Source organism: Triticum aestivum, chromosome 3B (assembly GCF_018294505.1).
Source record: "Triticum aestivum cultivar Chinese Spring chromosome 3B, IWGSC CS RefSeq v2.1, whole genome shotgun sequence".
NCBI classification, from domain to species: domain Eukaryota; kingdom Viridiplantae; phylum Streptophyta; class Magnoliopsida; order Poales; family Poaceae; genus Triticum; species Triticum aestivum.
In genome coordinates, this window is record NC_057801.1 from 562,633,849 (window position 1) to 562,705,937 (window position 72,089).

General features: G+C 45.1%; 2 protein-coding genes across 3 annotated transcripts; one reads left to right on the forward strand and one right to left on the reverse strand.

Annotated features, from left to right (window-relative positions):
• Positions 1-26,436: 26,436 nt before the first annotated feature.
• LOC123070928 (fra a 1-associated protein) lies at positions 26,437-28,279 on the forward strand. The gene is made up of 2 exons (XM_044494339.1): positions 26,437-26,743; positions 27,726-28,279. The coding sequence occupies exons 1-2, from the start codon at positions 26,529-26,531 to the stop codon at positions 28,072-28,074; spliced, it is 564 nt and encodes a 187-aa protein (XP_044350274.1). The 5' UTR covers positions 26,437-26,528; the 3' UTR covers positions 28,075-28,279.
• A 153-nt stretch (positions 28,280-28,432) lies between these two features.
• On the reverse strand, positions 28,433-29,832 carry LOC123070929 (protein BUNDLE SHEATH DEFECTIVE 2, chloroplastic). 2 transcript variants are annotated; one of them, XM_044494340.1, is made up of 4 exons: positions 29,466-29,817; positions 29,324-29,360; positions 28,893-28,976; positions 28,433-28,721 (listed from the first exon to the last, which is right to left on the reverse strand). In XM_044494340.1, exons 1-4 carry the CDS (start codon positions 29,733-29,735, stop codon positions 28,669-28,671), a joined length of 444 nt encoding a protein of 147 aa, XP_044350275.1. In that variant the 5' UTR covers positions 29,736-29,817; the 3' UTR covers positions 28,433-28,668. The 2 variants fall into 2 exon arrangements, with proteins under 2 accessions (XP_044350275.1, XP_044350276.1); XM_044494341.1 differs by lacking the exons at positions 28,433-28,721; positions 28,893-28,976 and adding an exon at positions 28,996-29,231 and having other exon boundaries at positions 29,466-29,832.
• Positions 29,833-72,089: the final 42,257 nt, after the last annotated feature.

Sequence of the window (72,089 nt, forward strand, 5' to 3'; positions counted from 1 at the left end):
CGGAAAGGTTAGCACTAATAATAACAAGATATATTTCTTTTTCATCAAGATAAGCATACTTAAGATTATCAAGTAATGGTTTGAGTTCAAAAACGGGATCACCCTTGGGTGGAGGGGGATCCCCAAGAATTTCAACGAGAAGGTTATGTTTCAGCATAGGTTCCTATTTAAGGAACACTTCATCTATTTCTTCCCTTTCCTTCATAAACATATCGTTTTCATGGTCTAGCAAATATTGTTCTAACGGATCAGTTGGAGGAACAGCAATAGAAGCAAGACCGATAATTTCATCCTTACTAGATGGTTCCCTTTCACGAGGTTTTCTACTAAACTTGGCAAAATTAAACTCATGAGACATACCATCTATGCCAACAGTGACAATATTCCTTTCACAATTAATCTTAGCACTAGCCGTATTCAAGAAGGGTCTACCAAAAATAATGGGACAAAAATCATCTTGTGGGGAGGCAAGAACAAGAAAATCAGCAGGATATTTAACCTTCCCGCACAAAACTTCAACATCTCTAACAATCACAATAGGTTTAATGGTATCCTTATTAGCAAGCTTAATAGTAACATCAATGTCTTCTAACTGAATAGGTGCAATATCGTGAATAATTTCTTTATAAAGATCATAAGGTATTGCACTAGCACTAGCACCCATATCACATAAGCCATGATAACAATGATCTCCTATTTTAACAGAAATAACAGGCGTGCCTATAATAGGTTTATATGTCTTAGTATCAGGTCTAGCAATATTAGCAGTCTCACCCAAGAAAGAAATAACATGCCCATCTAAATCCTCGTCCAAGAGATCTTTAACCATAGAAATACTAGGTTCAACATTAATTTGTTCAGGAGGTGTATAGGTCCTAGTATTACTCTTACGAACAACAGTCGAAGCTTTAGCGTGATCTTTTATTCTAACAGGAAAATGAGGTTTTTCAACATAAGCAGTAGGAACAATGGGATCACTATATGTAATAATCTTTTCTTCGACTATAATAGGTGCAACTACTTTCACTTCAATAGGAGGATTATATTTAAACCACTTCTCTTTAGGGAGATCAACGTGAGTAGCAAAAGTTTCACAAAAAGTAGCTACTATCTCAGAGTCAAGTCCATACTTAGAGCTAAATCCACGGAAAGCATCGGTATCCATAAAATATTTAACACAATCGAACTTAGGTGTCATACCTGACTCCTTACCATCGTCAGAACCCCAATCTTCAGAGTTGCGTTTAATTCTTTCCAATAAGTCCCATTTGAAATCAATAATCTTCAGCATATAAGAACCAGCATAGGAAGTTTCAAGCAGGTTGCGATTATCGAGAGAAAGCCGAGCATAAAAATTCTGAATAATCATTTCCCGAGAGAGCTCATGATTGGGGCATGAATACAACATTGATTTAAGCCTCCCCCAAGCTTGAGCGATGCTTTCTCCTTCACAAGGCCAGAAATTATATATGTAATTACGATCATGATGAACAAGATGCATAGGATAGAACTTCTGGTGAAATTCCAACTTCAATCGCTTATAATTCCAAGATCTCGTATCATCACATAGCCTATACCATGTCATTGCATCTCCCTTCAAAGATAAAGGGAAGACCTTCCTTTTGACAACATCATCGGGAATACCTGCAGGCTTAAATAATCCACAAACTTCATCCACAAAGATAAGGTGTAAATCGGGATGCAATGTTCCGTCTCCTGCAAAAGGATTAGCTAGCAGTTTTTCTATCATACCCGAAGGAATATCAAAGTGAATATTTTCATAAAGTTCAGTAGGTTGAGGAGAATCTCTTTGCTCTTATGGTTGGGGTGAAGATACCCCAAACAATCCCCTCAAAGGATTAGTTTCCATAGTGATAAGTAACAGAAAATTTCAGCACACTATATAAATGTTTCCTTACCAAGTTCCATTCACCAAAAGCACTACGCTCCCCCGGCAATGGTGCCAGAAAAGAGTCTTGATGACCCACAAGTATAGGGGATCTATCGTAGTCCTTTCGATAAGTAAGAGTGTTGAACCCAACGAGGAGCAGAAGGAAATGATAAGCAATTTTCAGTAAGGTTTTCTCTGCAAGCACTGAAATAGTAGGTGATAGATAGTTTTGTGATAAGATAAATAGTAACGAGCAAAAGTAAATAAAGTAAATAAAGTGCAGCAAGGTGGCCCAATCCTTTATGTAGCAAAGGATAAGCCCGGACAAATTCTAATAATAAGGAAGGAGCTCCTGAGGACACATTGGGAATTATCGTCAAGCTAGTTTTCATCACATTCATAAGATTCGCGTTCCGTACTTTGATAATTTGATATGTGGGTGGACCGGTACTTGGGTACTGCCCTAACTTGGACAAGCATCCCACTTATGATTAACCCCTATTGCAAGCATCCGCAACTACAAAAAGGAGTATTAAGGTAAACCTAACCACAACATTAAACATATGGGTCCATATCAACCCCTAACGAAGTAACGCATAAACTAGGGTTTAAGCTTCTGTCACTCTAGCAACCCATCATCTACTTATTACTTCCCCATGCCTTCCTCTAGGCCCAAATAATGGTGAAGTGTCATGTTGTCAACGTTCACATGACACCACTAGAGGAAAAGACAACACACATCTCATCAAAATATCGAACGAATACCAAATTCACATGACTACTAATAGCAAGACTTCACCCATGTCCTTGGGAACACACGTAACTACTCACAAAGCATATTCATGTTCATAATCAGAGGGGTAATAATATGCATAAAGGATCTGAACATATGATCTTCCGCCAAGTAAACCAAATAGCATCAACTACAAGGAGTAATCAACACTACTAGCAACCCACAGGTACCAATTTGTGGTTTTGATACAAGATTGGATACAAGAGATGAACTAGGGTTTTGGGACGAGATGGTGCTGGTGAAGATGTTGATGGAGATTGACCCCCTCCCGATGAGAGGATCGTTGGTGATGGCGTTGGTGATGATTTCCCCCTCCCGGAGGGAAGTGTCCCCTGCAGAACAGCTCCGCCAGGGCCCTAGATTGATTCCGCCAAGGTTCCGCCTCGTGGCGGCGGAGTTTCATCCCGTAAGCTTTCCCACGATTTTTTCCAGGGTAAAAGTGATGATATAGCAGAAGATGGACGTCGGAGGCCCACCAGGGGGCCCAGGAGATAGGAGGCCGCGCCCTACAGGGGGGGCGCACCCCCTGTCTCCTGGACAAGGTGTGGGTCCCCTAGCCTATTTCTTTCGCTCATAAATCTTATTAAATCCAAAAAGTTGTTTCACGGAGTTTTAGGACTTTTGGAGTTGTGCAGAATAGGTTTCCAATGTTTGCTCCTTTTCCAGCCAGAATTCCAGCTGCCGGCATTCCCCCTCTTCATGGTAAACCTTGTAAAATAAGAGAGAATAGCCATAAGTATTGAGATATAATGCATAATAACAGCCCATAATGCAATAAATATTGATATAAAAGCATGATGCAAAATGGACATATCAGGCTGCCATTTCGTAAAGAAATGAGCTCCACAGTGTACCCGCGCAGGTGTGGCTGGGCACGAAGCGTGAGTACATGCACGGTGCACCTATTGTCTTCTTGTATATGTACACCACCTACGTGGGGTTGTGTGAGAGAGATACAAACCTAGAGTGATATAGTGTGTGGGTCCTTGAGAGTTTTTGGGGGGGGGGGTCAATGAAAAAATGTAACATATGCAATGTGTGTGAAATAGAGTCCTGGATATAACATATATATAGAGGGGGCGATCCACGAGAAGAGAGTGGAGGTATCATCGGCTTGAGGTGTCCATAGAATTGAAGAGAGGGATGGTGTGTGTGTGCGTGCTCGATCAATAAAGAGTGCCATAGAATTTGTGTGTGCCCACGTCAAAGATATAGAGTGGCTGGCCTACTAGAACATGAGAGGGGACATGTGCAGTTTGTCTCTATGGCATGGATACCTACCTGCAGCGCTCGACTATCAGTGTGTGGTGGGGGAAGAGGGAGGCCAATTAACTATAGAGGTACAATGGCTGGTATATGTGTGGAGGAGGAGAGAGGCCTACCACATGTATTAAGGAGATCGATCTGCCTCATGTATTAAGGGAGATCAATCAGCATCCATTCATATGTGCAGGAGAGGAATAAGGTTGGGAGAGAGACAGAGCTAGAGTGTTGGAGGGGGTGGTAGTGGAGTTGCTTCTAACAAATGGTGGGATAGGCTTGCTAGACAAATGGAGGGCCCGCCCGCAATATCAATAAGAAAGGAGATGGCTGCTTGTTGTCTGTGCACATGCGTGTGAGAGACGGGTCAGGAGGCATGCACGAATGATGAGGGGGGACGACGTGGCTGTGGTAAGCAGACGTAACTACATAGGAAGATCAATCGCCCTTTGTTAGAGAAAGGAGAGACATAACTTGTGAGGTACGTCGATCGATGGGGGGTAGTTAAAGTCGATCTAGGTATATGTTGGGAGATCGATCGGTATACATGCATGTGTGTGTTAGAAGCAAATGAGGCACGAGGAGACGGATAGAGAGAGAGGGATGCATGTAGGAGGTGGTACGAGAGGCATACTATATCGAGGAGGGAGGAGTGTGCGAGTATGAGAACGATGAAAAGAGTGGTGGGAGTGAGGCATGGACGGTGACAAGAGAAGAGGGGAAGCTTGTGTTTGTGATAGGAACACCTGGCTAGAGAGGCATATCGATCGATGTGTGCCGTAAAGAAGGAGCTGGGGGCCTACACACACCGTGGGTGAACGACCTAAAGTGAAAAGATGAATTTGCGCGATGGAGCTAGAGAATGTTGAGGGAGGGTGAGAGGGATGCGGTTAGTGCTAGCTACGAAGATAAGAGGGTTGTGTGGGTGTAAAAGGCGAATAGAGATCATATATACTTCATTATAAAAAGCGAATTCGGATATTTGAAGAATTTATCATAGTGTTTTAAACTGACGCATGTGTGAATATATATAACGGTGATACACATGGTGTGGTTATGAACATGTTATACTACATTTAATATATTTTATCTCTACTCTTATAAAAAACGGAGTTGTTGATGATGGTGTGCCTGCCATCCTGCATTATAGGCCGTCCGATTTATATCTGGCTGATAGCAAGGAAACTATGATGGTTGAAGTTGGCAACGCTCATGATTGTAGATTCTTATTGAAATAGAGAAACGAATTCAAATTTAGTTCGAATTGCAGTGGTAGTATAGACATTTGGAATGCACTAAAATGTTGGTATGAGTAGGTTACATGCATTATACAGCAAGCGAAAAAATTTAATCGGACATAACATGTATTCATACTCCCTCCTTCCATCTATATAGGGCGTAATGAGATTTTTAAGACCACCTTTGACTATTGACAAGATTAATAGTACATGACATGCACAATGTGAAAATTATATCATTGAAAGAACCTTTCACAGACGAATTTAATGGTGTGCTTTGTGTAAGTTGCATGTCATATATCATTGCTCTAATATTTGGTCAAAAGCATCAAAAAATGCATTAGGCCCTATATAGATGGAAGGAGGGAGTAGCTTTGAATAGCATTTTTGTAGTAAAACGGGGCAAGACTCTCTCTTTGTGTGGTGTGAATAGTTTTATTTTTTCCGTTTTCTTTTTGGTTGAGGGAAGTGCGAATTGATTTGGTACATACAAGTACAATATTACTACATGTTAGGCTTGTCCCTAAAATTCAACCCACGTCTTGTTATATCCCGAAAATTCAGATATCGTGCTTTCAAAACTGGCGCCTTCACAACCCGCGCCTTGCTATCCCAAAATTACAACGCACGCGAAAACTCCCTCCAGCTGCCAAATCCCGACACACGAAATCCCCCTTCTAACCCTGAGCCGAAAGGGCCGCTAGTTCAAATCGGTGGGGGGTACTTTTCTAACACACCCTACATTTTGGACAAGCGCGTCCCTAAGTCATGCTTCACCCCCTCCCATCGCCCCCTTTTCGCCATTCGAAATCCCAGGCCGCCATAACCTCTCCGCTCCAGCCGCGAAACCCCACCCTCCTCCGTCCGCCACGTCACCGCTGCCCAGTCGGAGCCTCTTCCCCGATGACGTCGTCCACCGTAACAGCTTGACGTCCCTCGTCCACCTCCCCGGATGAGGATCTGTCGTCCATCTCGCCGTCCCGCCAGTTCAGCCGCCCCGTCCTCCACCTCCAAGGAGCTTCTCCGATGATCGCCTCATCTATCTCTGCTGCTCCATCCCCACAGTGCTGCCTTAACCTGCTCCACCGGAACCGCAGCATCCTCACCGACTCCTCGGACGAAGCCGAGGCCTACTCGGTGCCACCAATGAGGTTGTACACTCATCGCATCACACCTTCTCCTTAACTCGACCTCCCGGCGCCGATGGTGCTCCATCCCGCACCCCCATGGAGCAGATACCTTGAAGCCGGCGCCACGGGCGGCATCTCCATGGCGGCTCTCCCCTAGTGCGAGGCCCCTTCAGCGGCGGCGTCTATACCAGCCGGATCAGCTACTGCTGCTCCGGCTCTCGCTCGCTCGCTCGTGCTGCTGCTGCTGCTCCGGCTCTCGCTCGATCGCTCGCTCGCCCAGCTGCTGCTGCTGCTTGATACGTCTCCTACGTATCTATAATTTATGAAGCATTCATGCTATATTCTTATGTGTTTTGAATGATTACGGGCTTTATTATTCACTTTTATATTACTTTTGGGACTAACCTATTAATCGGAGGCCCAGCCCATATTGCTGTTTTATTGCCTGTTTTAGTATTTCGAAGAAAAGGAATATCAAACGGAGTCCAAACGGAATGAAACCTTCGGCAATGTGATTTTTTGGAAGAATATCATCCTGGAGACTTGGAGTCCAAGTCAGAAGATCCTCGAGGAGGCCACGAGATAGGAGGGCACGCCCCCCCTACAGGGCGCAGCCCCCTGTCTCGTGGACCCCTCGAGCACCCCCCCGATCGACTTCTTTCGCCTATATAAGCCTACGTACCCTAAAACCATCGAATATCAAGATAGATCGGGAGTTCCGCGCCGCATGCCTCTGTAGCCACCAAAAACCACTCGAGCGCCCGTTCCGGCACCCTGCCGGAGGGGGAACCCATCACTGGTGGCCATCTTCATCATCCCGGTGCTATCCATGACGAGGAGGGAGTAGTTCACCCTCGGGGCTGAGGGTATGTACCAGTAGCTATGTGTTTGATCTCTCTCTCTCTCGTGTTCCCTCTATGGCACGATCTTGATGTATCCCGAGCTTTGCTATTGTAGTTGGATCTTATGATGTTTCTCCCCCTCTACTCTCTTGTGATGAATTGAGTTTCCCCTTTCAAGTTATCTTATCGGATTGAGTCTTTTATGAGATCACTTGATGTATGTCTTGCCGTGCTTATCTATGGTGACAATGGGATTTCACGTACCACTTGATGTATGTTTTGGTGACCAACTTGCGGGTTCCACCCATGAACTTATGCATAGGGGTTGGCACACGTTCTTGACTCTCCGGTAGAAACTTTGGGGCACTCTTTGAAGTACTTTGTGTTGGTTGGATGAATCTGAGATTGTGTGATGCATATCGTATAATCTTGTCCACGGATACTTGAGGTGACAATGGAGTATCTAGGTGACATTAGGGTTTTGGTTGATTTGTGTCTTAAGGTGTTATTTTAGTATGAACTCTTGAATAGATTGATCCGAAAGAATAACTTTGAGGTGGTTTCGTACCCTACCATAATCTCTACATTTGTTCTTCGCTATTAGTGGCTTTGGAGTGACTCTTTGTTGCATGTTGAGGGATTGTTATATGATCTATCTATGTTATTATTGTTGAGAGAACTTGCACTAGTGGAAGTATGAACCCTAGGCCTTGTTTCCTATCATTGCAATACCGTTTACGCTCACTTTTATCATTAGTTACCTTGCTGTTTTTATAATTTCAGATTACAATTACCTTTATCTACTATCTATTTTGCACTTGTATCACCATCTCTTCGCTGAACTAGTGCACCTATACAATTTACCATTGTATTGGGTGTGTTGGGGACACAAGAGACTCTTTGTTATTTGGTTGCAGGGTTGCTTGAGAGAGACCATCTTCATCCTATGCCTCCTACGGATTGATAAACCTTGGGTCATCCACTTGAGGGAAATTTGCTACTGTCCTACAAACCTGTGCACTTGCAGGCCCAGCAACGTCTACAAGAAGAAGGTTGTGTAGTAGACATCACTGCTCTCCCCCTCGCTCGTGCTGCTAATCTGCTCCGATTAAGCCACACTTCAGTCGACTGAATCGACTTTTGGGTCAGTCGATTTTCAGGAATTGGGGGGGATCGCCGGAGTTAAGGAAGAACCACCCGCAGCGGGGACGGGGGCTCGCCGGAGAGGTACCCCACTATCTATCTTAGGGTTCAGGGTGGGGGCGGGGGGCCTAGAGGGCTGGTCGGGGCGGCGGTGGCGAGTTGTTTCGGGGTGGCGAGGCGGCGTTGGGGTCGGCGGTTCGGCCGGCGGTGGCTGGCGGCTCAGGGGGTGCAGGTTGAAGATGAATTGTAGGCCCTCCCTAAACTACATGTCAAGTGCCTCTCTGCTACCATTGCATTCAGTTTCGACAGTAGCATTCAGATTCCACAGTTAATCTCAGTTTCGACAGTTAAGTTTAGAGTCAACAGTTTTTACCTCATCTATTGTAGTCAGGTGGTTTTTGGTGATGTTAATTTTACATCCATTTTACATCATCTATTGGAGATGCTATTAGAATCCCACTTGAGATTGATGATGTTTGTCTTGTGCTGCTTCAACCTTGACGTCTTACGGCTCACCGGAGCTGCTCCAATGACAGAACGATCCATCACAACAGAGCAGTGCCCTGGACGCCGTCTACAGATTCCTCAGATCTTCCTCCACACCTCTGACAGCCACATCTACCTCAACTGCTTCAGTGACCAACCCAATGATGCTGAGGTCGACACGGCTACGACAAAGAGGTTGTACACTTGTTGCATCACTTATTACTATACATTCACGTCGATCCATTAGGGCTATTTTGGTTCAACGGAAAAACATAGCAATAGGGGAATTTCCAATGGCACTCTACTATTCAATTATTCATGCATTTTGTTGAAAGGAATGAAGCAAAACATCCACCTGGACCTACTTTTCAAAATCCTATGCATGAAAACAAGACCAAGTGCATTAGTGCCAGAATAACATTCTAACTGTACACGCTTTCATATGGTTTTACTTTATTTTGGCCATGTTTGTTTGCATTCCTCTGCTCTTCCAATTCCTGTAAACCAAACATGCAAGTTGACAGAAATCCTGTGTTTACAAATGCTCTGTTTACCATGTGCATTTTCCTATCCTATTCCGGTGTTTCTCCTATCCCTGCGTTTTAAGAATCATGCAAGCCAAATGAGCCCTTACATAATTACTTTAGTTACAGGTACGTGTCGAAAGGAACTTTGTGTGGTTTGCCCTGCTCCTGCCGCGACGTCGTCCACCTCACCTGAGCTGCTCCATCGACAGAACCATCCACCAAACCAGACATCATCACTCCTGACCGTCTTTCGCCGCCTCAGATCTCCTTCCCTGCCGCCGGCACCCACCGCAACAGCATCACCATCATCAACTCAGCAGATGAAAGTGAGGAGTACACAGGTCCACAAGAGAGGTCGCACTCTTTTGTTTTTGCTTATGTTATGCATCGCTTAAACTTACCTGCTACTTTATCGTCCAGTTCAGCTCTTGGACTCCAAAGTCAGGTCCAAATTAATGTTCGAACTTGAGTTCTAAATTAGTTGTGGGGCACATATCGAGGTAGCAATGAATAGTATGTCTGTCTAATATCTGGTTCACCTAGGGTATGCCTATGTTGTTCATCTTGGGTGGGAAACAAATAGTAAAGCAATCATCATCTGTCTTTTTATTAATTTAAAGCAACCATCAGTCTGCTATCATTATTTTTGGATCCATCCACTGGTTGTTACCATCACTCTAAATTTCTGCATGCTCTCCTTACATAATCTCACCATATTTTTTCGTATGCATGTTAGATATTGTACACAGTCATGCTGAACATGTAGAGAAAAAGAGAAGAGTTTTGCGCGGCAATACAATGTCATGCAGACATCGCTCCATGGTGGGTTCAATGGCAAACCCTCCCCACCCCTCTCCAGATTGTAATCCAGAGGAAGATATCTGTTCTGAGGCAGATTCAGACGCCGCTGACCACTCCTATTTACCCCCCAAGGTGTTTGCTCTACCTTGGCATGATGATGTTAGTCATATCATGCATATGTTTCCTTGCAGTGCCTACTTTTGACATCATATATGTCATCTGCTTAGTTTAGACATGTTCTATAATGCCACCTGTTTAGTTTCTATATCATATATGTGAATTATGCAGTCTCATGTCTTTTAGCCAGCCATAATATATATGAAATGTGCAATGCCATCTTGTTTAACCAGGCATCATATATTTGAATGATATCTTGCCCATCCTTTTCTTCATTACATTTCCATTTGTCGACAATGTTTGTATATTAAACTACTCTTCCTGTGAATCAGCCATTTGGGTGGGAGATGAAAAAATCTGGAGTGAAAACAAGGCCTTCAGAGCAGACAGTGCTACCTGTCGAAGCAGATCTCTTGTTGGGTCCCGATAGCTCCTCAGAGATGGATTCAGAGACAGATGACCAGTCCTATTCCCCCACTGAGGTGTATGCTCTAACTTGGCACGGTTATACTGCTCATATCATGCATACGGTGTCTTGCATTGCATAGTTTAGACATCATATACACAATATTCAACACCATGTTCTTAGTTCAGACATCATATCGAATGCCCTCTGTTTAGCATATAAATCACATATGTGAATTAAATGATGCGATCTCGATTACTTAGATAACATGTAGGTGAATTATGTCATGCGATCCTGTTTACTTATTCATCATATCTTTGAATTATGTTATGCTATGCTATCCAGTTTAGATAGACATCATATATGTAAAATTATGTCATGCTATCCGTTTTAGTTAAAAAATATACATGTCAATTATTTCATGCCCTCTTTTTCCACACTATCTATTGCATCTGTATCTCATACAATGTATGTACATTCAAATATGTTTCCTGTTTATCAGCCATTTGAATTGGAGCGGGTGATGCCAGTATCTAGCGGACTAAAAACACGGTCTTCAAATAAAACAGTGCTGCCTCTTGGTGGAGATAGCACCCCGGTTGTACATGCACAAGAACCAGCCCTACCACACATAACCCAAACTCTCGCAGATTGTACCCCTACTGCGATGGACAGAGAACCCGCTTCACACAATCTAACCCCAACCCCAACCGATAGTAACCCAGTTCCTGTTGACACAGCACCATCTCCACCACAGAGCTCCCAAACAAGAGCAGTTAGTAAGACAGCTCCAGTGCCCAAAGGGCTAGTACTATCACGGGGAACCCCAACTCCACCAGTTAGTATGCCTATTCCTGTGGAGGAAGCACAACCAGCTAGTCGTAGTTTAGCATCTATCACATTTGATGTTGTTAAATCGTATGTGCGTATCTTCCCATCTTGGAAATATTATACTGAAGATGAAGGAAAATGCCAGTTGCAGGTGTTTGTCCAGAAGTTATGTGTAAGTAATGTTATTCATGGCAATTACTTTGCTTCGTCCCATACATCCTACCTCCATGATGGTTATAATACAGCAAATTTTCCCATTTTTCTCTATAGAGAAGGACCAATTTGGAAACTCAGGATGAGGTAACCTGTGCTAATACCTCTGCTATCTTCAAGAATGCTTGGTGGCAGTATCGGAATTACCTGAAGAAAACGTACTTCACCGGCAAAGAAACTCATCAAATTCCCTTACGTTCTCCTGAGACACATTTACTGGACGATGACTGGGAACGCCTTGTTCTGTACTGGTCCCGAACCAAGAATGTGGTAAGGTCTATGAGCTCATTTTCTATTTTTAAGTATTATATTCTTGCGTCTTACTGTACTCTGTTCATGTAGAACAAGTGCCTAAACCTGAAGAACAATTGTTCTAATTTAAGATTCCATTGCTATCATAGTTCAAAAAAGCGCTAGGCGTTAATTGTGTGTTTTGCCACCGCCTTGTGCTTTACTGACCAAAGCGCATGCTTATGCGCAGTTATGCACAAATTATGCATAGTTATGCGCAATGCGTTTTGCCAACGCCTAGAGCCTAGGCGCGCTTGAGCGCTTGCTTAGGCGCGCCTTTTTTAACTATGATCGCTTTGCTCTTGTATCACTGTATTTACTCATACAAACTTATTTTTAAATTGAAGGATCCAATTGAAACTCCAATGGCACAGCAGGTATGTTCACGCATGTTTCTTTAACAGGTTTGCTCTTATCAATAGCTCTATTAATTTCAATTTCAATTGTGTATACAGTTGACTTTCATATCATGCACATTACTAGCATCACAACAGAGCCAATAGTGTTGTTGTACATGTAGACCCGTGGTACCCATCTGAAATCTTGTTATGCCGTGTAGTTTCCCACGCTTTGTATTCTTTCACTGCTGCTTTGTCTTGAACTGATATGATTTGAACCGTGTCTCTATTTTGATTTGGCAAGACAATGCAGTGACCATAGGACATAGATATATGTTTGTTTGATGCTTTTATTATGTACTAGTACTTGGCAATAGAAGACTTGGTAGTTTAATCATGTCTACCTTACTAATGAACTGGTTCACCGAAATGAGTTTCATATACTAGTACATGCTAAACTTGTTATGTGTCTGCTTGTTTCTTCTTTTAGAATGCTGACAGAATATTGGGGAAGAGTGCCTTATTAAGCAATGGTAAAGGAAGTAATGCAGATAAGGTTCAGGATAGTGACACATCCTTGTTGGTCTCCAACAAAGCTGATAAAACAGCTAAGGAAGACTATCTTGAAGATAGCGAGACAACCCCAAAGTCCTATCTTGGTTTAGTGTTTGAGTTACTGGCCACTACTGCTTGCACAAGCTATTCAAACTCATTGTCTGAATCAGTTTGGTTTCTTGAGTCTCAACTACAAGCTGAAAGACATCGATCAGCTGTGTTGCGATAAGAAGCGGAAGGACTGCGAAAGTCCCTGGAGCATTCAGATGCATACTTTCTGGTGCAACAACAAGCGTTGGAGGATTTTAGCGCCAAACATGACAAAGCTAATCAGCTTGCTAAGCTTATTGCCAGCATGGTGGATACCCAGGATAACGTTTCTTGAGCTCTTCTGAAGTTGTTTTAGTTATGCTCTTGTTTTGCTGTCGCATTTATTTGCACTGGTGGCCAATTTTGACAGCCAGTGTATGTAATGTGCTGTTTTGTTCCCTATATTTGCACTGGTGGCGAACTTTGATGCCCAGTGGATGTAATATGTGTAATAGGGGTAATAGGGGTAATAGGCTAGCGTTAATTGCTTGCTTATTTATTTCCTTATTGTCTTGTTTAGTTGTTTGCTTGTAGTCACTGCAGTTCTTTTTCTGTTTTTTTCTAGTGGCCACAATAGCCTATTTTGGTAACTAGGCCAAAATAATCATGGCAACACACGAACTGTTGTAACCATGGGCCTCCTGCAGGCCGTATGATCCATGGGCTTCGTCCGGCCGTAGGATCCATTGGCCTTCTATACAGGCCGTAGGATCTATCGGCCTTCTATACGGGCCTTAGGGTCCATGGGCCTTCTACGGGCCATAGGATCCATGGGCCTTCTACGGGCCGTACGATCCATGGGCCTTCTACGGGTCGTACTATCCATGGGCCTCATACGGGCTGTAGGATCCATGGGCCTTCTATGGGGCATATCATCATTTCGCCAATCATGGGCTGTACTCTTCGTGGACCATAACGGGCCGTTAATAGGCCGTATTTGATAACTCTATGAAAACAGCCCAATGGTTTTTTTCTGACATGAAAACGGCCCAACGTATTAACGGTCCGCAAACGGGCCGACTGTAACAACGGGCTGAATTTGGCCCACAAGGAGAAAATGACAGTAACAGGCCGTATGTAACCGAATGCTGCAAATGAGCCCAAGAATCAATGGGCCCTGAGAAGGCCGAAAGATAACTTGGGCTGGAAACGGCCCAATGGAATAACGGGCCGTTAATGGCTATAAAGTGATACACTGTTCATTACGGGCCAGTTTCACCACGGGCTGTTAATGGGCCAAGAGTTACAAAGGTCCTCATATGGGCCGAAAGAAGTCATGGGCCACACATGGGCTGGAAGTTAAAACGGGCTGAATCATATTGGACGGCCCAGATGACACTACTGGGCCTAATTCCGATAGGGCGTAACGGGCCCTGGGTTAGCGGGCTGTAAATGGGCTATATGCGAACAGGCCTTTAACAGGCTTTTTGTGGGCCGGCCCACCACCTTTTGACCAAGTCAAATGGGCCAGCCTTTTCACAGGAATGGGCCTCTGTTGGGCCGTGCCACGTGTCGCCGTATCATAGGCGCCTTCGGTCCAATGAGCGGATGACATCTGTCCCAACGGTGAGCCGACACGTGTTTCCTCCAGCCAATGATGTTTTTACACGTGGAAAATCTCCATTGGTTGGGGCTATTAACGGGTTATCGGATCCAAAACCCGACCCGATAGCTTAACGGTGTTCCGTTACGGTGGATGCCACGTGTCGGTCACCCTTGACGAAAGCACTTTTGTGACGCGCGATTTATCGTCATGGAAGTGGACACTTCCGTGATGATAATTTTGGTAATATCATGGAACACTTCTACGACAGCACAGGTATGACTATCTTGATTCTGTCATAGAATCGTCATGGATGTACATGCATGACAAAAAACGCGACCTATTGTGACAAACACGTATCATCACGGAAGTGTATTTTTTTTGTAGTGCACGTAAGCGTACGTGTAAGGTCGGTCCGGACCGCTTCATCCCACGATGCCGCTGAATCAAGATAAGACTAGTAGTGGCAAGTAAATTGACAAAATCAACGCCCACAACAACTTGTGTTCTACTCGTGCATAGAAACTACGCATAGACCTAGCTCATGATGCCACTGTTGGGGAGCGTAGCAGAAATTCAAAATTTTCTACGCATCACCAAGATCAATCTATGGAGTGACTAGCAACGAGAGAGAGAGGGGAGTGCATCTTCATACCCTTGAAGATCGCGATACGGAAGCGTTGCAAGAACGCGGATGAAGGAGTCGTACTCGCAGCGATTCAAATCGCGGAAGATCCGATCTAGCGCCGAACGGACGGCGCCTCCGCGTTCAACACACGTACAACCCGGGGATGTCTCCTAATTCCTGATCCAGCAAGGGCAGAGGAGAAGTTGAGGGAGAACTCCGACAGCACGACGACGTGGTGGTGATGGAGCTCGTGGTTCTCCGGCAGAGCTTCGCTAAGCACTACGGAGGAGGAGGAAGTGTTGGAGGAGGGAGGGGCTGCGCCAGGGGAAGGTTGTCGCTGCCCTCCCACTCCCTCACTATATATAGGGGGAAGGGGAGAGGGTGTCGGCCCCTCTAGATGGATCTAGAGGAGGGGGCGGCGGCCAGGGGAAACCCTAGATGGGTTTGGGTGCTGATACGTCTCCAACGTATCTATAATTTTTGATCGTTCCATGCTATTATATTATCTGTTTTGAATGATTATGGGCTTTATTATACACTTCTATATCACTTTTGGGACTAACCTATTAACCGGAGGCCCAACCCATATTGCTAATTTATTGCCTGTTTCAGTATTTCGAAGAAAGGGAATATCAAACGGAGTCCAAACGAAATGAAATCTTCGGCAACGTGATTTTTTGGAAGAATATCATCCTGGAGACGTGGAGTTCAAGTCAGAAGATATTCGAGGACTCCACGAGATAGGAGGGTGCCCCCCCTGTAGGGCGCGCCCCCTGCCTCGTGGGCCCCTCGAGCACCTCCCGACCGACTTCTTTCGCCTATATAGTCCCACGTACCCTAAAACATCCACGGAGAAGATAGATCAGGAGTTCCGCCGCCGCAAGCCTCTGTAGCCACCAAAAACCTCTCGGGAGCCCTTCCCGGCACCCTGCCGGAGGGGGGATCCTTCACCGGTGGCCATCTTCATCATCCCGACGCTCTCCATGACAAGGAGGGAGTAGTTCACCCTCGGGGCTGAGGGTATGTACCAGTAGCTATGTGTTTGATCTCTCTCTCTCTCGTGTTCTCTCTCGTGTTCCCTCTATGGCACGATCTTGATGTATCCCGAGCTTTGCTATTGTAGTTGGATCTTATGATGTTTCTCCCCCTCTACTCTCTTGTGATGAATTGAGTTTCCCCTTTGAAGTTATCTTATCATATTGAGTCTTTTATGAGAACACTTGATGTATGTCTTGCCGTGCTTATCTGTGGTGACAATGGGATATCATGTGCCTCTTGATGTATGTTTTGGTGACCAACTTGCGGGTTCCGCCCATGAACCTATGCATAGGGGTTGGCACACATTCTTGACTCTCCGGTAGAAACTTTGGGGCACTCTTTGAAGTACTTTTATGTTGGTTGGATGAATCTGAGATTGTGTGATGCATATCGCATAATCATGCCCACGGATACTTGAGGTGACAAAGGAGTATCTAGGTGACATTAGGGTTTTGGTTGATTTGTGTCTTAAGGTGTTATTCTAGTATGAACTCTTTTATATTTCGATCCGAAAGAATAACTTTGAGGTGGTTTCGTACCCTACCATGATCTCTACGTTTGTTCTCCGCTATTAGTGGCTTTGTAGTGACTCTTTGTTGCATGTTGAGGGCTTGTTATATGATCTATCTATGTTATTACTGTTGAGAGAACTTGCACTAGTGAAAGTATGAACCCTAGGCCTTGTTTCCTATCATTGCAATACCGTTTATGCTCACTTTTATCGCTCATTACCTTGATGTTTTTATAATTTCAGATTACAAAAACCTTTATCTACGTTCCATATTGCACTTGTATCACCATCTCTTCGCCAAACTAGTGCACCTATACAATTTGCCATTGTATTGGGTGTGTTGGGGACACAAGAGACTCTTTGTTAGTGGGTTGCAGGGTTGTTTGAGAGAGACCATCTTCATCCTACGCCTCCTACGGATTGATAAACCTTAGGTCATCCACTTGAGGGAAATTTGCTACTGTCCTACAAACCTGTGCACTTGCAGGCCCAACAACGTCTACAAGAAGAAGGTTGTGTAGTAGACATCAAGCTCTTTTCTGGCGCCGTTGCCGGGGAGGTTAGCACTTGAAGGTATATCTTTAGATCTTGAAGTCGAATCTTTTTGTTTCTTGTTTTATCACTAGTTTAGTTTATAAAAGAAAACTACAACAAAAATGGAATTGAGTTTGTCTCATACTCTTCATCTTTTTAATATCTTTCTTGAGTATGATGGAAAGGAAAATTGTGCTCAAGTGCTAGAAGAAGAATGCTTTAAAATGCTGGGTACTAAATCTTTGAATGATGAGCATGATTGCAATATTGTTAGTATAAACTCCTTGAGTATCCATAGTATTAATGATGGTTGCTCTAGTCATGATGAAAATATCTCTTATGAGCATGTCAACTTTTGTGGAGTGCATGTTTGCATGAACACACCAAATAGAGAAGCTATTTATTGCAAGAGGCATAAGCATTTAGAAACTAAATGGCTGCATGAAAGGCTAGGTGTGAGTGCTGAAATTTTAAAATTCCTTTGCCGTACTTGTGACTTTGCAATGAACGTGGTCATTTACATCTCCTATGCAAATTGTTTCATGACCGAATCGTGTCAAAAAATTGTGATGATTTGATCTCCATTGCTCATTACAATGAACTTCGTTTGCTTTTGGGTTGTGAAGAGTTGAAACGTTTAACTAAGCCTATTCCAAAATTTAATCTTGAGCATTTCCTTGATATTGATCTAGAAAAGACTTATATGTTTTGTGCTGAGAATTGCATTGAAAATCCTTAAATTGCCAATTACGTAAAGAAAAGAAAGCAAATGGAAGATGATGAGAATACTAATGAAAGGGAAGAGACTTCCCAATCTCCTCCTATTATTTCTAATGATGAATCAGGTAATGAAGAGGAGCTTTCTATTCAACCAATCTCATCAATAAGGAGCTCAAAGAGGAAGGTTGAGCCCATACATAATGTGAAGAAGAAAAAGAAAAGAAGGAGCAACAAAGGTAGAAAGGTATCCTTCCCAAATGATGTTGCTCCTACTACTCATTGTGATGATGATAATTGCTTTACTATTGGTGCTATCCATATTTTTAATGATGAGAGTGATTATGCTTATAATATGAAAGGGCCCAAGCTTGGGGAAGCTATGTTTGATGAGGATGAAATATTTGAGAATATATTTGCTGAAATTAATGTTTGTCCCAAGCTTGGGGATGCTACGTTTAGTGAAGATGATATTTTTAGCATCCCAAGTTTTGATATGCAATGTTGTTATGATGATAGCATGCCTCCTACTTATGATGATTATATTAATGAAAGTGGGTTTGGAAGAGTGTCAACTTTATTTAGTGATTCCACTATCTTGGGAGAGGTTTCAATCGATTATGATGAGAACGAAGTTGCTACTTATGATGAATATTGTGATGAAACTTATGCTATAAAAAGTAATGATGATTATATTTACAAATCTTGTCATGATTATGATTACCCTTTTTCTGAACATTACTCTTTTAATGTGGAAACAATTTTTAGTGTTCAAGTCTCTTATGATACTCCCACTATTCCGAATGAGAAGAAATTTGCTTATGTGGAGAGTAGTAAATTTTCTATGCTTGTAGATCATGAAAAGAATGCTTTAGGTGCTGGTTATATTGTTGAATTCATTCATGATGCTACTGAAAATTATTATGAGGGAGGAACATATGCTTGTAGGAATTGCAATAATATCAAGTTTCCTCTCTATGTGTTAAATTTTTTGAAGCTATGCTTGTTTTACCATCCTATGCTAGTTGATTGTTGTTCCCATAAGTTGTTTGCTCACAAAATCCCTATGCATAGGAAGTGGGTTATACTTAAATGTGCTAGTCATATTCTTCACGGTGCTCTCTTTATGTTTCAATTCTTATCTTTTATGTGAGCATCATTGCCATCATCATGCCTAGCTAAAAAGGCATTTAAGAAAAGCGCTTGTTGGGAGACAACCCAATATTTATACTTACTGTTTTTGTGTGTCCATGTGATTATGCTATTGTATTAATCATGTTTTATAGCTTTTCTTCAATAAAGTGTCAAGTAGAACCTTTGGGAAGACTTGGGTGAAGTTTATGTGATCTTGTTGTGAAAAACAGAAACTTTAGCGCTCACGAGATTAGCTACCATTTTTTTTACTGGAGAGTGCTTTTAGGTTGATTATTTTTGCAGATGATTAATAGACAAATTTCTCAGGTCCAGAAATTTATTTCATAATTTTTGGGGTTCCAGAAGTATACGTTTGATACAGATTACTACAGACTGTTCTGTTTTTTACAGATTCTGTTTCCTATGTGTTGTTTGCTTATTTTGATGAATCTATGAGTAGTATCGGGGGGTATGAACCATAGAGAAGTTAGAATACAGTAGATATTACACCAATATGAATTTAGAATAAGTTTATTACAGTACCTAAGTGGTGGTTTTATTTTCTTATACTAACGGAGCTTACGAGTTTTGTGTTGAGTTTTGTGTGGTTGAAGTTTTCAAGTTTTGGGTAAAGATTCGATGGACCATGGAATAAGGAGTGGCAATAGCCCAGCTTGGGGATGCCTAAGGCACCCCAAGGTAATATTCAAGGACAACCAAGAGCCTGAGCTTGGGGATGCCCCGGAAGGCATCCCCTTTTTCGTCTTCGTTCATCGGTAACTTTACTTGGAGCTATATTTTTATTCACCACATGATATGTGTTTTGCTTGGAGCGTCAATTTCTTTTGTTAGTTTTTTCTTGCTGTTAGTTAGAATAATGTTTACTTGGAGCTATATTTTTATTCACCACATGATATGTGTTTTGTTAGGTTCAATAAAAAAGTCAAGGATAGCCTTTGTCATGCTTATTTTGCAATTATACATGTTGCTGTTTGAAAACAGAAAGTTTACCGCTGTTGCAAAAATTCCCTAGAAAAGTCAGAGAATAGTATAATGTTGAATCTTTTTGCATATTAAGATATGATAAATTTATTACAGTGGTAATTTTAGTTCATAATTTTTGGAGTCAGCGAACTATTGATACTCTTGCATTCTTTACAGACTGTACTGTTTTGGCAGATTGCTGTTACGTTTGCATTGTTTGCATATGTTTGCATTGTTTGCATATGTTTGCTTGTTTAATGATCCTATTTAAGGACAGGGGTATTAAATATGCAGAGGAATTTAGTATGAAATGTTGAATAATTATTTTAGTGATTTGTTACAGTAGAAAATGATAAGGTTTTGCATTGGTTTATACTAATCTATCTCACGAGTTCTTGTTGAGTTTGTTGTGAATGAAGCTTTTTGATAAAAAGAAACCATGATACGAGAGAAATTAAAGAGACACAAAAGTTCAAGCTTGGGGATGACCAAGGCACCCCAAGATAATATTTCAAGAAGTCTCAAGCATCTAAGCTTGGGGGTGCCCCGGTAGGCATCCCACCCTTCCTCTTCAACAACTATCGGTTAGTATCGGTTGAGCCTAAGTTTTTGCTTCTTCGCTTGAGTTGTGCTATCCTTGCAATGTCATTTTATTTTGTTTTGCTTGCTGTTTCAATAGGATACCAAGATCTGAAATTCTTTAATTAGAGAGAGTCTTCACATAGTTACATAATTATTTAGCTACTCATTGATCTTCACTTATATCTTTCGGAATAGTTTGTCATTTGCTCTAGTGCATCACTTATATCTTTTAGAGCACGGCGGTGGTTATATTTTGTAGAAATTTCTAGTCTCTAGTGCTTCACTTATATTATTTTGAGAGTCTTAAACCGCATGGTAATTTGAATGAAAACTGTCATAGGAGGTGAATGGGATGCTATGATCAATTTGATACTTGATAATTGTTTTGAGATATGGAGATAGTGATATTAGAGTCATGCTAGTTGAGGTGATTATGAAAAATACTTGTGTTAAGGGTTGTGATTCCCGTAGCATGCACGTATGATGAACCGCTTTGTGATGAAGTTGAAGCACAATTTTATTTATTGATTGTCTTCCTTATGAGTGGCGGTCGGGGACGAGCAATGGTCTTTTCCTACCAATCTACCCCCCTAGGAGCATGCGCGCAGTGCTTTGGTTTTTGATGACTTCTAGATTTTTGCAACAAGTACATGAGTTCTTTTGACTAATGTTGAGTCCATGGATTATACGCACCTCATCCTTCCATTATTGCTAGCCTCTTTTGTGCCGCGCAACTTTCGCCGGTACCATACACCCACCATTTACCTTCCTCAAAACAGCCACCATACCTACCTATTATGGCATTTCCATAGCCATTCCGAGATATATTGCCATGCAACTTTCCACCGTTCCATTCATGACACACTTTACTTTTGTCATATTGCCATTGCATGATCATGTAGTAGACATCAGGCGCCCCCACCCCTAGGAAACTTGCCCCCCAAGCCGGGAGGGGAGGCTGCCCTAGGGGTGGCACCCCTACCTCTCCAGGTTACATGAGATAGGGTGGGAGGGGCGCTCAGCCCCTTAGTGGGCTGATGTTCCTCCTCCCCTTGGCCCATAAGGCCCACCAACACTTGCCGGGGCCTCCGAAACCCCTTTCGGACACGCTGGTCATCGCCTGGTACCCCCGGAACAATTCCAGACCCCAATACCCTTCGTCCAATATACCGATCTTCACCTCCGGACCATTCCGGAGCTCCTCGTCACATCCGGGATCTCATCTAGGACTCCGAACAACCTTCGGCAACCACATACTATTTCCCATAACAACTCTAGCGTCACTGAACCTTAAGTGTGTAGACCCTACGGGTTCGGGAACCATGCATACATGACCGAGACATCTCTTCGGCCAATAACCAACAATGGGATCTGGATACCCATGTTGGCTCCCACATGTTCCACAATGATCTCATCGGATGAACCACAATGTCGAGGATTCAAGCAATCCTGTATACAATTCCCTTTGTCAATCGGTACATTACTTGCCCGAGATTCGATCGTCGGTATCCCAATACCTCATTCAATCTCGTTATCGGCAAGTCACTTTACTCGTTCCGTAATGCACGATCCCGTGATTAACTACTTAGTCACATTGAGCTCATTATGATGATGCATTACCGAGTGGGCCCAGAGATACCTCTCCGTCATACGGAGTAACAAATCCCAGTCTCGATTCGTGCCAACCCAACAAACACTTTCGGAGATACCTGTAGTGCACCTTTATAGCCACCTAGTTACGTTGTGACGTTTGGTACACCCAAAGCATTCCTACGGTATCCGAGAGTTGCACAATCTCATGGTCTAAGGAAATGATACTTGACATTAGAAAAGCTCTTAGCAAACAAACTATACGATCTTGTGCTATGCTTAGGATTGGGTCTTGTCCATCACATCATTCTCCCAATGATGTGATCCCGTTATCAATGACATCCTATGTCCATGGTCAGGAAACCATAACCATCTATTGATCAACGAGCTAGTCAACTAGAGGCTCACTAGGGACATGTTGTGGTCTATGTATTCACACATGTATTACGGTTTCCAGTCAATACAATTATAGCATGAACAATAGACAATTATCATGAACAAGGAAATATAATAATAACCATTTTATTATTGCCTCTAAGGCATATTTACAACATTTCAATCTGCTAGTAAACCCTGAGGACAAGAACAATGAGTTGATCAACCGGCGGATGACGGCCCGATTCCGTAGGCGGCTTAACTTGCTCGAGCTCAAGGAGCTCTACCTTAATGGAAGAAGGTATACGTGGTCAAATGAGCGGGATCGGCAACCATGGAGAAGATTGACCATGTTTTTTGCACCAACTCATGGGAGGATATGTACCCTAACAACCTCCTCATGGCGCTGAGCACTGCGGTTTCTGATCATTGCCCCATGTTGCTGAATCTTGACACGGAATTGAACATGGGACGGAGGTTCAAGTTTGAATCCTTTTGGACGAAGGCGGACGGTTTCTTTGACACTGTTAGGGACGCTTGGGCGTCCATCCCACAAGGTGGAAACCCGTACGTTGTGCTTGATCAAAAGCTTAGGACCACGGCCAAGGCTTTAAAGAAGTGGAGTGACTGGTGGGTAGGCAACGTCAAGATGCAAATTGCAATAGCTCTTGAAGTCATTTTTCGCCTAGACACGGCCATGGATACAAGGGAGCTTTCTTCTCCGGAGCGGGAGCTGCGTAAAATTCTAAAACTGAAGCCGGTTGGGATGTCCTCCCTTGAGCGCACAATTGCGCGGCTGCATAGCCGTCTCCTCTTTCTCCGCGAGGGGGACGCGAACACCAAGTTCTTTCATAGCCACGCTCGTCACTGCCAATGGTGCAACATGATCACCAGTCTCAAGGATGGGGAGGCTATAGCCTCGGGCCAGGGACAACTTTCTTGCATGGTGGACGACTTCTATGGCCGCTTGCTAGGGGCGGCATCACTGCGAGCGCAGACCCTTAATTCGGAGGCCCTGAATCTGCCGCGTAGAGACCTGGCACATCTCGAGGTGCCTTTCACGATGGATGAGATCGAGTAGGTAATCAAGTCCATGCCCATGGACAAGGCGCCAGGATCGGACGGCTTCACCGGGAGATTCTATGCATCCTGCTGGCCCATAATCAAGGACGACATCATGCACACCATGGACCTCTTCCACCAAGGGGATATGCGCGGGCTGCCGGCGATCAACAATACTCTCCTTCCCAAAATTGATGGGGCGGAGGATATAAAAGATTACCGACCGGTCAGCCTCATGCATGGGGCTGTGAAGATTTTTGACAAGGCAATGGCAGTTAGGTTGGCGTCTGAGCTGCCATCGCTTGTGGGCATACACCAGAGTGCTTTCATCAAAGGTCGGTCGATCCACGACAACTTCATGTTGGTTCAGTGCATGGCGCGCCGGCTGCATGCTCTTCGGGAACCCACGGTGATGCTCAAGCTGGATATCACTAAGGCATTCGACATGGTCCAATGGCCTTTTCTCCTCAAGGTGTTGCGGCAATGGGTTTTGATGCGAGGTGGATCGAGTGGGTGTGTGGGCTCTTGGCCACCTCTTCGACGCGAATTATGGTGAACAGGCACCCCGGCAAGCCAATATACAATGCCAGGGGTATGAGGCAAGGCGCGCCCCTCTCACCAATGCTCTTCATCTTAGCTATGGAGCCCCTGCACAAAATGTTCCAGCTTGCCGCATCCCGCGCCATCCTATCTCCGCTAGCCAGGCTTGGAATACAACAACGGCTCTCGCTGTTTGCTGACGATGTGATGCTCTTCATCAAGCCGAACGACGCTGACTTGCGGGCAAGCGCTTGGATCCTTCATAGCTTCGGAGAGGCTTCGGGCCTTGCAGTGAATCTCTCCAAAAGCATGGCATTGCCCATCCGATGCAACACAGTTGAGATGGAAAGAGTGGAGCAAATCCTGGGATGCCCGACGGGCGCATATCCTTGCAAATACCTCGGCCTCCCGCTTACAATAAGAAAGCAAATATCGGCTCAGCTCATGGGGCTCGTGGACTGTCTCGCACACAAGCTGCCAACTTGGAGGGCCTCCTCCATGCTGAAGAGCGGCCACCTTCGTCTAATCAAATCAGTCCTGTGTGCAATCTCGATCCATGCAATGATGGCACTTGACATTCCTCAGAAGGTACCCACGGCCATGGGAAATATTTGCAGAGGCTTCCTTTGGTGTGCCCGCGCGAGCGCGAACGGTGGATAGTGCAGAGTTGCCTGGGAGGCCGGTTGCGCGCCCAAGTGGGCGGGTGTCCTGGGTCTTCCAAACCTCCGGTGGCTGAACATCGCCATCCAAGCCCGATGGCTTTGGCTCCAACATACTGATCAGTCGAGACCATGGGCCGAATTCTAGATCCGAGTTCCTGAGGAATCGCAACAACTCTTCAGGGCGGCCGCAAAAACTACGCTTGGCGATGGCAAGAATGCCCGCTTCTGGGAAGATAGGTGTCTTGCAGGTTTTATGATCTAGGATGTTGCCCCATCCATGTATGCCGTTGTCGCTCCCAATGCGCGGGGTTCTCCGACGGTCCACCAGGCTGTTTCAACGGGGGACTGGGCCTTGGACATTGGTCCCGACCTCTCCAGCGAGCAGCTAAATGAGTACATGAATCTGTGGGATCGGGTTACCAGCACGGCGCTCAGGCCGGACGAGCTAGACCGCACCACTTGGAGTTGGGAGGCCAATGGAGACTACTCCACTAAATCTGCCTACAAGACCAGGTTTGTGGGACGAGAGGTGGAGCCGACGGCAGAATTCACGTGGAAATCAAAGGCCCTGCTTCGCTGTCGCTTCTTCCTTTGGCTGGCGATGCACAACAGGTGTTGGACCTCGGATAGACTCGCGAGGAGAGGCTTGGACCACCAGGACGCATGCCCCTTCTGTGACCGGCACGAGGAGACCCTAGATCATCTTCTTTTGGGCTGTGTCTTCGTGAGAGAAGTTTGGCATGTCATTTGTGGAGCTCTGGGTAGGCCACAGTGGGCGCCGAACCCGGACTCGAGGCTGCGGGACTGGGGTGCCGTCATGGCTACTCCGGGACGGGAGGCGAAGGACACACGCGCTTTCCTACTGCTAGTGCTATGGAAAATTTGGAAACACCGAAACGCAATTGTCTTTGATGGCGCCTCCGTCTCTTCGAAGACGCTAGCGAGCCGAATCGACACCGAAGGACACGCATGGAAGCAAGCCGGCATCTTCAAAGGCAACGTAGAACCTTTTTTGAGGGTTTAGTTAGGTGGGCTGAGGGAAGAAGTTAGGCTTTGGTAGTGTACGGCTAAGCTGGTGGAGTTGGTGCACATGTAACATTGTAACATGTAAACGCCAACGTGGACGGGCTCTTGTTCCCATCCCCTTTCTTTAATACAGTATATAGTACGCACACTCGTGCGTATTCGAGAAAGAAAAAATTGTATTAAGCTTGGGACATTTATTTTAAGATGAAGGGAATATTTTCTGACCATAGCAAACTATTTATTTTCAGTAGCAAGGAGATTAACTCGAGGGACCAAATTTTGTTATAAAACCAATTAGCTTAATTTCCCCCTAGAACACCCCCCCCTCCCCCCCCCCTCCCCCCCCCCCCCTTTTTTTTTTTTTTTTGAGGAACCTCAAAAACCCCTCTTAATTACTGTCACCACTCGCCCGACGAGTAAAGCTAGCAATTCTTGCGAGAGATGAACACGACAAGCTTTTCCCAAGGGGTTGACACGTAGGCTTCCGTGTCAAGGCTGCTCACGCGGTCACGCCCTTCCACATGCTTCTGGAAGCGGCCAGCCCACAACGGGATTGCTCTCCAAGGCAAAGCCCAAACACGCCACCAGAAATAAGGAGCGGCCCAATTCAGATTCCCCAAGATCGTCTCGTCTCGTCTCGAATCGCATCCATGGGTTGGCGTTGGCACGACGACGTCGAGGGCGACGGTGGCCGCGGCGGGCTCGGCGACATCCCCGACCTCGCCGGCCGAGGCGGCGGCGAGGGCGCGCACGTCGGCACGCGCCGGGTGGTGCAGTCCCGCTGCCACACGGAGGAGGTGGAGCCCGGCCGCTTCGTCCGCAAGTGCGAGAAGACCGAGCAGCTCCTCCGCGACTGCGTCGGCAGGTACCCCCCCCCCCCCCCCCCCACCCACTCCTCCCCGGACCCGCAATCCGTCTGATTTCTCCTGCAAGGATCGCATGCTTGCGTGCTATTATCTTGGTAATTATAGTGCTTTCCTGGAATGCATGGAGTCGATTTCCTGGTGATTGAGGCTCCCGGTTTGAGGTACCGCTGCGCCTCTTGGAATCGATTTGTGTGAGGCAGGCGCGGTTGATTTGAATACCGATTGTTTTGGTCATGTGAAGGCGGATGAGTGAAAATGACGAGTAATTTGTGTACAACAAATATTTCTTCCCGGTTCACAATTGGGCCATTAATGTCTATGGAATTGCCATCCAGTTTTAGGTTTGGGTGTAGGTATCGATGTCTATGCTTTCAGTCATCTCTGTTTGTTAGCATCTTGTGATGTATACCTGTTAATGGGCTTTGATAGCTTAACAGGTTGAGAATAAAATTGTGTGGTCATACTTCGTAGACTCATAGGGGGTTCAGCACGGACATCACCTTGGTATATTTTACGCAGAGTTGATAATGAAATGTTGCGCGTTCCAGAGTTATGTTGCTTGTCAGCTGAGGAACAGCGAAACAAAGGCAATCTTTCTGTTCTGCACATTATTATGTTGCGGTGTGTAGAGGAAGTAAGCAATTTCTTTGTACCCATAGAAGATACAACATCTTATCGTTGGAAATACAAATGTGAAAAGCATCCGAAATTTGTATCAACTTAGCATATTTTGTCAACTTCCTTGCACATGGCTATCACATTGATTGGTGATTGAACCACAATTTCATGCATTCCCCTTCCTCAAAGTGAGTTACTTAGTACCTGCTCGTTCTGAACAGAAATGCAGAATACTGCATTATGTCCAAATAGGCTGGATGGGTTTATACTTTGGTATTTTCTCCTTTTGATGTTATATGCACATATTACTTATGTGATTTATTCCTACTTGGCTTAAACTAATCAACAACGTTCCTTTGTTAGGCCCTCCGAGCTGGTGGAATCAAAAACTGAGAACACCGAAGAAGATGTCACGGATGAAATGACCGGTGGTGCCTCGCGTTCTCTTGGCTTCCCGACAAAAGAGCCCTTTGCATTTCCAGGACTTCGCAGTGACATAGAAGCTATTGAGAAAGGCTTCGGTAGCTTTCTGGATGAAGCTGAGCGGATGACCAACGAGTTCTTCAAATCTTTTGGATTTCCAACCATTCATGACGGGGACTCGAGACCATCTCCTAGGCAACCTGCAGAGAGGCATATTGGAGAAGGTGCCGCAAAGAAGCCCAATGAGAATGAGTACTCCGAATTCGGTAGCCAGATAACAGATGTGTAACAAGCTACAGTCATATAACGTTCCTTCTTGGAGATGAAGCCCAGGAACTGTGTTTCGCTGAGTATCTAGAATCCTAAAGTGGTTTCTCTTTTGAACACTTCATCATGGTTGTAATAACCTGCAACTATCATAAGTGTATGACTTTTGGTATGTAATAGTACTGTCTTCAGATGCTTCAGCTAAAACATTTTAATTTGGCATGGAATTATGCTGCGAAGCGTAGCGTATCTATCTTCTCTGTTGCCAATCATATAACCTGGTATTGCAGCGCGACCCGAAGATTTTAGTGCTGAACAGTTGCAAATCTGACTCGTAACACCAGTTTTGGTTTATAAAAACATGGACTAATCAGGAAACGTGGAGCCATTGCGCGTAGTTGATCTTGCCAGATGATTAAGGGTTGTATACTTACATGGACAGGTCGAAAAATACAACTCTGTATATTCTAATACATCATCGCCATCGTATGCTCGTATCTATCTAAACAGTTCGGCAATGGAGAGGAGCCGTCCATTTGTCTGTACAGCGCCCAGACGTGTAAACTCCAGCTAGCTTGTCTGCTTGACAAATGCACATAATGTTGGGCAGCTGGGGCTACAAGCGCTTAGAGTAACCAGAACCTGAGCACTTCTTGCAGAGTATCAGCCCTGCGTGACAAACATATAGCGGATTGTCAGAAGAGGTCGCCGAAAGACAAAATGGAGACAATGAGCATTTTGTCCAGTCCACAATGAATCAGTGCTTGGTGATCTATTAACAGCTTTTGCACTCCAATGCGCAATGTGAAGGAAGGAAATGAAACAAGGTAAGAAGGCAACCTGCTCCTCTGCATACCCGGCATTCGACCACCCCGTTATCCGACTTCATCTTGCCGTCATTGCAGAAGACGCACTTTGTGCCTCCTGCCCTAGGCACAACGGAAAACAATGCTTAGCAGTCTGCAGGTAGGAACGTTTTGAGCGTGCGACATGCACAAAATGTCATAACCATAATACATTACTGTAAAGCGAACAACTTCGTTGAATTTTATATGCTCCATTCGTTTTGTTTCTTCCGTATGACCAGTTAGTTTGTTCAAGCTCACAAACTGAATCCACAGATCGGCCATTCATGATACATCGCTAGTTGGATAGGGTGTAGATGTGCAAGCTTCAGCTCTAGTACAATCGCGAAGCAATGCATCACTAGGCGGAGCAATTTCATTTTCCAAAACTTGATCAAGAGAGGATACGAGAGCAAGGAGAGGTACCGTTTCCAGCACACCTGTCGCACGGAACGGGGTCCCCCTGCGAACGAGAAAGGAACGAAATCAACAATTCGCAACAGCCACTCGTCGCTTATCGCTAAGATTAAGGAGAAGAGGAGGAGGAGGAGTGGCAGCGCGCGGAGACCTTGAGGCCGAGGACGAGTGACAGGGAGACCGCGGCGACGACGGAGGCGGCGATGATGAATGTCTGCGTGTCGACGGGACCCAGCAGCTGGGCGCCTCCGTAGGCTGCGGCGGCGGCGACGCGGGGCCGGGAAGGAGGGGTGTGGGGCGTGGGTGGGACGGGAGGTGCCTTGTGCCGCCTGGAAAGGAGGCTCGGCGGAGGTGCAGGGGCTGTGGAGGAGGGGAGGCGAAAGGAGGGGCACGACGAGGCGGGCCGGAGAAGGGACGCCATGGAAGCACCGGGCGCAACAACAGGGGAAGGTAAAGGAGGAGATGACTATGGGTATTTAGTTGGCCCCCAACCAGTTCGACCAAAGGGGTTAATTGCACATTGGTACCCTCTCTATAAACTAATATAAGAGTGTTCATATTAGTTTACGGAGGGAGTATTATATAATTATAGATAGGATAATGTATTGACACTACTTTGCATTTTGTTTACTTCAGTATCAAGTCTAGGAGTGCGGCAACAAATTGAGCTGATCCGCGTTTAAACGAGTTTTGACAGGGAAACTGACCAGCGGGGCCCGCCTATTAGGTGCCGACGTGGCGAACGCTGAGTAGGACAAGTCCATCTCGATCGCTTGGTTTGGCTGGGTCAGACCGCTCCTCTAACCCTAGCTCCTTCTCGTTGTTTCTCCCGCGGCTCGCAGGCATGGTGGATGTGACTCCGGGCAACAATGACAACTTAGACCCTCACGAGTTTGGTAGCGCATCAGGAGGAGGAATCGACTGTGGCTGTTACTCTAGTTATGCTAGCTTTGGCGACGACGACGACAACGACTTCTTGGAGCCGACGTTGTCAATGGCGCTGTGGGCGAGACTGGCGCATATTTGGGTGGCCACAAGAGGTTCACTAAGATCATGCACACCTAGTTCTTCATATACAATTGATTGTAATTGGTAGCAATGGAGAGCAAGGTCTTGAATTGATAGATAACAATGTTAAATTATGGCAAATCAATAGAACACCTTGCGCAAACGTTTTCAACATAAAAAGTTTGTGTGATGGACAACCTATGCCACATTGTTTCTTCTAGGCACCGTGCGTGATGCATTCAATAATACCAACGATAAAACTATTAATATCGTCTGGAATGGCAACGCTATCACATATGATTTGATGGGAAAAATTGTGTGTGATGTACGTGCGAACGAAAACGTTTTGGCCTGTATAATTGTCTGTGATGGCTCGTCCGATCGCACACGAGCTCTTTTTGCCCCGCGTGTGTGACTGGACACTACTAGGGAAAACCTTATACACAGAACTTTAGCAGTAGCGTGGGTCAAAAACGCGCGCTGGTACTAAATAGCAGTAGCGCGCCTGCTCAAACCGTGCTACAACTAAAGTTCTAGCAGTAGCGCGCCTCCTCCCAAACACGTTACTACTAAAATTCCCACGGCTTATCCCATAGGCTACACATAGTAGTAGCGATCTGCAGAGAACAGCGCTACCGCTAATTTCTTTGTAGCAGCACGGTTTGCTCTAAACTCGCTACTGCTAAAGGATCTAAAATTAAATGGAAAGCAGATAGAAAGGTAATTGAAAATGAAAAAAATAGAATAAAGTGAAAGGAGAAAAATAAAATGTGAAGAAAAATAAATGAAAAGGGAAAAAAAAGAAAGGAGTAGCAGTAGCGTGTATCACAGAATGCGCTGTAGCTAATGTAGCAGCAGCGCGCTTTCCCTAACGCGCTACTGCTACTTTTGACTTAACCACCGCCGTTCGTCCTTCCCCATGGCCACTTCCCCAAATCCAACTCCTCCGCTCTCGCCGCCGCCGTCGATCGTCGGCCGCTGCGCGCTCTCCGCACACCCTCTACGCCGCCTCTGACCCCGGATTCAACGCCGCCCCCGCCCCCGACCTCAATGCCGCCCCGGCCGCCGCCCTCGCCCCCACCCCCCGCCGCGCGCCCGACCCCCGACCCCGACCTCGACGCCGCCTGCCCCTCCCTCGTCGCAGTCACTCGAGGTGAGCACGCCTGCTCCTCCCTCTCCCCTACCTCTGCCTAGGGTTTCTTCATATTTTAGTTGCATTAAATTAGTTAGGGTTCATGTAAGAGTGGAAACGAATCGGATGTTGAATCAAATTTATAGTTCCTAGGTACTAATTAGTTAGTAAGAACTAGGTACTAATTAGGTACTAGTTTATTTTTATTTATAGTAATTTTATTTTTAGTAAGAACTAGTTGCATTAATAGAACTAGTTAGTAAGAACTTGTTGTATATCTTGTGTTGCTCAAATAGGATTGTGCTTGCCCAAGTGGCCGGTCATGTTTGCAGGTTACACCTCCGAGTGGCCTATGTTTTGCCGGAATGTTGATTCATTTTCGTTCCGGCAAATTTCAGGCGCTCGATATGTCCTATATATTTTAGCAAAGGTCATGCCGGATTTTTCCGTGAATTTTGGCATGACTTGTGCCAGAATATGTAGGAAATATCGAGTGCCCTGGATTTGTGTGTTGAGTATCCTGGTAGTTGTCTTCGATCGATTTTCAATTAATGTTTCAACTATGAACATAGGAAATGTCTGACGACGAAAAGGATTTCGGTATTTGCAAATACTGCGAAGACGAGCGCGGCCTGTGCGATGGAATCTTCCTAGATGATGATAGGCGCTTCAACATCAAGCTGGACGAGAACTTCGAAGTGGATACAGTAAGTCATAACGACAAATCTTTTTTCGTAATTAAGCATGACATCTGCTTCATTTGCTTCAACTTATAATTTATTTATTTTTACTATTCTACTAGTGTATCCCCTGCCATGCAAGAGTTTTTGTATTGGATAAGATAGGTTTCAGTCATACTATGGAGGTAAAGAAAGTTTACTTGAAGATCAAGCATGGTTATATTTTCCATGCAAAATTATACAATTTAGACGACTACACCTATTTTGGATGCAAAACATGGCGAGTACTATGCAAGACTTATGCATTTGAGCCTGATATGGTTATCACCTTTGATATTCGTCCGGAAGATGATATTGAAGGTAATACCGACATATGGGTCGATGTGCAGACGCCTCCAGTTATACCATTATGTAAGTTTCTCAACCATATTTATGTCTTTGATATTGTTTATTCAAAAATAGTTGACAACTAATATCTATTGTCAGTTTATTTCGGTGCAAGCAAACATGTCCAGCGCTTGGTAGACAGGACCTACTACTGTGCCGGAGCTGAACTCAACTGCGAGGAGCTCAGTCATTATGTTTCATGGCTTGCGGATCTTGATACTGTCAAGACAAATTTTCTTCCTGGATTTAGAAATGTTAGTACTGAAAACGTGCGATCAATAGTGTTCGTAATGAACTACTGTCACATCTATTTAGGAAGGATGGTAAGATTTTTACTATTTGTCCTTAGTGCATCTTTTCCATACATTATTTTTGAAGCTAAACTTCATTGCTAAGTATGTTACCATACGATGTTCTTCAACAGGGACTCTCGATGAATGTTGTGCCTTATGGGATCGAGACTAAAGGTACCATGAGTATTATTAGCTTATGGCCAAGATATCCTACAGATTACTTTAGTGCATTCAGGATTAGCAACGAATTCTTAATAGTGAAATACTTGACCAAATGTGTGTTGGAGGAGCGCAGAGAAGTACTAGGGGGCAGCAAACAGAAGCGCTACCCACGGTTAGGAGACAGGTTCATCTGCATGCTCCAACTTGATGAAGGAGGAGAGCTACACATGTTTAATGTTATTTTACCTAAGAGAGAGCAGCAGGAGTGATTAGCTAGCTAGAAATGAGTTTGAAGATGATGATGTGGTACACTATTATTATGATGATAAAATAGCTAGTGTTGGTGTTAATGACTATGATGATTATTATTAGCTAGTGTTAGTGGTGATTAAATAAATACTGTTGGTGGTAATGACTATGATGATGATTAAATAGCTTGTGATGGCGGATTAGATTCAAATGGAGGCAACATGTGATGCATATCGAAAGTACTACTAGTCCAAACTAGATCAAGTTTGGATTAGTAGTATACTTTCGACATGCACCACATATTGCCTCCACTTGAACCTAATCCACCTTCATTTGACACATTGTTATGGACATAATGATATAAACCTCATAATTGGTATTGTACCAAAAATTGTAGAACGGCGGATAAATACACTAAAAAAAGAATACTAGTAGTGATTGTTAGTAAACACGCTGCAACTAGCCAGATTAGCAGCAGCGCGGGACGGAAGAAGCGCTGCCGCTATGTGTCTTAACAGTAGCGCATGTCACACGCGCTACTGCTAAGTAATAGCTGTAGCGCCTTATTAGTAGCGCGGCAGCGCGTGCTACTAGTGGGCTTAAAACCCGTGCTACTACTAGGGTTTTCCCTAGTAGTGGGAGGGCCTATCCTCGACGGTTTTTCTGGGCCGTGTGGGAAGGACCCACCCTATTGCACACACTGTCAAGGTGACTATTTAAAACTTCATCGCAGAAAGGGGGTAAAAACCGTTTGTATAGCAGGGCGCTGCACCAGTGATGTGATGTCAACTTGGAAATTAAAACATGTAGGTGTAGAAAGTGGGACCTAAGTGCCATACCATGTAACCATGAAATCTTAGCAATTAATAGGAAAAAATGTTTTGAGAGGACTATCTGAACAAATTCTTAAAAAAATACCTAGCAACATATGAACCAATGATTTATCTTGTTCCTGGTTAACATGATTGGGAAAATACATCTGGTCCAGACATAGAGCCACCCGCATTTAAAGTGAAGAAGGGTAGAAAGAAAGAGAAGAGGAGAAAGGGTAAATTTGAAGTTCCAAAGCCAAAGGACACTTCTAGAATAGGGACTATGACATGTGGAAATTGTGGTCTCCAAGGCCATAGATACACCACCCACATGAAACAGTTGAAACCTAACATGGAATTGAGAAAAAATAAACATGTGGTAATCCCTTTTAAGTACTACAATGTTTTCCCTTTTTGTATGTTAACTACTTCAATATTTTTATGTTAACTACTACAATGTTTTCTCCTTTTATGCAAGGAAACCTCAAGCTGAAGCTACTACTGTAAATCCACCTCCTACTAGAGTTGCGGCTGCAGCTACTCCACCTGCAAGAGCTCCTTCATCGACAAGATCTATTGGTGCCACTTCTCCATCTATAGGAGCTCTACCTGCAAGAGTCGATGGTGCCCCTCCACCTGCAAATCCATTCTCTGCCACAAGACAAGCTTGTGCTTCAACTTCTGACACCACTACAGCCATGAGACAACAAAAGAGGAAGTGCTACCTCTTGAGCATGCATTGGTTTTCCCTTGAAGAGGAAAGGGTGATGCAGCAAAGTAGCGTAAGTATTTCTCTCAGTTTTGAGAACCAAGGTATCAATCAAGTAGGAGACGACACACAAGTCACCTAGTACCTGCACAAACAATCAAGAACCTTGCAACCAACGCGATAAAGGGGTTGTCAATCCCTTCATGGTCACTCACAAAAGTGAGATCTAATAAAGATAGTAAAGTAAATATTTTTGGTATTTTTGTTGTATAGATTAGAAAGTAAAGATTGCAAAATAGTAAACGAGATGCAATGTAAATAATGTTGGGGAACATAGTAATTTCAAAAATTTCCTACGTACACGCAAGATCATGGTGATGGCATAGCAACGAGAGGGGAGAGTGTTGTCCATGTACCCTCGTAGACCGTAAGCGGAAGCGTTATGACAACACGGTTGATGTAGTCGTACGTCTTCACGATCCGACCGATCCAAGTACCGAACGTACGGCACCTCCGAGTTCAGCACACGTTCAGCTCGATGACGTTCCCCGGGCTCCAATCCAGCTAAGCGTCGGGGATGAGTTTCGTTAGCACGACGGCGTGGTGACGATGATGATGTTCTACCGGCGCAGGGCTTCGCCTAAACTCTGCGACGATATGACCGAGGTGGAATATGGTGGAGGGGTGCACCGCACACGGCTAAGGAACGATCCGTAGATCAACTTGTGTTGTCCTAGAGGTGCCCCCCTGCCCCCGTATATAAAGGAGCAAGGGGGGAGGGCGGCCGGCCTAGGAGGGGGCGCGCCAAGGGGAGTCCTACTCCCACCGGGAGTAGGACTCCCTCCTTCCTTGTTGGAGTAGGAGAAGGGGAAAGAGGGGGAGAGGAAGAAGGAAAAGGGGGCTGCGCCCCTTGTCCAATTCGGACCAGAGGGGGGGCGCAGGCCTCCTTCCTTTTGGCCTCTCTCCTCTATTCCTGTATGGCCCAATAAGGCCCATATACTCCCCGGCGAATTCCCGTAACTCTCCGGTACTCCGAAAAATACCCGAATCACTCGGAACCTTTCCGAACTCCGAATATAGTCGTCCAATATATCAATCTTTACGTCTCGACCATTTCGAGACTCCTCGTCATGTCCCCGATCTCATCCGGGACTCCGAACTCCTTTGGTACATCAAAACTCATAAACTCATAATATAACTGTCATCGAAACCTTAAGCGTGCGGACCCTACGGGTTCGAGAACTATGCAGACATGACCTAGAACTATTCTTGGTCAATAACCAATAGCGGAACCTGAATGCTCGTATTGGCTCCTACATATTCTACGAAGATCTTTATCGGTCAAACCGCATAACAACATACGTTGTTCCCTTTGTCATCGGTATGTTACTTGCCCGAGATTCGATCGTCGGTATCCAATACCTAGTTCAATCTCGTTACCGGCAAGTCTCTTTACTCATTACGTAATGCATCATCCCGTAACTAACTCATTAGCTACATTGCTTGCAAGGCTTATAGTGATGTGCATTACCGAGAGGGCCCAGAGATACCTCTCCGACAATCGGAATGACAAAACCTAATCTCGAAATACGACAACCCAACATGTACCTTTGGAGACACCTGTAGTACTCCTTTATAATCACCCAGTTACGTTGTGACGTTTGGTAGCACCCAAAGTGTTCCTCCGGTAAACGGGAGTTGCATAATCTCATAGTTACAGGAACATGTATAAAGTCATGAAGAAAGCAATAGCAACATACTAAATGATCAAGTGCTAGGCTAACGGAATGGGTCATGTCAATCACATCATTCTCCTAATGATGTGATCCCGTTAATCAAATGACAACACATGTCTATGGTTAGGAAACATAACCATCTTTGATTAATGAGCTAGTCGAGTAGAGGCATACTAGTGACTATATGTTTGTCTATGTATTCACACATGTATCATGTTTCCGGTTAATACAATTCTAGCATGAATGATAAACATTTATCATGAAATAAGGAAATAAATAATAACTTTATTATTGCCTCTAGGGCATATTTCCTTCAGTCTCCCACTTGCACTAGAGTCAATAATCTAGTTCACATCGCTATGTGATTTAACACCAATATTCACATCTGCATGTGATTAATACCCATAGTTCACATCATCATGTGATCAACACCCAAAGGGTTTACTAGAGTCAATAATCTAGTCACATCGCTATGTGATTAACACCCAAAAGAGTACTAAGGTATGATCATGTTTTGCTCGTGAGAGAAGTTTAGTCTACGGGTCTGTCACATTCAGAGCCGTATGTATTTTGCAAATATTCTATGTCTACAATGCTCTGCATGGAGCTACTCTAGCTAATTGCTCCCACTTTCAATATGTATCCAGATTGAGACTTAGAGTCATCTAGATCGGTGTAAAAGCTTGCATCAATGTAACTCTTTATGACGAACTCTTTTATCACCTCCATAATCGAGAAACATATCCTTATTCTACTAAGGATAATTTTGACCAATGTCCACTGATCTACTCCTAGATCACTATTATACTCCCTTGCCAACAGGGCAGAGTATACAATAGGTCTGGTCCATAGCATGGCATACTTTTATAGAACCTATGACTGATGCATAGGGAATGACTTTCATTCTCTTTCTATTTTCTGCCGTGGTCGGATCTTGAGTCTTACTCAATTTCACACCTTTGCAACACAGGCAAGAACTCTTTCTTTGACTGTTCCATTTTGAACTATTTCAAAATCTTGACAAGGTATGTACTTATTGAAAAACTTATCAAGCGTCTTGATCTATCTCAATAGATCTTGATGCTCAATATGTAAGCAGCTTCACCGAGGTCTTTCATTGAAAATCTTTTTATTCAAGTATCCTTTTATGCTATCCAGAAATTCTATATCATTTCCAATCAACAATATGTCTTGCACATATAATATCAGAAATGCTACAGAGCTCCCACTCACTTTCTTGTAAATACAGGCTTCTCAAAAATCTGTATAAAACCATATGCTTTGATCAACTCATCAAAGCGTATATTCCAACTCCGAGATGCTTGCACCAGTCCATTGACGGATCGCTGGAGCTTGCACACTTTGTTAGCACCTTTAGGATTGACAAAACCTTCTGGTTGCATCATATACAACTCTTCTTTAATAAATCATAAAGGAATGTAATTTTGACATCCATTTGCCAGATTTCATAAAATGTGGCAATTGCTAACATGATTCAGACAGACTTAAGCATCGATACGAGTGAGAAAAACTCATCGTATTCAACACCTTGAACTTATCAAAAACCTTTCGCAACAAGTTGAGTTTATTAGATAGTAACAGTACTATCAGTGTCCGTCTTCCTCTTGAAGATCCATTTATTTAACATGGCTTGCTGATCATCGAGCAAGTCAATCAAAGTCCATACTTTGTTCTCATACATGGATCATATCTCAGATTTTATGGCCTCAAGCCATTTCGCGGAATCTGGGCTCATCATCGCTTCCTCATAGTTCGTAGGTTCATCATGGTCTAGTAACATGACTTCCAGAACATGATTACCGTACCACTCTGGTGCGGATCTTACTCTGGAAGACCTACGAGGTTTGGTAGCAACTTGATTTTAAGTTTCATGATCATCATCATTAACTTCCTCACTAATTGGTGTAGGAATCACTGGAACTGATTTATGTGATGAACTACTTTCCAATAAGGAAGAAGGTACAATTACCTCATCAAGTTCTACTTTCCTCCCACTCACTTCTTTCGAGAGAAACTTTTTCTCTAGAAAGGATCCATCTTAGCAACGAAATAACTTGCCTTTGGATCTGTGATAGAAGGTGTACCCAATAGTTACCTTTGGGTATTCTATGAAGACGCACTTCTCCGATTTGGGTTCGAGCTTATAAGGTTGAAACTTTTTCACATAAGCATCGCAGCCCCAAAATTTAAGAAATGACAACTTGGGTTTCTTGCTAAACCACAGTTCATATGGTGTCGTCTCAACGGATTTAGATGGTGCCCTTTTTAACGTGAATGTAACTGTCTCTAATGCATAACCCCAAAACAATAGTGGTAAATCAGTAAGAGACATCATAGATCGCACCATATCCAATAAAGTGCGGTTATGACATTCGAACACACCATAACATTGTGGTGTTCCAGGTGGCGTGAGCTGTGAAACTATTCCACATTTTTAATTGAAGACCAAACTCGTAACTCAAATATTCGTCTTCGCGATCAGATCACAGAAACTTTATTTTCCTGTTATGATGATTTTTCCACTTCACTCTAAAATCCTTTGAACCTTTCAATTATTTCAGATTTATGTTTCATCAAGTAGATATACCCATATCTGCTCAAATCATTTTGTGAAGGTCAGAAAATAACGATACTTGCCACGAGCATCAACACTCATTGGATTGCATACATCGATATGTATTCTTTCTAATAAGTCAGTATCTCGTTCCATTGTTCCGGAGAACGGAGTTTTAGTCATCTTGCCAAAAAGGCACGGTTCGCAAGCATCAAATGATTCATAACCAAGTGATTCCGATAATCCATCTTTATGGAGTTTCTTCATGCGCTTTACACCGATATGACACAAACGGCAGTGCCACAAATAAGTTGCACTATCATTATCAACTTTTCATCTTTTGGCATATCAACATTATGTATATGTGTATCACTACGATCGAGATCCAACAAACTATTTTCATTGGGTGTATGACCATCGAAGGTTTTATTCATGTAAACAGAACAACAATTATTCTCTGACTTTAAATGAATAACCGTATTGCAATAAACATGATCAAATCATATTCATGCTCAACGCAAATGCCAAATAACATTTATTTAGGTTTAACACTAATCCCGAAAGTATAGGGAGTGTGCGATGATGATCATATCAATCTTGGAACTACTTCCAACACTCGTCGTCACTTCCCCTTCAACTAGTTTCTGTTTATTCTGTAACTCCTGTTTCGAGTTACTAATCTTAGCAACCGAACAAGTATCAAATACTCAGGGGTTACTATAAACACTAGTAAGGTACATATCAATAACATGTATATCAAATATACCCTTGTTCACTTTGCCATCCTTCTTATCCACCAAATATTCAAGGCATTTCCGCTTCTAGTGACCATTTCCTTTGCAGTATAATCACTCAGTTTCAGGCTTTGGTCCAGCTTTGGGCTTCTTCGCGGGAGTGACAACTTGCTTGTCATTCTTCTTAAAGTTCCCTTTCTTTCCCTTTGCCCTTTCTCTTGAAACTAGTGGTCTTGTCAATCATCAACACTTGATGCTCTTTCTTGATTTCTACCTTCGTTGATTTCAACATCACGAAGAGCTTGGGAATCGTTTTCGTCATCCCTTGCATACTATAGTTCATCACGAAGTTCTAGTAACTTAGTGATGGTGACTAGAGAATTCTGTCAATCACTATCTTATCTGGAAGATTAACTCCCACTTGATTCAAGCGATTGAAGTATCCAGACAATTTGAGCACATGCTCACTAGTTGAGCGATTCTCCTCCATCTTTTAGCTATAGAACTTGTTGGAGACTTCATATATCTCAACTCGGGTATTTGCTTGAAATATTAACTTCAATTCCTGGAACATCTCATATGATCCATGACATTCAAAACATCTTTGAAGTCCCGATTCTAAGCCGTTAAGCATGGTGCACAAAACTATCAAGTAGTCATCATATTGAGCTAGCCAAATGTTCATCACGTCTGCATTTGCTCCTGCAATAGGTCTGTCACCTAGCGGTACATTAAGGACATAATTCTTCTGTGCAGCAATGAGGATAAACCTCAGATCACGGATCCAATCCGCATCATTGCTACTAACATCTTTCAACACAATTTTCTCTAGGAACATATCAAAATAAACATATGAAAGCAACAACGCAAGCTATTGATCTACAACATAATTTGCAAAATACTACCAGGACTAAGTTCATGATAAATTAAAGTTCAATTAATCATATTACTTAAGAACTCCCACTTAGATAGACATCCCTCTAATCCTCTAAGTGATTACGTGATCCATATCAACTACACCGTGTCCGATCATCACGTGAGATGGAGTAGTTTCAACGGTGAACATCACTATGTTGATCATATCTACTATATGATTCACGCTTGACCTTTCGGTCTCCGTGTTCCGAGGCCATATCTGTATATGCTAGGCTCGTCAAGTTTAACCTGAGTATTTCGCGTGCGCAACTGTTTTGCACCCGTTGTATTTGAACGTAGAGCCTATCACACCCGATCATCACGTGGTGTCTCAGCACGAAGAACTTTCGCAACGGTGCATACTCAGGGAGAACACTTCTTGATAATTAGTGAGAGATCATCTTATAATGCTACCGTCAAACAAAACAGAATAAGATGTATAACAGATAAACATCATATGCAATCAAAATATGTGACATGATATGGCCATGATCATCTTGCGCCTTTTGATCTCCATCTCCAAAGTACTGTCATGATCTCTATCGTAACCGGCACGACACCATGATCTTCATCATCTTGATCTATATCAATGTGTCGTCACATAGTCGTCTCGCCAACTATTGCTCTTGCAACTATTGCTATCGCATAGCGATAAAGTAAAGCAATTATTTGGCACTTGCATCTTATGCAACAAAGAGACAACCATAGGGCATCTGCCAGTTGCCGATAACTTCAACAAAACATGATCATCTCATACAACAACTTATATCTCATCACGTCTTGACCATATCACATCACAACATGCCCTGCAAAAACAAGTTAGACGTCCTCTACTTTGTTGTTGCAAATTTCACGTGGCTGCTACGGGCTGAGCAAGAACCGTTCTTACCTACACATCAAAACCACAGCGATAGTTCGTCTAGTTAGTTCTGTTTTAACCTTCGCAAGGACCGGGCGTAGCCACACTCGGTTCAACTAAAGTTGGAGAAACAGACACCCGCTAGTCACCTGTGTGCAAAGCACGGCGGTAAAACCAGTCTCGCGTAAGCGTACGCATAATGTCGGTCCGGGCCGCTTCATCCAACAATACCGCTGAACCAAAGTATGACATGCTGGTAAGCAGTATGACTTGTATCGCCCACAACTCACTTGTGTTCTACTCGTGCATATAACATCAACGCATAAAACCTAGGCTCGGATGCCACTGTTGGGGAACGTAGTAATTTCAAAAATTTCCTACGTACACGCAAGATCATGGTGATGGCATAGCAACGAGAGGGGAGAGTGTTGTCCACGTACCCTCGTAGACCGTAAGCGAAAGCGTTATAACAACGCGGTTGATGTAGTCGTACGTCTTCACGATTCGACCGATCCAAGTACCGAACATACGGCACCTCCGAGTTCAGCACACGTTCAGCTCGATGACGTTCCCCGGGCTCCAATCCAGCTAAGCGTCGGGGATGAGTTTCGTCAGCACGACGGCGTGGTGACGATGATGATGTTCTACCGGCGCAGGGCTTCGCCTAAACTCTGCGACGATATGACTGAGGTGGAATATGGTGGAGGGGGGCACCGCACACGGCTAAGGAACGATCCGTAGATCAACTTGTGTGTTATGGGGTGCCCCCCTGCCCCCGTATATAAAGGAGCAAGGGGGGAGGAGGCCGGCCCTAGGAGGGGGCGCGCCAAGTGTGGAGTCCTACTAGGACTCCCTAGTCCTAGTAGGATTCCACCTCCCTTGTTGGAGTAGGAGAAGGGGAAAGAGGGGGAGAGGAAGAAGGAAAGGGGGGCTGCGCCCCTTGTCCAATTCGGACCAGAGGGGGGGCGTAGGCCTCCTTCCTTTTGGCCTCTCTCCTCTATTCCCGTATGGCCCAATAAGGCCCATATACTCCCCGGCGAATTCCCGTAACTCTCCGCTACTCCGAAAAATACCCGAATCACTCGGAACCTTTCCGAACTCCGAATATAGTCGTCCAATATATCGATCTTTACGTCTCGACCTTTTCGAGACTCCTCGTCATGTCCCCGATCTCATCCGGGACTCCGAACTCCTTCGGTACATCAAAACTCATAAACTCATAATATAACTGTCATCGAAACCTTAAGCGTGCGGACCCTACGGGTTCGAGAACTATGTAGACATGACCTAGAACTATTCTTGGTCAATAACCAATAGCGGAACCTGAATGCTCATATTGGCTCCTACATATTCTACGAAGATCTTTATCGGTCAAACCGCATAACAACATACGTTGTTCCCTTTGTCATCGGTATGTTACTTGCCCGAGATTCGATCGTCGGTATCCAATACCTAGTTCAATCTCGTTACCGGCAAGTCTCTTTACTCGTTACGTAATGCATCATCCCATAACTAACTCATTAGCTACATTGCTTGCAAGGCTTATAGTGATGTGCATTACCGAGAGGGCCCAGAGATACCTCTCCAACAATCGGAGTGACAAAACCTAATCTCGAAATACGACAACCCAACATGTACCTTTGGAGACACCTGTAGTACTCCTTTATAATCACCCAGTTATGTTGTGACGTTTGGTAGCACCCAAAGTGTTCCTCCGGTAAACGGGAGTTGCATAATCTCATAGTTACAGGAACATGTATAAGTCATGAAGAAAGCAATAGCAAAATACTAAACGATCAAGTGCTAGGCTAACGGAATGGGTCATGTCAATCACATCATTCTCCTAATGATGTGATCCCGTTAATCAAATGACAACACATGTCTATGGTTAGGAAACATAACCATCTTTGATTAATGAGCTAGTCAAGTAGAGGCATACTAGTGACTATATGTTTGTCTATGTATTCACACATGTATCATGTTTCTGGTTAATACAATTCTAGCATGAATGATAAACATTTATCATGAAATAAGGAAATAAATAATAACTTTATTATTGCCTCTAGGGCATATTTCCTTCAAATAAAAGAGATGTAATATAATAGAAAAGAGATGTGGGGACCATAGATTTCACTAGTGGCTTCTCTCAAGATAGCATGTATTATGGTGGGTGAACAAATTACTGCCAAGCAATTGATAGAAAAGCGCATAGTTATGAAGACATCTAAGGCAATGATCATGAACATAGGCATCACGTCCGTGTCAAGTGACCGAAACGATTCTGCATCTAGTACTATTACTCCACACATCGACCGCTATCCAGCATGCATCTAGAGTATTAAGTTCATAAGAACGGAGTAACGCATTAAGCAAGATGACATGATGCAGAGGGGTAAACTCAAGCAATATGATATAAACCCCATCTTTTTATCCTCGATGGCAACAATACAATACATGCCTTGATGCCCCTACTATCACTGGGAAAGGACACCGCAAGATTTGAACAAAAAGCTAAGCACTTTTCCCATTGCAAGAAAGATCAATCTAGTAGGCTAAACTAAACCGATAATTCGAAGAGACTTGCAAAGATATCAAATCATGCATGTAAGATTTCAGATAGGAACCAAATAATATTCATAGATAATCAAGTTCATAAATCCACAATTCATTGGATCTCGGCAAACACACTGCAAAAGAGTATTACATCGAATTGATCTCCTAGAACATCAAGGAGAACTTTGTATTGAGAATCAAAGAGAGAGAAGAAGCCATGTAGCTAATAACTATGGACCCGAAGGTCTGTGGTAAACTATTCACACTTCATCGAAGAGGCAATGGTGTTGATGTAGAAGCCCTCCGTGATTGATTCCCCCTCCGGCAGATTGCAGGAAAAGGCCCCAAGATGGGATCTCATGGGTACAGAAGGTTGCGGCGGTGGAAAAGTGGTTTTGTGGCTCCCGGTGATGTTTCTAGGGTATAAGAGTATATATATAGGTGAAAGAAGTATGTCCGTGGAGCTACGAGGGGCCCACGAGGGTGGGGGCACGCCTACCCCCCTGGGCGCGCCCTCCTTCCTCATGGCCTCCTCGTAGAGTCCCAGACTTCAACTCCAAGTCTTCTAGATTGTTTTTGATCCAAGGAAGATCCTCACAAAGGTTTCATTCCGTTTGGACTCCATTTGATATTCCTTTTCTGAAAAACTTTAAAATAGGCAAAAAAAACAGAAACTGGCACTGGCCTCTGGTTAATAGGTTAGTCCCAAAAATAATATCAAAGAGCATATTAAAGCCCATTAAACATCCAAAATAGATAATATAATAGCATGGAACAATAAAAAATTATAGATACATTGGAGATGTATCAAGCATCCCCAAGCTTAATTCCTGCTCGTCCTCGAGTAGGTAAATGATAAAAATAGAATTTTTGATGTGGAATGCTACCTAACATATTTATCAATGTAATTTTATTTATTGTGGCATGAATGTTCAGATCCGAAAGATTCAAGACAAAAGTTTAATATTGACATAAAAATAATAATACTTCAAGCATACTAACAAAGCAATCATGTTCTCGAAATAACATGGCCAAAGAAAGTTATCCCTACAAAATCATATAGTCTGGCTATGCTCTATCTTCATCACACAAAGTATTTAATCATGCACAACCCCGGTTTCAGCCAAGCAATTGTTTCACACTTTAGTATTTTCAAACTTTTTCAATCTTCACGCAATACATGAGCGTGAGCCATGGACATAGCACTATAGATGAATAGAATGGTGGTTGTGGAGAAGACAAAAAGGAGAAGATAGTCTCATATCAACTAGGCATATCAACAGGCTATGGAGATGCCCATCAGTAGATATCAATGTGAGTGAGTAGGGATTGCTATGCAACGGATGCACTAGAGATATAAGTTTATGAAAGCTCAATAAAAGAAACTAAGTGGGTGTGCATCCAACTTGCTTTCTCACGAAGACCTAGGGCACTTTTGAGGAAGCCCATCATTGGAATATACAAGCCAAGTTATATAATGAAAAATTCTCACTAGTATATGGAAGTGACAACATAGGAGACTCTCTATCATAAAGATCATGGTGCTACTTTGAAGCACAAGTGTGGTAAAAGGATAGTAGCACTGTACCTTCTCTCTTTTTCTCTCATTTTTTTATTTGGGCCTTTTCTCCCTTTTTATGGCCTCTTTTTTTAGTCTGGAGTCTCATCCCGACTTGTGGGGGAATCATAGTCTCCATCATCCTTTCCTCATTGGGACAATGCTCTAATAATGAAGATCATCACACTTTTATTTACTTACAACTCAAGAATTACAACTCAATACTTGGAACAAAATATGACTCTATGTGAATGCCTCTGGTGGTGTACCGGGATGTGCAATGATTCAAGAGCGACATGTATGAAAAATTATGAATGGTGGCTTTGACACAAATACGATGTCAACTACATGATCATGCAAGGCAATATGACAATGATGAAGTGTGTCATAATAAACGGAACGGTGGAAAGTTGCATGGCAATATATCTCGGAATGGCTATGGAAATGCCATAATAGGTAGGTATGGTGGTTGTTTTGATGAAGGTATATGGTGTATGGTACCGGTGAGAGTTGTGCGGTACTAGATAGGCTAGCAATGATGGAAGGGTGAGAGTGCGTATAATCCATGGACTCAACATTAGCCATAAAGAACTCACATACTTATTGCAAAAATCTACAAGTCATCAAAACAAAGTATTACACGCATGCTCCTAGGGGAAGGGTTGGTAGGAGTCAACCATCGCACAATCCCGACCTCCACACATAAGGAAGGCAATCAATAAATAAATCATGCTCCAACTTCATCACATAACGGTTCACCATACGTGCATGCTACGGGAATCACAAACTTTAACACAAGTATTCCTAAAATTGACAACTACTCTACTAGCATGTCTCTAATATCACCATCTTCATATCTCAAAACAATCATAAAGAATCAAACTTCTCATAGTATTCAACGCACTTTATATGAAAGTTTTTATTATACCCATCTTGGATGCCCATCATATTAGGACTAATTTTATAACCAACGCAAATTACCATGATGTTCTAAAAGACTCTCAAAAATAATATAAGTGAAGCATGATATATCAATAATTTCTATAAAATAAAACCACCACCGTGCTCTAAAAAGATATAAGCGAAGCATTAGAGCAATATTATCTAGCTCAAAAGATATAAGTGAAGCACATAGTATTCTAATAAATTCCGATTCATGTGTGTCTCTCCCAAAAGGTGTGTACAACAAGGATGATTGTGGTAAAATAAAAAGAAAAGACTCAAATCATACAAGACGCTCCAAGCAAAACACATATCATGTGGTGAATAAAAATATATCCTCAAGTAAAGTTACCGATAGACGAAGACGAAAGAGGGGATGCCTTCCGGGGCATCCCCAAGCTTAGGTTTTGGTTGTCCTTGAATTATCTTGGGGTGTCTTGGGCATCCCCAAGCTTAGGCTCTTGCCACTCCTTATTCCAAAATCCATCAAATCTTTACCCAAAAACTTGAAAACTTCACAACACAAAACTTCAACAGAAAATCTCATGAGCTCCGTTAGTATAAGAAAATAAACCACCACTTTAAGGTACTGTAATGAACTCATTATTTATTTATATTGGTGTTAAACCTACTGTATTCCAAATTCTCTATGGTTCATACCCCCCCCCCCCCGATACTACTCATATATTCATCAAAAATAAGCAAACAACACACGAAAAACAGAATTTGTTAAAAACAGAACAGTCTGTTGCAATCTGTAACTTTCGAATACTTCTGTACTTTAAAAGTTCTGAAATAAATTGGTGGATGTGAGGAATTTGTCTATTAATCATATGCAAAAAAAGAATCAACCTAAAAGCACTCTCCGGTAAAAAATGTCAGCTATTCTCGTGAGCGCAAAAGTTTCTGTTTTTACAGCAAGACCGCAAAGACTTCACCCAAGTCTTCCCAAAGGTTCTACTTGGCACAAACACTAATAGAAACATAAAACCACATATAACCAGAAGTTAGATGAAATATTTATTACTAAACAGGAGCAAAAAGCAAAGAACAAAAAAAATTGGGTTACCTCCCAACAAGCGCTATCGTTGAACGCCCCTAGCTAGGCATAAAAGCAAGAATAGGTCTAGGTATTGCCATCTTCGGCATGCAATTCTTTAATTGAACACACGTAAACCTCAGGAGATTCTTTGGTTTTGTTAATGATCAAACTCCTATTGAGGAATGTGGTAATTTCAAAAATTTCCTACGCACACGCAAGATCATGGTGATGCATAGCAACGAGAGGGGAGAGTGTTTTCCACGTACCCTCGTAGACTGAAAGCGGAAGCGTTATGACAACGCGGTTGATGTAGTTGTACATCTTCACGATCGACCGATCCTAGTACCGAACGTACGGCACCTCCGCGATCTGCACACATTCAGCTCGGTGACGTCCCATGAACTCCGATCCAGCAGAGTGTCAAAGGAGAGTTTCGTCAGCACAACGGCGTGATGATGGTGATGGTGAAGCTACCGGCGCAGGGCTTCGCCTAAGCACTACGATGATATGACCGAGGTGGATTATGGTGGAGGGGGGCACCGCACACGGCTAAGAGATCCATGATCAACTTGTGTCTATGGGGTGCCCCCCTCCCCCGTATATAAAGGAGTGGAGGAGGGGGAGAGGGTCGGCCTCCCAGGCGCGCCCAAGGGGGGAGTCCTATTCCCAATGGGAGTAGGATCCCCCCTTCCCTAGTTGGAGTAGGAGAGGGAAGGAAGGGGGAGAAGGAGAGAAGGAAAGGGGGCCCGGCCCCCTCCTAATTCAGATTGGGCTTGGGAGGGGGGGCACCTTAGCCGCCTCCTCCTCCTTTCCACTAAGGCCCAATAAGGCCCATTGACTCCCCGGGGGGTTCCGGTAACCTCTCGGTACTTCGGTAAATGCCCGAACTCACCCGGAACCATTTCGACGTCCAAACATAGCCATCCAATATATCAATCTTTATGTCTCGACCATTTCGAGGCTCCTCGTCATGTCCATGATCATATCCGGGACTGCAAACTACCTTCGGTACATCAAAACACATAAACTTATAATGCCGATCATCACCGAACTTTAAGCATGCGGACCCTACGGGTTCGGGAACTATGTAGACATGACCGAGACATGTCTCCGGCCAATAACCAATAGCGGAACCTGGATGCTCATATTGGCTCCCACATATTCTAGAAGATTTTTATCGGTCAAACCGCATAACAACATACGTTGTTCCCTTTGTCATCGGTATGTTACTTGCCCGAGATTCGACCGTTGGTATCTCAGTACCTAGTTCAATCTCGTTATAGGCAAGTCTCTTTACTCGTTCCATAATACATCATACCGTAACTAACTCATTAGTCACATTGCTTGCAAGGCTTATAGTGATGTGTATTACCGAGAGGGCCCAGAGATACCTCTACAACAATCGTAGTGACAAATCCTAATCTTGATCTATGCCAACTCAACAAACACCATCGAAGACACATGTAGAGCACCTTTATAATCACCCAGTTATGTTGTGACATTTGGTAGTACACAAAGTGTTCCTCTGGTATTCAAGAGTTGCATAATCTCATAGTCTTAGGAACATGTATAAGTCATGAAGAAAGCAATAGCAACATACTAAACGATCAAGTGGTAAGCTAACGGAATGGGTCAAGTCAATCACATCATTTTCTAATGATGTGATCCCGTTCATCAAATGACAATTCATGTCTATGGCTGGAAACTTAACCATCTTTGATCAACAAGCTAGTCAAGTAGAGGCATACTAGTGACACTCTGTTTGTCTATGTATTCACACATGTACTAAGTTCCCGGTTAATACAATTCTAGTATGAATAATAAACATTTATCATGATATAAGGAAATATAAATAACAACTTTATTATTGCCTCTAGGGCATATTTCCTTCAGTCTCCCACTTGCACTAGAGTCAATAATCTAGATTACATTGTGATGATTCTAACACCCATGGAGTCTTGGTGTTGATCATGTTTTGCTCGTGAGAGAGGCTTAGTCAACGAGTCTGCAACATTCAGATCCGTATGTATCTTGCAAATCTCTATGTCCCCTTCTGACACTTGATGACGGATGGAATTGAAGCGTCTCTTGATGTGCCTGGTTCTCTTGTGAAATCTGGATTCCTTCGCCAAGGCAATGGCTCCAATATTGTCACAAAAGATTTTCATTGGGCCCGATGCACTAGGTACCACCTAGATTGGATATGAACTCCTTCATCCAGACTCCTTCGTTTGCTGCTTCCGAAGCAGTTATGTACTCCGCTTCACACGTAGATCCCACCACGACGCTTTTCTTAGAACTGCACCAACTTACAGATCCACCGTTCAATAAAAATATGTATCCGGTTTGTGACTTAGAGTCATCCGGATCAGTGTCAAAGCTTGCATCAACGTAACCATTTACGACAAGCTCTTTGTCACCTCCATAAATGAGAAACATATCCTTAGTCCTTTTCAGGTATTTTATGATGTTCTTGACCGTTGTCCAGTGATCCACTCCTGGATTACTTTGGTACCTCCCTGCTAAACTAATAGCAAGGCACACATCAGGTCTAGTACACTACATTGCATACATGATAGAGCCTATGGCTGAAGCACAGGGAACATCTTTCATTTTCTCTCTATCTTCTGAAGTGGTAGGGCATTGAGTCTGACTCAACTTCACACCTTGTAACACAGGCAAGAACACTTTCTTTGCTTGATCCATTTTGAACTTCTTCAAAACTTTATCAAGGTATGTACTTTGTGAAAGTCCAATTAGGCGTCTTGACCTATCTTTATAGATCTTAATGCCCAATATATAAGCAGCTTCACCGAGGTCTTTCATTGAAAAACTCTTGTTCAAGTATCCTTTTATGCGATCCAGAAATTATATATCATTTTGAATCAATAATATGTCATCCACATATAATATTACAAATGCTACAGAGCTCCCACTCACTTTCTTGTAAATACAGGCTTCTCCAAAAGTCTGTATAAAGCCATATGCTTTGATCACACTATCAAAACGTTTATTCCAACTCTGAGAGGCTTGCACCAGTCCATAAATGGATCGCTGGAGCTTGCACACTTTGTTAGCATCCTTTGGGTCAATAAAACCTTCGGGTTGCATCATATACAACTCTTCTTCTAGAAATCCATTTAGGAATGCAGTCTTTACATCCATTTGCCAAATTTCATAATCATAAAATGCAGCAATTGCTAACATGATTCAGACAGACTTAAGCATCGCTGTGGGTGAGAATGTCTCATCATAGTCAACTCCTTGAACTTGTCGAAAACCTTTCGCAACAAGTCGAGCTTTGTAGATAGTAACATTACCATCAACGTCAGTCTTCTTCTTGAAGATCCATTTATTCTCGATGGCTTGCCGATCATCGGGCAAGTCAACCAAAGTCCAGACTTTGTTCTCATACATGGATCCCATCTCAGATTTCATGGCATCAAGCCATTTCGCAAAATCTGGGCTCATCATCGCTTCCTCATAGTTCGTAGGTTCGTCATGGTCAAGTAACATGACCTCCTGAATAGGATTACCATACCACTCTTGTGCGGATCTTACTCTGGTTGACCTACGAGGTTCGGTAGTAACTTGATCTGAAGTTTCATGATCATTATCATCATCTTGTTCACTAATTGGTGTAGGGATCACAGGAACTGATTTCTGTGATGAACTACTTTCCAATAAGGGAGCAGGTACAGTTACCTCATCAAGTTCTACTTTCCTCCCACTCACTTCTTTCGAGAGAAACTCCTTCTCAAGAAAGGATCCATTCTTAGCAACGAATATCTTGCCTTTGGATCTGTGATAGAAGGTGTACCCAACAGTTTCCTTTGAGTATCCTATGAAGACGCACTTCTCCGATTTGGGTTCGAGCTTATCAAGTTGAAGTTTTTTCACATAAGCATCGTAGCCCCAAACTTTAAGAAACAACAACTTTGGTTTCTTGCCAAACCACAGTTCATAAGGCGTCATCTCAACGGATTTAGATGGTGCCCTATTTAACGTGAATGTAGCCGTCTCTAAAGCATAATCCCAAAATGATAGCGGTAAATCAGTAAGAGACATCATAGATCGCACCATATCTAATAAAGTGCGGTTACGACGTTCGGACACACCATTACGCTGTGGTGTTCCGGGTGGCGTGAGTTGCGAAACTATTCCGCATTGTTTCAAATGTAAACCAAACTCGTAACTCAAATATTCTCCTCCACGATCAGATCGTAGAAATTTTATTTTCTTGTTACGATGATTTTCTACTTCACTCTGAAATTCTTTAAACTTTTCAAATGTTTCAGACTTGTGTTTCATTAAGTAGATATACCCATATCTGCTCAAATCATCTGTGAATGTGAGAAAATAACGATACCCGCTGCGAGCCTCAACATTCATTGGACCACAAACATCAGTATGTATGATTTCCATCAAATCAGTTGCTCGCTCCATAGTTCCGGAGAACGGCGTTTTAGTCATCTTGCGCATGAGGCACAGTTCGCAAGTACCAAGTGATTCATAATCAAGTGATTCCAAAAGCCCATCAGTATGGAGTTTCTTCATGCGCTTTACACTGATATGACCTAAACGGCAGTGCCACAAATAAGTTGCACTATCATTATCAACTCTGCATCTTTTGGCTTCAATATTATGAATGTGTGTGTCACTACTATCGAAATTCAACAAAAAATAGACCACTCTTCAAGGGTGCATGACCATAAAAGATATTACTCATATAAATAGAACAACCATTATTCTCAGATTTGAATGAATAATTGTCTCGCGTTAAACAAGATCTAGATATAATGTTCATGCTCAACGCTGGCACCAAGTAACAATTATTCAGGTCTAAAACTAATCCCGAAGGTAGATGTAGAGGTAGCGTGCCGACCGCGATCACATCGACTTTGGAACCATTTCCCACGTGCATCGTCACCTTGTCCTTAGCCAATCTTCACTTAATCCGTAGTCCCTGTTTCGAGTTGCAAATATTAGCAACAGAACCAGTATCAAATACCCAGGCACTACTGCGAGCATTAGTAAGATACACATCAATAACATATATATCACATATACCTTTGTTCACCTTGCCATCCTTCTTATCCACCAAATACTTGGGGCAATTCCGCTTCCAGTAACCAGTCCCTTTGTAGTAGAAGCACTCAGTCTCAGGCTTAGGTCCAGGCTTGGGTTTCTTCACTTGAGCAGCAACTTGCTTGCTGTTTTTCTTGAAGTTCCCCTTCTTCCCTTTACCCTTTTTCTTGAAACTGGTGGTCTTGTTGACCATCAACACTTGATGCTCCTTCTTGATTTCTACCTCCGCAGCCTTTAGCATCACGAAGAGCTCGGGAATTGTCTTGTTCATCCCTTGCATATTATAGTTCATCACAAAGCTCTTGTAGCTTGGTGGCAGTGATTGAAGAATTCTGTCAATGACACTATCATCAGGAAGATTAACCCGGACATTTTGAGTATATGTTCACTGACAGAACTATTTTCCTCCATCTTGCAGCTATAGAACTTATTGGATACTTCATATCTCTCAATCCGGGCATTTTCTTGAAATATTAACTTCAACTCCTGGAAAACGTCGTTGAAGTCCCGGCTCTAAGCCATAAAGCATGGCACACTGAACTATCAAGTAGTCATCAGCTTTGCTCTGCCAGACATTCACAATGTCCAGCGTTGCTCCTGCAGCGGGTCTTGCATCTAGCGGTGCTTCCATGACGTAATTCTTCTGTGCAGCAATGAGGATAATCCTCAAGTTACGGACCCAGTCCCTGTAATTGCTATCATCATATTTCAACTTAGCTTTCTCTAGGAACGCATTAAAATTCAACAGAACAACAGCACGGGCCATCTATCTACAACAACATAGACATGCAAAAAACTATCAGGTACTAAGTTCATGATAAATTAAAATTCAATTAATCATATTACTTAAGAACTCCCACTTAGATAGACATCCCTCTAGTCATCTAAGTGATCATGTGGCCCAAATCAACTAAACCATGTACGATCATCATGTGAGATGGAGTAGTTTTCAATGGTGAACATCACTATGTTGATCATATCTACTATATGATTCATGCTCGACCTTTCGGTCTCGGTGTTCCGAGGCCATATCTGCATATGCTAGGCTCGTCAAGTTTAACCCGAGTATTCTGCGTGTGCAAAACTGGCTTGCACCCGTTGTGAACGTAGAGCTTATCACACCCGATCATCACGTGGTGTCTCGGCATGGCGAACTTTCGCAACAGTGCATACTCAGGGAGAACACTTGTACATTTAAATTTAGTGAGAGATCATCTTATAATGCTACCGTCGAACTAAGCAAAATAAGATGCATAAAGGATAAACATCACATGCAATCAATATAAGTGATATGATATGGCCATCATCATCTTGTGCCTTCGATCTCCATCTCCAAAGCACCGTCATGATCACCATCGTCACCAGCGCGACACCTTGATCTCCATTGTAGCATCATTGTTGTCTCGCCAACTATTGTTTCTACGACTATCGCTATCGCTTAGTGATAAAGTAAAAACAATTATAGGGCGATTGCATTGCATACAATAAAGCAACAACCATATGGCTCCTGCCAGTTGCCGATAACTCTGTTACAAAACATGATCATCTCATACAATAAAATTTAGCATCATGTCTTGACCATATCACATCACAACATGCCCTGCAAAAACAAGTTAGACATCCTCTACTTTGTTGTAGCAAGTTTTACGTGGCTGCTACGGGCTGAGCAAGAACCGTTCTTACCTACGCATCAAAACCACAACGATTTTTCGTCAAGTATGTGTTGTTTTAACCTTCAACAAGGACAGGGCGTAGCCACACTTGATTCAACTAAAGTTGGAGAAACTGACACCCGCCAGCCACCTGTGTGCGAAGCATGTTGGTAGAACTAGTCTCGCGTAAGCATACGTGTAATGTCGGTCCGGGCCGCTTCAACCAACAATACCGCCGAATCAAAGTATGACATGCTGGTAAGCAGTAGGACTATTATCGCTCACAACTCATTTGTGTTCTACTCATGCATATAACATCTACGCATAAACCTGGCTCTGATGCCACTGTTGGGGAACGTGGTAATTTCAAAAATTTCCTATGCACACGCAAGATCATGGTGATGCATAGCAACGAGAGAGGAGAGTGTTGTCCACGTACCCTCGTAGACCGAAAGCGGAAGCATTATGACAATGCGGTTGATGTAGTCATACATCTTCACGATCGACTGATCCTAGTACCGAACGTACGGCACCTCCGCGATCTGCACACGTTTAGCTCGGTGACGTCCCAGGAACTCCGATCTAACAGAGTGTCGAAGGAGAGTCTCGTCAGCACGACGGCGTGATGACGATGATGATGAAGCTACCGGCACAGGGCTTTGCCTAAGCACTATAACAATATGACCGAGGTGGATTAAGGTGGAGGGGGGCACCGCACACGGCTAAGAGATCAATGATCAACTTGTGTCTATAGGGTGCCCCCTCCCCCGTATATAAAGGAGTGGAGGAGGGGGAGAGGGCCGGCCTCCTAGGCACACCCAAGGGGGGAGTCCTACTCCCGGTGGGAGTAGGATTCCCCCTTCCCTAGTTGGAGTAGGAGAGGGAAGGAAGGGGGAGAAGGAGAGAAGGAAAGGGGGGCCGTCCTCCCTCCCAATTTGGATTGGGCTTGGGGGGGGGGGCGCCCCCACCTTGTCCACCTCCTCCTCCTTTCCACTAACGCCCAATAAGGCCCATTGACTCCCGGGGGGGTTCCGGTAACCTCCTGGTACTCCGGTAAATGCCCGAACTCACCTGGAACCATTCCGACGTCCAAACATAGCCATCCAATATATCGATCTTTATGTCTCGACCATTTTCGAGACTCCTCGTCATGTCTGTGATCATATTCGGGACTCCGAACTACCTTCGATACATCAAAACACATAAACTCATAATACCGATCGTCACCGAACTTTAAGCGTGCGGACCCTAAGGGTTCAAGAACTATGTAGACATGACCGAGACATGTCTCCGGCCAATAACCAATAGCAGAACCTGGATGCTCATATTGGCTCCCACATATTCTACGAAGATCTTTATCGGTCAAACTGCATAACAACATACGTTGTTCCCTTTGTCATCGGTATGTTACTTGCCCGAGATTCGATCGTCAGTATCTCAATAGCTAGTTCAATCTCATTACCGGCAAGTCTCTTTACTTGTTCCGTAATACATCATCCCGTAGCTAACTCATTAGTCACATTGCTTGCAAGGCTTATAGTGATGTATATTACCGAGAGGGCCCAGAGATACCTCTACGACAATCGTAGTGACAAATCCTAATCTTGATCTATGCCAACTAAACAAACACCATCGGAGACACCTGAGAGCACCTTTATAATCACCCAGTTATGTTGTGACGTTTGGTAGCACACAAAGTGTTCCTCCGGTATTCGGGAGTTGCATAATTTCATAGTCATATGAACATGTATAAGTCATGAAGAAAGCAATAGCAACATACTAAACGATCAAGTGCTAAGCTAACGGAATGGGTCAAGTCAATCACATCATTTTGTAATGATGTGATCCCGTTCATCAAATGACAATTCATGTCTATGGCTAGGAAACTTAACCATCTTTGATTTACGAGCTAGTCAAGTAGAGGCATACTAGTGACACTCTGTTTGTCTATGTATTCACACATGCACTAAGTTTCTGGTTAATACAATTCTTGCATGAATAATAAACATTTATCATGATATAAGGAAATATAAATACCAACTTTATTATTGCTTCTAGGGCATATTTCCTTCAACTCCTAGGCAAGAAATCTAGAAATTCATTTATGGCAAAAGGCTCCTTAATGATATCAAAAAAATTGGGGTGAACACTTATCAATTTGAGGTCTTCATTTTCCTTACTAGAAGATTCACCCTTATTCTTAGGAACGTAGATAAACTTGGCAACGTTGGTAGGAGGAGGATGTGAGGGATTTTTAATGGCGGGAAAAGCAGAACCCAAGTTGGTAATAATAACTTCGAGTTTATCAATTCTAGTAGAATCTTGATCTATCTTTTCATTAACTATGGGTTCCTTTTCCCTAAGATTTTTCAAATTAACTCCTACCTTAGATCCATATTGAGTAATTTGGTTGTGGATCTTTTTATCCAAATTTTTGATTAACTCAACAGTAGCAATTTTATTTTCAATAATATCAAGCCTTTGCATCACATGTTCCGAGATTAAAATACTTCCATTGACCAAAAGAGGTGGTGGGCCTAACAAATCCATCAAGGCGTTATAAGAATCAAAAGTATGGCTTCCCAAAAAAATCCCTCTGGTAATGGTATCAATAACATGTCTATTCCAAGGAATAATGCCTACATAAAAATTGAGAACAAGAACGGAAGTGGATTGCTTCCTATTTGATCTATTTTGAGCATTGCAAATTCTATACCAAGCATCTTTTAGATTTTATCCCTCCCTTTGTTTAAAATTGAGAACTTCATTATCGGGAGTACTAACAATTATAGGAGGACTAGCCATGAGGGCGAAACAAACGATCTAACGCACGAACACACAAGAAGCAAACTAAAAGAGGCGAACGGAAGAGGGGCCAAGAAAAGGCAAAGGTTATTGAAAATCGTTTTAGAAGTGGGGGAGAGGAAAACGAGAGGTGAATGGCAAATAATGTAATGCGAGGGAGAAGAGTTTATGATGGGTACTTGGTATGTCTTGACTTGGCATAGATCTCGCCGGCAACAGCGCTGGTAATCCTTCTTGCTACCTCTTGAGCATACATTGGTTTTCCCTTGAAGACGAAAGGGCGATGCAGCAAAGTAGCGTAAGTATTTCCCTTAGTTTTGAGAACCAGGGTATCAATCCAGTAGGAGACGACACACAAGTCACCTAGTACCTGCACAAACAACCAAGAACCTTGCAACCAACGCGATAATGGGGTTGTCAATCCCTTCATGGTCACTCGCAAAAGTGAGATCTAATAAAGATAGTAAAGTAAATATTTTTGGTATTTTTGTTGTATAGATTAGAAAGTAAAGATTGCGAAATAGTAAACGAGATGCAATATAAATAAAAGAGATGCAAATATAATAGAAAAGAGACCTGGCAGCCATAGGTTTCACTAGTGGCTTCTCTCAAGATAGCATGTATTACGGTGGGTAAACAAATTACTGCCGAGCAATTGATAGAAAAGCGCATAGTTATGAAGACATCTAAGACAATGATCATGAACATAGGCATCACGTCCGTGTATAGACCGAAACGATTCTGCATCTACTACTATTACTCCACACATCGATCGCTATTCAACATGCATCTAGAGTATTAAGTTCATAAGAACGAACTAACACATTAAGCAAGATGACATGATGTAGAGGGATAAACTCAAGCAATATGATATAAACCCCATATTTTTATCCTCGATGGCAACAATAAAATACGTGCCTTTCTTCCCCTACTGTCATTGGGAAAGGACACCGCAAGATTGAACCCAAAGCTAAGCACTTCTACCATTGCAAGAAAGGTCAATCTAGTAGGCCAAACTAAACCGATAATTCGAAGAGACTTGAAAAGATATCAAATCATGCATATAAGATTTCAGAGAAGAACCAAATAATATTCATAGATAATCAAGTTCATAAATCCACAATTCATCGGATCTCGGCAAACACACTACAAAAGAGTATTACATCAAATAGATCTCCAAGAACATCGAGGAGAACTTTGTATTGAGAATCAAAGAGAGAGAAGAAGCCATCTAGTTGATAACTATGGACCCGAAGGTCTATGGTAAACTACTCATGCTTCATCGGAGAGGCAATGGTGTTGATGTAGAAGCCCTCTGTGATCGATTCCCCCTCCGGCAGATCACCGGAAAAGGCCCCAAGATGGGGTATCACGGGTATAGAAGGTTGCGGCAGTGGAAAAGTGGTTTTGTGGCTCTCGTGACGTTTTTAGGGTATAAGAGTATATATAGGAGAAAGAAGTACGTCGGTGTCGCTACAAGGGGCCCACGAGGGTGGGAGCATCCTCCTGCCTCGTGGCCTCCTTATAGAGTCCCAGACTTCAACTCCAAGTCTTCTGGATTGCTTTTGGTCCAAGAAAGATCCTAGCAAAGGTTTCATTCCGTTTGGACTCCGTTTGATATTCATTTTATGAAAAACTCTAAAATAGGCAAAAAAACAGAAACTGGCACTGGGCCTCCGGTTAATAGGTTAGTCCCAAAAATAATATAAAAGAGCATATTAAAGCCCATTAAACATCCAAAACAGATAATATAATAGCATGGAACAATCAAAATTTATAGATACATTGGAGACGTATCAGGAAGTAAGGGTGGATGGGTTACTTCACTACTAGTAACACCTAAATGGCATGATGTGCCATCAAATGGAAATGTAGCTACAATGTGTGCCTCATTTTGGTTAAGCATGACTATGTAATGTGTGCTTCTAATATGGTGTGTGCCTCTTTTTGGTTAAGAGTACAATGAAATTTACATGGAGCTACTGCTATGATATGTTAAGTAGTACTATCTATGCTTCTGATGTGTATGCCACTGTTAGGGAATCTCCAATGTCGACCCGCAAATTTCCTCCTGCATCCATCCACAGACATGGGTGTAGTCAGCAGACACCGATGCGGGAGCCAACCATCCAACGCTATCTGCATACATTTCAAGCTGGGTTTCAACAAACCACATGAAATTCATCAAACCCGATGGAATTCATCAAAGTTAGGATAGAAAATTGCAGAAACCATCCATGCATAGCATGCAAATAAGCCTAGTACAACAATAGTTCAAATTAAATGAGAAACAGTTCAAATTCAACGAGAAATAGTCCATACTCAACGAGATTAACCGGGTGTTCAACAAGTTTTTCATGAATGGATCATGTCATCCCACACATAATGCCCCTTCAGTTTCATCCAACATTGTATGCACCTAAATAGATGTCCCTCTATCATGTGGTACATCATGGTAGCGCGTACGGGATACACAATGTGTAGAGCAACATTGAGTGAATGAATGACTCAATCAACAAGTTGAGCAAGAAGAAACAAAACTTACAATCTCCTCCGCTGCCGCGCGCAATGGCCACCTTGCCTCCAACTGGGCAATCACGTCATAAAACTTGGTGACAGCGGTCTGGATGGCATACCATCAATATGATAACAACTTAACATTATGATCATGGATGATGTGCATGTCATAGGGCGCAATGTGCTTTTATGCATGAAACGAATCATGCACGTGCTGCCAAAAGAGCCCCCTTCTGCTCCTGCCTATGAAATCTACGGATACGACCAACCACGCATCATACGACAACTTATCCTCCATGGTCGAGTACCCCACCATCCTTCATACTCTTAGAAATGACATAGAGTTAAAAAATAAGCTCAATGGCATTTGACCAAGTGTCAGGCATGGTGTCTGCCATGGATGTCATCGGCAGGGGTGAAGTGTACCTGGCTGCGGATGGGTCCTGGGTGGACGGCGCTATCATAAAAGGTGAGTAGGTGCATTGGTGTTGGTTTCGAATGTCCGACAATGCCAGTACGGTAGCCGGAGAGGTACAATGGTGGTGGCAGAGGAGGAGGGTGCAGATGCAAAGTAAGGGGGAGAAGGGGTGGATTGGAAGAGAATGGGATCGGTAGTGGGGTTTTGGTGGGCCAGGGGTATTGGAATCCTATGTGGCTATTGTCCGGACTCCCGCAAAGCGCCTCAACTTTGCTTCCCATTTGCGGAGAAAAGTACGCCTAGACCGGTCGGCGGACCGGGGTACAAGCCCGCGTTCGATGGCAAAACAAGTCCGGACCGCGCAGTCCGTACGTATGTGGGCGGTTTGAGGGTCGGCATTGGAGATGCTCTTATGCCATTTAGTTTATTATCCAAACTTTCACTACAAATTTTTCTTTATTTTGCAACGTATCACTTGTGTCGCGTATAACCCTTTTTCCTCGTGGAAAATACCCCCATGACGTTTTTCCGGCCGTCACCCCCACCGTCACCGAAGCGGTACCACTTTGTATGTCATGCAAGATCACATTTTAGGTGACGAAACAAATAATGCTACCGATGGACATTTTCGGTGATGGCCCAGAATGTCACCTTTGATAGCCCAATCTGTCGCGTAAGATCATTTTGGCGACAATAACCCGTCACCGACAATCGGCCCAGGGGTTGCCCGCTCAACGATTCAGACAGGTGGAGCCAATAGTTGCTGACGTGCCTTCTTCCATGTGGGTCCGCTGTGGGTTTTATCACTGACAGTCCCGTCAGTAATAACTCATTGTCAGTTTTGATCGGTCAACAGTGGTGACATATGGGCCCAGAAGATGCCAACATGGCTATTTACATGTGTCACCAAACAGTGCTGACATGGATGCTTACATGAGTGTCCGGACGGTGCTGACGTGGCCGCTTACAAGTGGGAACACGAATGTGGTGATGGTTATAACTTTCGTCACCAGTACCGTCAAATGTTTCATTATAACGTCAAAAATGTGCACGGTTGATTTTCCAGGCCAATTTGAATTTGAATTAGAGAAAAGTTGAAATTTAACATTGCGATCACAACTTTTATTCTAATAACAATGAGACTTGACATCTATCACAACAGTGATCCACATATTAAAATGAGCATCCAAATGACATATTATCAAGCATTACAAACAAGACAGTGGAGACGGCATCATGACGAATAGTAGTGCACCAATAGTTTTTGATGGGTTGTGACACAATCTACTACGAAGACTGTGATGACTTCCATAAGAGATGACTAAGAATTCTCTTCATTTCTTGTTGCTTTTTTCAAAGCCTCTTGTTTTTCTCTCCTGGTCCATCTTGATAACTTCTATTTCTAGTTGTTGTTTCCTTTTGAGCTCTTCGATTTCTTGCATTTGTGCACTAAGTAGGACATTTAGATCTTCTACAAATGTAGCATTTACCTGTTTTGTGTCTGTCACTTGTGCTATAATCTTTGCTTCTAGCTCATGGATGCATTGTTCAGAGGATGAATTATGTGATGAGACGCCAAAGCTTGAAAGTATCGTGGTGGAGGAGTTCTTTTCCTCAATAATTTCTTATACTTGCGGCAGAATCTCTTGTAAACATGCCCTCTTTGTGGTTTGCGTCATGATTGAAAGCCTTGTTCGTGAAGGAAATATGCCCTAGAGGCAATAATAAAGTTGTTATTTATATTTCCTTATATCATGATAAATGTTTATTATTCATGCTAGAATTGTATTAACCGGAAACTTAGTACATGTGTGAATAGATAGATAAAACAAAGTGTCCCTAGTATGCCTCTACTTGACTAGCTCAGTAATCAAAGATGGTTATGTTTCCTGACCATAGACATGTGTTGTCATTTGATGAATGGGATCACATCATTAGAGAATGATGTGATGGACAAGACCCATCCGTTAGCTTAGCATAATGATCGATAAGTTTTATTGCGATTGCTTTCTTCATGACTTATACATGTTCCTCTGACTATGAGATTATGAAACTCCCGAATATGGGAGGAACACCTTGTGTGCTATCAAACGTCACAACGTAACTGGGTGATTATAAAGATGCTCTAAGATGTATCCGAAGGTGTTTGTTGGGTTGGCATAGATCGAGATTAGGATTTGTCACTCCGTGTATCAGAGAGGTATCTTTGGGCCCTCTCGGTAATGCTCATTACTATAAGCCTTGCATGCAATGTGACTAATGAGTTAGTTGCAGGATGAAGCATTACGGAATGAGTAAAGAGACTTTACGGTAACGAGATTGAACTAGGTATGAAGTGAAGGAAATATGCCCTAGAGGCAATAATAAAGTTATTATTTATTTCCTTAATTCATGATAAATGTTTATTATTCATGCTAGAATTGTATTAACCGGAAACTTAGTACATGTGTGAATACATAGACAAAACAGAGTGTTCCTAGTATGCCTCTACTTGACTAGCTTGTTAATCAAAGATGGTTATATTCCTGACCATAGACATGTGTTGTCATTTGATAAACGGGATCACATCATTAGGAGAATGATGTGATGGAAAAGACCCATCCGTTAGCTTAGCATTATGATCGTTACAGTTTCATTGCTATTGCTTTCTTCATGACTTATACACGTTCCTCAGACTGAGATTATGCAACTCCCAAAAACCAGAGGAACACCTTGTGTGCTATCAAACATCACAACGTAACTGGGTGATTATAAAGATGCTCTACAGGTGTCTCCGAAGGTGTTTGTTGGGTTGGCATAGATCGAGATTAGGATTATTCACTCTATGTATCGGAGAGGTATCTTTGGGCCCTCTCGGTAATGCACATCACTACAAGCCTTGAAAGCAATGTGACTACTGAGTTAGTTGCGGGATGATGCATTACGGAACGAGTAAAGAGACTTGCCAAAAATGAGATTGAACTAGGTATGATGATACCGACGATCGAATCTCGGGCAAGTAACATACCGATGACAAAGGGAACAACGTATGTTGTTATGCGGTTTGACCGATAAAGATCTTCGTAGAATATGTGGGAGCTAATATGAGCATCCAGGTTCCGCTATTGGTTATTGACCGGTGATATGTCTCGGTCATGTCTACATAGTTCTCGAACCCGTAGAGTCCGCACGCTTAACGTTCGATGATGATTTGTATTATGAGTTATGTGATTTGATGACCGAAATTTGTTCGGAGTCCCGGATATGATCACAGACATGATGAGGAGTCTCGAAATGGTCGAGACATAAAGATCGATATATTGGATGACTATGTTTGGACGTCGGAATGGTTCCGGGTGAGTTCGGGCATTTATCAGAGTACCGGGAGGTTACCGGAACCCCCCGAGGAGTCATTGGGCCTTATTGGGCCTTAGTGGAAAGGAGGAGGAGGCGGCCAAGGTGGTGCCCCCCCCCAAGCCCAATCTGAATTGGGAAGGGGGTCGGCCCCCCTTTCCTTCTCTCCTTCTCCCCGTTCCTTCCCTCTCCTAATCCAACTAGGGAAGGGGGGATCCTAATCCCACCGGGAGTAGGACTCCCCCCTTGGGCGCGCCTAGGAGGCCAGCCCTCTCCCCCTCCTCCACTCCTTTATATACTGGGAAGGGAGCACCCCATAGACACACAAGTTGATAATTGATCTCTTAGCCATGTGCGGTGCCCCCCTCCACCATAATCCACCTCGGTCATATCGTTGTAGTGCTTAGGCGAAGCCCTGCGCCGGTAGCTTCATCATCACCATCATCATGCCGTCGTGCTGACGAAACTCTCATTCGACACTCTGCTGGATCGGAGTTCGTGGGACGTCACCGAGCTGAACATGTGCAGATCGCGGAGGTGCCATATGTTCGGTACTAGGATCGGTCGATCGTGAAGACGTATGACTACATCAACCGCGTTGTCATAACGCTTCCGCTTTCGGTCTACGAGGGTACGTGGACAACACTATGCCCTCTCGTTTCTATGCATCACCATGATCTTGCATGTGCATAGGAAATTTTTAAAATTACCACGTTCCCCAACATGAAGATACCGACGATCAAATCTTAGGCAAGTAACATACCAATGACAAAGGGAACAACGTATGTTTTTATGCGGTTTGACCGATAAAGATCTGCATAGAATATGTAGGAGCCAATATGAGCATCCAGGTTCCGCTATTGGTTATTGATCAGAGATGTGTCTTGATCATGTCTACATAGTTCTCAAACTCGTAGGGTCCGCACGCTTAAAGTTCGATGACAATTTGTATATGAGTTATGTGTTTTGCTGACTGAAGTTTGTTCGGAGTTGTCGGCGTCCGGGATATTGGGGTATCTAGACTTGCCTGCCTTCGGCATGTGGCGCGGCTCATTAGTGGCCTAGTTCGGCCCGTCTACATCAACCAAGGTTCAAGACCCTCGCGAGGGGCCAAGCCTCGCGGGGCGGATGGCGCAAGGCATCCCAAGGAGCGGCCTCACCAGGCAGGCTCGCGAGGAGGTGGAGAGATCAAGGCGAGGAGTACCTTGCGAGGTGCACATGACGCAAGCCATGACGATCGAGACCAGGCGGGCGCTGGCTAGCGCAGTGTCCTTATTTCCCCTTTGGTGCTAAGGGGGCAAGCGCAGGCGCGGAGTACCAAGGCATCAAGCAAAGGTTTCCCTATCGGTGCAACAAGACCAGGACCAGGAGGACGGCAAGACGGAGGTCACCGTGGAGCCCAAGGCGGCGTCATCACCAATGCTTTTGACAGTCGAAGACCACCTTTAGTCAGGATAGCTTGTACTAACTCTCCCCCTTCAAATCCCGCCATTGTGGAATCCCTTCCCGCTCAATATTTGGGAAGAGGACCAAGGCCTCTATAAATAGGACTAGCCACTCCCAAGGCAGGGGATCGACCAATCGAACCTTGACCAGAACCACCCAGACCAACACAAGAACTCCTCCCCTTGCGAGGTTGTTCTTCCCCTTATACTGTTCCTCATCAGCCCAAGAGGCAATCCACACACCACACACTGGAGTAGGGTATTACACCACGATGGTGGCCTGAACCAGTATAAATCTCGCGTCCCTTGTGTTGTTCATCTGGCTAGTTTAGATCCGCGGCGTGGCGAGGGAGTAGATCAGTAGGGGGAAGATCTTCGCGCGCACCCCAGAGTTCGAACCTTAAGGGCTTTGTCGGAACCCGAAATCCGACATTTGGCGCGCCAGGTAGGGGTGCGCCGGAATCTTTCCTCCGCTCGTCTATGTCCTATCGCTACGTTGCATCCATGGCGGACGCTGGCCGAGCTCGCGCCGAGCGTCGGGCCACTCTCGCCGCCCACGTTGCCCAGACGGCTCCCTTCGGTGGGGCTCCTCGTCGTTCTCCATCGCCTGCCGCTCACGCCGCCACCGGCCCGGCGGGGAACAAGCAGCGAGCATCTTCGCTGCACCCCTCGGTGCGGCGGGAAGGCCGCACCGCCACTCTGTCGCTGACCCTAGCTGGTTCGACGTCTCACGCTCGTCGCGCCCCCGCGGATGCGCATGTCGTGCTGCTCCTGGCACGTGAGCTCCTGCACTACCGCCCCGTCGACAACATCTACAAGGAGTGGCTCGCTCGCATCACCGAGCTTGTCAGCGCCGCAGGGAGCTCCCCTGCTCAGTCCCTCTCACTGCCTCACCCACAGTCCTGCATGGGCGAAGCGGCACAGGGGGCTCCTCCGCCACCTCCTCCCCAAGAAGGCGCCCTGGCTCCAAGGCGCACAGCCCCTGGGCGCGACCAGCCGCGCCCAGCGCCCGTGCGGCAAGAAAGGAGATGTCAAGAGATCCCTTGTCCTCAAGAAGGCGCACGCGTGCTCCCTGCACCGGCACGTCACGACCGCATCCCTGCGCCAACACTCCAAGACCCTGCGCTGCCGCGGGCGGCAGTGCGCGAGGATCATCAAGAGCAGGCCCCACGTCTGCTGAAGGCTCCGGTAGCCACGGCAGGCTGCCGTGCCTTCACCACCGAGCTGTGTAGCGTCGCATGGCCTGGCAAGTTCAAGCCGGATCTGCCTCCTTGTTACGACGACACCACCGACCCCACCGAGTTTCTGCAGCTCTACGAGCTGGGCATCAAGGTTGCAAGTGGATACACAAAGGTCATGGCAAACTGGTTTCCCATGGCGCTCAAGGACGGTGCCCGCACCTGGCTCCTGAACCTAACCCCGGGCTCGATCTCCTCTTGGGACGAGATGCGCAGCCGCTTCATCGCCAACTTCCAGGGCACTCGTGACTGCCCGCCGGCCATGCGTGACCTGCTCCGCATCAAGCAGCAGCCTAGAGAGACCCTGCAGAAGTTCATCCAGCGCTTCAACAACGCTCGTCTCAAGATTCCCAGGGTAATAGAGCAGGCCATCATCCCAGCGTTCTCCGATGGCGTCCGAGACGTGAAGATGAAGGAAGAAGTATCCATCCACGAGGATCTGTGCACATCTCTGGAGCTGTTCAACCTGGCAACCAAGTGCGCAAGAGTTGAGGAGGGATGCCTCTCCCTCCTCGAGCTTCCAGCTGCAGACCCAGAGGAGAAGAAGGCCAAGGCCAAGTACGTGAAGCGTAAAGGAGCAGCCGTGATCGTTGCAGAGCCAGACATGAAGCACGATAGGGACCAGCCGGAGTCGTCCAAGGGTAGCCGATTGTACGCCTACCACAACCTCTACACCCACAACACCAACGAATGCCTGGAGCCAGAGCCGTTCGCGAAGGGCGCATCGGTCGGGCCCCGAGTGTAACGATCGGGGCTACGGCTGTGGAGGAGGAAGAGGCAGAGGATGATGGAAAGACCGAGGCCCTCGCCAGTAGTGGCGTGACCGACCTCGTGAGGACCGCTGGCAGGACCAGCCTCGCGAGGGATCTTGGAGAGATCAGCCTCGCGAGGACGGCCTGCAGGGCAATGCAGGCTTCCCTCCATTGCCGCCGCCAAGAAGGAATGATGACCACCACCAGGACGAGGGGGCTGGGGGCTTCTAGGAGCCGCGAGCCGTCGCTTGCATCCTGGGTGGTGCCCAGGCCCCAGCCTCTCAGCGCATTTTCAAGCAGTTTGCTCGTGAGGTGAATGTATTCCTCCCCAAGCTTGAGGCCACACGCCCGCTCAGATGGTCCATGTGCGACATCACTTTCAGCTCAGCAGACCAACTCAAGTGTGCGACCATAGCCGGCGTCCTCCCAATGCTCTGTTCCCCAGTCATCAGCAATGTGCAAGTCACCCGGACTCTCATCGATGGCGGTGCAGGCCTCAATGTCCTGTCTGTCGAGATGTTTGACAACCTCCAAGTGCCCTATGATCAGCTCCAGCCTACCAAGCCTTTCTCTGGGATTACTGACGGCTCCACCACTCCGATAGGGCAGGTCCACCTCCCTGTCACCTTTGGGCAGCGCAACAACTACCGAACCAAGCTCATCGACTTCGACGTCGCCCATATTTGACTGCCATACAATGCCATCCTCGGGTATCCAGCCCTGGCCAAGTTCATGGCAGTAACTGACCATGGCTACAACATTCTCAAGATGCCAGGAAGCGGCGGGGTTATCACGGTCCCCTGTGAAGAGAAGGATGCGGTGTGCTCGCTCGAGCGCGCCTTTCAAGCTGCCTCAATTGAAGACCCAGACTATAAGAGCGAGAACCCTCCAGGGGTAGCTCCCAAGAAGAAGAAAACATCGCCCGGCTCAAGGCCCCTGGAGATCGGCGTCTTCGAAGATGTGGCACCAAGATCTGCGCCTGCGCAAGGGGCGCCTCCCTCCGTCGCATAGGAAGGCGCGCCCGGTGCCCTCCTTGGGCAGGGCTTGGGGGCTCTCTTCTGGAGGGCCTCAGACTTTGCCAGGATCACGAGGGAGGCGCTCGGGCACCACTTGGAGGTGTGCTTCGCAACACGTTTCCCTCAGGAAGGCATGAGGCAAGGGAGACCTAACCCTCAGGAGTTCATCACAAAAATCACCCAGGAGCTTCAAGAATCAAGAGTCATACGTGGCGATCGCCGCCTGCCTGGCGTGGCTCCCCATCTAGGCGAGGATGGCGGGCTGTGCGTCTGCATCGACGTACCACGACTCAATCGAGCTGCGTCTCAGGAGCGCCTCTGGACTTCGCACATAGGACACTGCGAGGGTCCGTCGCACAGCTATGTTCGCATGCCCTTCGTCCTAACGAACACGGTTACAGTCCTCCAGCGACATCTGCGGAGCATTCAGGAGGATAGGCATCACGAGGTTCTGGCGAAGATGGAGGTGGTCCTCACAGAACCGCCAGGGGCCCCAGGGCCTCCTGAGGCTCAGGACTCTGGTGGCTCATGAGGGCCTGGCTCTTTGCTGCGTACCTTCAGCTACTCCAACACCCCTTCGTCTGCAACAGGAATCAGGTGACATTTTCCAAGTTCATTTCAGCTGGGAGTGCCCACAGGGCTGCATCATTCCCAGGCCACGTGGGTCTGTCCCTGCGGCATGTATCCCATTTTGCTTATGTCTTAGGTTTACTTTGCTAGGTGCGCCCCTCGGGCAGCATCATCCTCTAAGTCGCTCGGGCCAGGCCCGGTGGCTTGTACCCTCTCCTACATTATCTAAGTTGATTTGCCTTGCATGATTAATTCTCCCATGATTACCACTTGCCGCCTACTACGGGTTCTCTATTACCCATGCAAATCGCTTGCGCGTTAAAAGGGGGGCTCTTGAGCATCGTGACTCAGGAGCACTTACTGGCTCTCTAGCCCTCACCCCCTGGCCTTGACCACGGCATCACGACCTGGCATACCAGCGGTGGCTGAGCTTGCTCGAGGGCCGGGACCTGAGGACGTAGAGTGTTTTGTATCTAACCATCCTGCAGGAGCATACAGCAGCCCAAGGCTCAAGATCAGGCGCAACCCGCCTTGAGGTAGGGCCTCGTGAGTCCCGCGCTGGCTCACGGGTGCCCAGATACACCTCGTCCAGCCCTACCGTGCCGGCCATGTGTCAGGGCGGGGCTATACACGCCCCGGGGGCTCCTCCCGGAGGGGAGCCCCCTCCCACGCACCAGTGGAAGGACCATGCTCCGCGCTGGCTGACGACACTGCCAAGTAGCGGCTATGCCCGTACACATTACGGAAGCGCTATGCTTCATGCTGGTGATAAACAACTAAGGGCGGCCCATGGCCGCATCAACCTTAGGGAGCCCGGAGCTCAGTGTCCGGCCTCATTGCAACACCTCCCCTCGGGAGCGTAACGCGAGGGGGCTGGGCATGGGGGCTGCGCCCGGGCCACGCCCGAGCGCACGCCACCCAACCAGGTCCCTCAGACCTGGTCGTCGCGTGTCCCTCCCCGAGCGAAGCCAAGGTATGAAGGTCGTTTGAACGTCAAGGGGGACTCCTGAGCATCGTGACTCAGGAGCCTAACTGGTCACGTAGCCCCTCACTCCTTAGTTTCGTCCTGGTTTCCGGTCGGGGCTAACGGTGGTTGAGGTATGAGCGGGGCCGGGCCCTGCCGACGTATAACACTAGACCTACCCCTATTTTCCTTCCCTATTTGCTGTTTGCACGTCAAGGGGGACTCCTGAGCATCACAACTCATGAGCCTAACTTGTCACGTAGCCCCTCACCCCTGGGTCCGTCCTGGTTTTCGGTCGGGGCTAACGGCGGCTGAGGTATGCGCGAGGCCGGGCTCTGCCGACGTAAAACACAAAGCAAATAGAAAGGAAATCGTAAAATCCAGAAGCAAATATTACAAGCCATAATCGTCTTCACGACGCCAAACGCAAGTTTAAACGCCTCCATGAGGCATAGTGCATATTGCAGGGATTAAAACAGGAAGGAAGCCGTGAGAAGATCACCCCTGGGCAAGGCCGTCATTCGCCAGGAGCCCTGCCTTCGTGGTGGTGTCGCCCTCACCAACTCCACCTCCCGAAGCCATGGAGCCAGCAACACCTGCTCTGGGCGCGGTGGCAAAGGCACGGAACTTCTCCAGCAGGGCTTCCGCTGGGCCCTTCACAGCCTCAGCAGCAGCGGCGTCAAGCTCGCCGCTCATAGGCTCCAGCAGCCCATCGAGGTTGGCATTGGGATCGTGAAGGTAGATGTGGCTGAGGACGCGCGTCAGCGCTGCAGGAGAAAGGACGTGAGCTTCAGCCTCGAACATGGGTCCAATGCCGTCCATGACATCCTCAAGCGCTTGAACCAAGAAGGGAAGCAGCTCCGCAGGGCCATCCTCGGCGCCGGCCAGCGACTTCTCCAAGCCGCCCTCATAAAGCGTCTTCAGCGCCTTGCGGGACCTCTCCTCCAGATTCGCGAAGGCCACTCGGTCCTCAGCCAAGACCTTCGCCTTGGCGTCCAGCTCGACCCTCTCCTTCCCCAGCTTTTGCTCCAGCATCTTCAGCCGACCACGTTCGACGGCCAGGTCGGTGTCGCATTCCCTGGTGGTATCCTCCCGAGCCTTCATCTCTTCCTCCTTTTCCTGGCGGTCGCGGGTCTCCTTGGAGAGCTCATCACACAAACCCTGCAATTCGGCCTCCAGCGCCTTGCAGCGGTCCTGGGTGGTCGTGGCGTCCTTCAACGCCGCATCATGAGCCGCTGCGGCTGGGTGGCGGCGAGCTTCTTCTCCTCAGAAGCCACTGCAGCCTGGTCCAACGCCGCTCGGATGGAGGTGTCAGAATGAACCCAGCCAGAAATCAGCTCCAAGCGCCCAGCCGCCAGGTGAGGGTTGGCGCCTTGGAGGTCTTCTTGCAGCTGGCCCAGCTCAACGAAGGCGCGGTCAAAGATGGCAGAGGAGGCGAAGGAGTCCGGAACCAGTGGAGCAGGAGGAGGAGGAGGCAGCGTGATCACGGCTCGGGAGACCGGAGGATCCTGAGCCCAGTCAGCCTCGGCAATGGTAGCAGGCGCCGAGACCTCTAGAGGCAGTGGGGCCGCGGGGGCTGGCATCACGCCAGAGCCCCCCACCAGGCCTCGCAAAGACGAGCGGGCAGGGGAGGTGTGAGCTCCACTGCCTCCTTTCCCGCCGGCGGAGGCGTGGCCGCTGCAGATGAGCCTGCCTCGGTCGGAGCCACCTAATCCCCCTTCTTCTTCTTGACTGAAAGCGACGGCCTAACCCAACGATGGAGAACATCAAGCTTCAGCAGAAAAACCAAGAGCAAGACGGAGTGCGAGCACTTACTGGTCAGGTGTGGCGAAGTCCGCCTGTCTCTTGCCGAGCTTAAAGCCCGTAAGCCTCCTACCCCCAATGGCGGCCTCGAGAGGACCAGAAGCAGGAGAAGGCGCACCAGAAGGGTTGGAGCCAGCCCTGGGCGGCGCCTGAGCCAGGGTAGCCCCCTGAGGGATCAGCGCAGACTTGCCCCTCTTAGGGATCGCGGGCGGGTCCTCCTCCCGTGCGGTGTCGGCCTCGTCATCATCCGGCATGGTGCAGAGGATGTTGGCCATGTGCTGGGGAGAGGTCTCTCCCGTCCCCTCAGTGGTCTCGTCCGAGTCGAGTGAGGGAGTCCTGGATAAGGGGGTATCCGGACAGCCGGACTATGTACTTTGGCCGGACTATTGGGCTATGAAGATACAAGATTGAAGACTTCGTCCTGTGTCCGGATGGGACTCTCCTTGGCGTGGAAGGCAAGCTTGGCGATTCGAATGTAGATCTCCTTCTCTGTAACCGACTCTGTGTAACCCTAGCCCCCTCCGGTGTCTATATAAACCGGAGGGTTTAGTCCGTAGGACACAACAACAATCATACCATAGGCTAGCTTCTAGGGTTTAGCCTCTCTGATCTCGTGGTAGATCAACTCTTGTAATACTCATATCATCAAGATCAATCAAGCAGGAAGTAGGGTATTACCTCCATCGAGAGGGCCCGAACCTGGGTAAACATCGTGTCCCCAGTCTCTTGTTACCATTAGCCTTAGACGCACAGTTTGGGACCCCCTACCCGAGATCCGCCGGTTTTGACACCGACATTGGTGCTTTCATTGAGAGTTCCTCTGTGTCG

Excerpts from the sequence above, each read along its gene's own strand:
- LOC123070928 (XM_044494339.1), top strand. The coding sequence starts at position 26,529 with ATGGGTTGGCGTTGGCACGACGACGTCGAGGGCGACGGTGGCCGCGGC. Across the intron at positions 26,744-27,725 it reads CTCCGCGACTGCGTCGGCAG|GCCCTCCGAGCTGGTGGAAT; the intron begins GTACCCCCCCCC and ends TTCCTTTGTTAG.
- LOC123070929 (XM_044494340.1), bottom strand. The coding sequence starts at position 29,735 with ATGGCGTCCCTTCTCCGGCCCGCCTCGTCGTGCCCCTCCTTTCGCCTC. Across the intron at positions 29,361-29,465 it reads CACTCGTCCTCGGCCTCAAG|GGGGACCCCGTTCCGTGCGA; the intron begins GTCTCCGCGCGC and ends TCTCGTTCGCAG. Across the intron at positions 28,977-29,323 it reads CGACAGGTGTGCTGGAAACG|GAGGCACAAAGTGCGTCTTC; the intron begins GTACCTCTCCTT and ends TGCCTAGGGCAG.